At 40.9% G+C, this 72,089-nt stretch overlaps 3 protein-coding genes across 10 annotated transcripts in view; 2 read left to right on the forward strand and 1 right to left on the reverse strand.

Annotated features, from left to right (window-relative positions):
* Positions 1-8,096: 8,096 nt before the first annotated feature.
* On the reverse strand, positions 8,097-25,729 carry tmem176 (transmembrane protein 176). 7 transcript variants are annotated; one of them, XM_029459177.1, is made up of 7 exons: positions 25,530-25,717; positions 23,077-23,205; positions 20,238-20,348; positions 19,958-20,014; positions 17,212-17,358; positions 15,111-15,227; positions 8,097-9,334 (listed from the first exon to the last, which is right to left on the reverse strand). In XM_029459177.1, exons 2-7 carry the CDS (start codon positions 23,200-23,202, stop codon positions 9,275-9,277), a joined length of 618 nt encoding a protein of 205 aa, XP_029315037.1. In that variant the 5' UTR covers positions 23,203-23,205; positions 25,530-25,717; the 3' UTR covers positions 8,097-9,274. The 7 variants fall into 7 exon arrangements, with proteins under 7 accessions (XP_029315037.1, XP_029316600.1, XP_029317337.1 ...); XM_029460740.1 differs by having other exon boundaries at positions 25,563-25,711; XM_029461477.1 differs by lacking the exon at positions 25,530-25,717 and adding an exon at positions 25,317-25,388.
* Positions 25,730-33,151: 7,422 nt separating this feature from the next.
* On the forward strand, positions 33,152-42,478 carry vps37c (VPS37C subunit of ESCRT-I). The gene is made up of 5 exons (XM_029458011.1): positions 33,152-33,288; positions 33,723-33,832; positions 37,910-38,081; positions 38,991-39,073; positions 39,725-42,478. Exons 2-5 carry the CDS (start codon positions 33,740-33,742, stop codon positions 40,448-40,450), a joined length of 1,074 nt encoding a protein of 357 aa, XP_029313871.1. The 5' UTR covers positions 33,152-33,288; positions 33,723-33,739; the 3' UTR covers positions 40,451-42,478.
* Positions 42,479-61,448: 18,970 nt separating this feature from the next.
* Positions 61,449-72,089, forward strand: part of cd5 (CD5 molecule) — a 13,051-nt gene continuing 2,410 nt past the window's right edge. The window contains exons 1-3 of one of the 2 annotated variants that reach the window (XM_029436029.1): positions 61,449-61,638; positions 69,861-70,268; positions 72,031-72,089. The exon at positions 72,031-72,089 is cut by the window's right edge and continues 67 nt beyond it. In XM_029436029.1, coding sequence (XP_029291889.1) covers positions 61,587-61,638; positions 69,861-70,268; positions 72,031-72,089 — 519 coding nt within the window. In that variant the 5' untranslated portion in view covers positions 61,449-61,586. The remainder of the gene's footprint in view (positions 61,639-69,860; positions 70,269-72,030) is intronic. The other variant, XM_029436037.1, reaches the window with a different exon arrangement.

A 72,089-nucleotide genomic window follows, 5' to 3' on the forward strand; every position in this document is an offset into this window, starting at 1 on the left:
CCTCTGCAGCAATGCTGGAAGCACTCGCACGTCTATTTTTGGAAACCAACCTCTGGATATGACGCTGAGCACGTGGACTCAACTTCTTTGGTCGACCCTGGCGAGGCCTGTTCCGAGTGGAACCTGTCCTGGAAAACCGCTGTATGATCTTAGCCACTGTGCTGCAACTCATTTTCATGGTGTTGGCAATCTTCTTATAGCCAAGGCCATCTTTGTGAAGCGCAATAATCCTTTTTTTTCAGCCGCTCAGAGAGTTCCTTGCCATGAGGTGCCATGTTGTCCAGCATTCAGAGAGAATTGTGCCCAAAACACCAAATTTAACAGCCCTGCTTATCATTTACACCTGAATCCTTGTAACACTAACGAGTCACATGACACCAGGGCGGGAAAACAACATCATTGGGCACAATTAGGACATGTTCAGTATGGGGTGTACTCACTTTTGTTGCCAGCTGTTTAGACATTAACAGCTGTGTACTGAGTAATTTTCAAAGGACAATAAATCTATACTGTTATTCAAGCAGCACACTGACTACTTTAAGTTATATCAAAGTTTCAGTAGGATAATGTTATCCCCTGAAAGGATATAACAGAATATTTGCAAAAATCTAAAGGGTGTACTCACTTTTGAGATATACTGTATATCCATCGCATTTGACCAAAACCATTCATCCAATCTACTTCAAACTTAGTGGGTGTATTGCTGGGGAACCGAGGACGTGCAGTGTTGAATTTTGTGTAATTTGGACATGCAACACGTTCAATATGAATAAACGTTGGATAAACAAGCAAACAGCGCTCTTTTTAGCAGCAGAGTGTTCCATGTCGTCGGCAGCGGGCAGACCGTTCATTGACTGCAGTTCAGTTTTGTTACTTTACATGAGATATACTAACATTACATCGTGGATACAGGATATATTAATTACATGCATGTTGGATACACTAAAGTTACAAACTCTTCTTCACTTCCCTGGAAGCAGAATCAAACCAGACTGCCTTTTACCGGTGTGAACCTGAGTAAGTGGGCGGTGACAGTCTGTTACCCAGTGAGTAAGACTGTTTACCACGGTGTAGGAATTGGTATAAACTTATTTCACTAATAATGTTACCACCAGCAAAATACCTTCACTAATTAAATCCATGTTCTACTTTATGACCTTCTAATGCCAAAACAAGCGACTGTCCGTCTATCTGTATGCATGTACAGTGTTGTGAAAAAGTATTTGCCCCCTTCCCTATTTCTTCTATTTTTGCTTATTTGTCACGTTTAAATGTTTCAGATGATCCAACTAATTTTAATATAAGACAAAGACAACATGAGTAAACACAGAATGCAGCTTTTAAATCAGGGGTGGGGAGCCTTTGCTATCAAGGGCCATTTTATTATTTCAACATCCTTCGAGGGCCATACTAATTATTGAACTCATAACCTCTTCAAAATTTTTTTAAGACACAGCCCATTCATTTCACCTTTTATGCTGTGCAAAAAAGCAACTTTTTTATCCATGTATCTTTCTGTTTTATCATAAATCCTTTATTAGTCCCACAACGGGGAAATGTATCTCATCACAGCAAAAGAACATATGAAGTAAAATGGCAGTACACAATAATTAAATAAAAAAAAAATAATATCAGTACCAAGTGGTTGATAGAAAATAAAGGCAATATTGCACATGTGCTAATTGCACAGCAGTGGTGGAATAGTCTGTTCTTGGTGTGGTGGTCTACCTATCTATCTTTCCATGCTTGTATGTTACGCTCTGCAGAGAGCTGCTTGTTGGGCCAAACTCCGCCAAAGAGTGTTAACTTTATCCAAACGCACTCGTCCTTTCAGCTCGTGCAGTTTGACATGTTTCGTGCTGTACGCTCGAGATTATTTGTATTCACCGCAAACACGTCCGCACAAACTAGGCACACTGGCCTTTTACTTCCACAAAGAAATAATGGTTCGTCCTTTTCTCCTGGAAAGTGCGACATTCCGCGTCCAGCTTTCTCTGTTTTACACTCGCCACGTTGCGTTCACTGATGTCAATGACAGTCTCGTTTAAAATTGAAGTTTATTGACATGACGTGACCACGTGATGACACGTTCCGCTCGTGTTGTGTTCAAGGACCCTGACCTTGGTCAGGAAAAACAATCAGTTGCCGGTTTTATACTATTGTTGTCTAGATTTTCTTGGGTTTTTTTCTAGTGGATTTTGTTGCGTGTGTTTATGAATTACCTCGAGGGTCGGATCAAATGGTCCTGCGGGCCGTATACGGTCCGGAGGCCGGAGGTTCCCCACCCCTGTTTTAAATGATAATTTCATTTATTCACCCATGTGAAAAAGTAATTGCCCCCCTAAACCTAATAACTGGTTGTGCCACCCTTGGCGTCAACAACTGCAATCAAACATTTGCGATAACTGCCAATGAGTCTTTTACATGCTGTGGAGCATGAACTGCCTGTTTAAGGTCACGCAACAGCATCTCAAATGGATTCAAATCAGGACTTTGACTCGGCCACTCCAAAACCTTGATTTTGTTTCTTTTGAGAGGTGGAATTGCTTGTGTGCTTCAGATCAATGTCCTGCTGCATTACCCAACTGCGCTTGAGCTTTAGGTGACAAAGTGATGGCTGAACATTCACCACTGTTCGAAGAGTTCTTTATTTGTGAATAATGGCTCTCACTGTGGTTCACTGGAGGCCCAGAGCCTTAGAAATGGCTTTGTAACCATTTCCATACTGATAGATGTCAATAACTTTGTTTCTCATCTGTTCTTGAATTTCTTTAGCTCGTGTCATCATGTGCTTCTTTTTGAGACTTCTTAGCCAACTTCACATTGACAGACAGCTTCTATTTAAGTGATGTTTAGATTCAACAGGGCTGGCAGTGATCATGCCTGGTGTGTCTAGTGAAATTGAACCCAATTATCAATTAAATGTGGTCAGTTGGTTGATTTAGTAACTAAATGAGCAAATACTTTTTTACATAGGACCAGGAAGGGTTGGAGTGCTTTGTTCCTTCAATAAATTAAATCATCATTTAAAAACTGCATTTTGTGTTTACTCGGGTTATCTGGGTCTAATATTAAAATAAGTTGGATGATCTGAAACATGTAAGTGTCACACATATGCAAAAATAGAAGAAATCGGGAAGGGGGCAAATACTTTTTCACACCACTGTATATCCTTCGCATATCTTGAGAACCGTTCATCATACTTCAGATTTGGCGGGTAAATTGCTGAGGACACAAGGGAGTGCAGTCATATTTCAGGCTTAATAGGGAACCATTTGATCTGCCATCGACCGGCCATCTCCAATTTGCAGCCTTAAAACGATATCTCCTGCTGCACAGCTGTGCATGAGTCTCTGGGCAGACCTGGTAGACCCAAACGGGTAGTGCGGGTGAACTGGGAACGTCTGGAGGAAGCCCCTGTCCTGGGGATCTTCAACTCACACCTCCTGGCGGAGCTTTTCAAACATCCCTGTGGAGGTTGGGGGCATTGAACCTGAGTGGGCGATGTTCAAAACCTCTATTGCTGAAGCTGCGGTGATGAGCTGTGGTATCAAGGTCTTAGGAGCCTCAAGGGGTGGTAATCCTCGAGCACCATGGTGGACCCTGGTGGTCAGGGAAGCTGTCCGACTGAAGAAGGAGTCCTTCCGGGTTATGTTATCCGGGAGGACTCAGGAAACAGTTGCAGGGTACCGAAGGACTAGAAGGGCGGCAGCCCCTGCCGTGTCAGAGGCAAAGCAGCTGGTGTGGGAGAAGTTCGGAGAAGCTATGGAGAAGGACTTTCGGTCGGCACCAAGGTGCTTCTGGAAAACCATCCGGCACTTTAGGAGGGGGAAGCGAGGAACCATCCAAGCTGTGTACAGCAAGGGTGGGACCCTGCTTACTTTGACTGAGAAGGTTATTGGCCGGTGGAAGGAGCACTTTGAGGAACTCCTGAATCCGACTAACACGCCCTCTATGGTAGAGGCAGAGCTGGAAGCTGATGGGGGATCATCGTCAATTTCCCTGATGGAAGTCACTGAGGTAGTCAAACAACTCCACAGTGGCAAAGCCGCAGGGGTTCAAGTTCAGTTCAAGTACCTCGGGGTCTTGTTTGCGAGTTAGGGGACGATGGAGCGAGAGATTGGCCGGAGAATCGGAGCAGCGGGGGCGGTACTACAGTCACTTTACCGCACCGTTGTGACGAAAAGAGAACTGAGCCAGAAGGCAAAGCTCTCAATATACCGGTCGATCTTCGTTCCTACCCTCACCTATGGTCATGAAGGCTGGGTCATGACCGAAAGAACGAGATCACGGGTACAAGCGGCCGAAATGGGTTTTCTCAGACGGGTGGCTGGCGTCTCCCTTAGAGATAGGGTGAGAAGCTCAGCCATCCGTGAGAGACTCGGAGTAGAGCCGCTGCTCCTTTACGTTGAAAGGAGCCAGTTGAGGTGGTTCGGGCATCTAGTAAGGATGCCACCTGGGCGCCTCCCTAGGGAGATGTTCCAGGCACGTCCAGGTGGGAGGAGACCCCAGGGAAGACCCAGGACTCGGTGGAGTGATTATGGAGTGGAGTGATCTCCTCACTGGCCTGGGAACGCCTCAAGATCTCCCAGTTGGAGCTGGAGTATGTGGCCCGGAGAAGGGAAGATTGGGGTTCTTTACTGGAGCTGCTGCCCCCGCGACCTGATCCCGGATAAGCGGTAGACGATGGATGGATAGATGGATGGATAGTAAGTATAATATAATAAATAAAGATATATAACATTTCTAGTAATGTATATAAATAAATCGGTCCAACAGAGTCAATAAAGAGGGAGAGTGGTATTGGGAATTGGTATGAGCAAGTCTGATTATTAACAAATATTAATGACAATTAATATCAATAAAACTATGAATAAAATCACAACTAGGGGTTAATAATAATGTAAATGATGTATGTGCAGTACCTCAAAATTAATTATTAAAATATATTACTAATTATAATAATGTTGTTTGTAAGTGTAGAAGTGTAATGGAACATTTCATATGTCCATGTTAAATTCTTATTGTTTAATACTTGGTTCAATTAACTTTTGTCTTGCCCAGCATATCTCTGTAACTTTATTTCTTCCCACCATATTCTTCTTGTGCTTATCCCAAATAGGTGAATCTTTCTCCTCTCCCCTCTCTACTCACTGTTTTATTTTATCTAACACCTGCAACTCTGGGAACTGGGAACCACTGGGAACCACCCCCCTCTACTCCCCGTCTTATCTCAATCTAATATTGAGATGAATGCATTATTAAGGCTGTCACTATCAACATCCACATGAATATTAAAGTCACCTACAATAATTACTTTATCTGTTTTAAGGACTAAACTTGATAAAAATTCTGAGAATTCAGATAGAAATTCAGAATACGGACCAGGAGGGCGGTACACAGTAACAAATAAAACTGGCTTTATTGTTTTCCATGTTGGGTTTGAGAGCGTAAGAACAAGGCTTTCAAAAGAGTTATAGTTTAGTTCAGGCCTAGGATTGATCAAGAGGTTTGAGTCAAATATGGCCGCAACGCCACCTCCTCGGCCAGTACCTCAAGGAATGTGAGTATTAATATGACCAGGTGGAGTGGATTCATTCAGACTGTCATATTCTTCATGTCTCAGCCAGGTTTCAGTGAGACAAAATAAATCAATCTTATTATCTGATATTAAATCATTTACCAATCCAGCTTTCGTTGATAAAGATCTGATGTTTAAGAGCCCACATTTAATTTTTCGATTTAGTTGCACTTTTGCAGCGGTGGTGTTTATTTTAATTAGGTTTTCATGTATAACTCCTCTTCTGTTAACCATAGATTTGATTAATTTCAGTGGTCGTGGGGCAGACACAGTCACTATGAGGATTTGAGTGGGCAACTGCCCGGAAAGAAGCACAGAGAAGTGTGTAAGACTGCAACTCTTTCTCCTGGTCTCAGCTCTGGGTTGTCATGGATTAGGTCCACTAATAAACTTTGTAATATTATTGGATATGAGATCTGCTCCAGCCAAAGTAGGATGGATGCCTTCACTCCTAATCAGACCAGGTCTTCCCCAGAAAGTCTGCCAATTGTCTATGAAGCCCACATCATTATCTGGACACCACCATGAGAGCCAGCAACGGAATGATGACATGCGGCTAAACATGTCATCATTCAAAAGATTTGGCAGAGGACCAGAGAAAACTACGGAGTCTGACAGTGTTTTGGCAAATGTACACACCGACTCCACATTAACTTTAGTACACTCCGATTGACGCAATCGCGTGTCATTACCACCGACGTGAATAACAATCTTACTGTATTTACGTTTAACCTTAGACAGCAGTTTCAAATGTGCTTCTATGTCGCCCGCTCTGGCCCCAGGAATGCATGTGACTGTCGTCGCTGGTGTCTCAAAATGAACGTATCTCAAAATTGAGCTACCGCTAACCAGAGTTGGCTTCTCAGCTGGTGTGTCACTGAGTGGGGAGAACCTGTTAGAAACAGCAAGCGGTTGGTGGTGAACCGTGGGTTTCTGATAACACTTAATAATAGAAGTGTGTGGTCTTGGTAAGGGGAGGGGGCACAACTCTCAACACTAATATGAAAAATATGTCTGCCTCTTCTTCTGCATGACCCTTTAAAATAAGTTTAAACAATGATTTATTAACTGATCGAGACACTAAAGTAAATTTCATGACATCCAAACGTCATGTTCAAAATGCAAACTGGTGACATGTCTGGTGTAAGTGTGTTCACTGTCATGTGTGTTAAACAAATGCATTATTCTCTGGAACTTCGGGCTATGTGTTTTCATTAATGATTTATTTAGCTAGTACTGTGGCCTATTACAGGAATTTAATCCAAAAATTGCTAATTTACTCCTAGACCTTAACTAACCTCCATCACACTGTTGGCTCCAAAATCACTTGTTCTTTGTTGCTGCTTCCCTGTGGCAGAGCTGCCAACTTTCCTTAGGACTCTTCTTATATCCATCTGATCAATGAACATTGGCAGATTATGATAGCCCACCTAAAATAGGCCTAGCTACGCCACTGGGCCTGGATGACGATTTGTTTGGGGCACGTTTGAGGTTCTTGGTCTCTATTTCACAAAACGGTCCAAAACACTAAGAGCAAGCCTGAAGCATCACTTCCTCTCAGTGCCTCACTCTGAACCACTTCCCTATATCAATTCTCCTTTCCTTAAGGTACTTGTCCCACAATTACTTTGACTTCTTTCTGAAGTCCTGCAGGGCGCAAAGAACGCGGCATGCTAGACAAATAAATAACAAATGCTTCAAAGAAAGTGGTGATAATTATTGTAATGCTACTTATGTTTTTGATGTTGTTGTGTAACGAGTGACAAAGTGTTATTGTTGTGAGACAAATATTAAATACATAATAATAATTGATCCGGAAATGAGTATGAAGTGTTTTTGAATGTGAGATGAACTGTTGTGCTGACTGCATGATAAAGAGAAAAGAGAAATGTATGAATAGTTTTGAAAAAGTGAACATAAAGAACATAAAGAGTTCATGTGTTTAGGTGATGTCTATCTGCCATTATATATCTGTCGGTATGTAAGGGGAAAATTACAAAAGAAACACACATAACCCTTTGTAAACTTGCTTACTTATTACTTATTATTTGAGAATGACTACTTAAAACATACACTAGTCGTAGATGTCCTTTAAGAACTGTAAATAATAATAATAAATCAATGATGCACAGCTGACATGGTTTGGCCTAAAATAAGTACGATTGTTGCGTCATTTAAGTTACGGACATAAATCTAAAAAAGTCAACAATGACATTTGATTTTACTTAGTACATGAATGTGATACGTCAAAATAAATGTAATCTGAGACAAAATCTGACTATAGAATATATTATGGGATCTCGGAATCGAGCGTAATTTTTAGGAGACCAGCTTTGATTAGTAAAACAAAGCTGTGTGTGAATCCCAGCAGCAGGTTGGTTCTGTAGTTCTCCTGCTCACATGTGCACTTTGCATTTAAAAGGTCTGTTTTATCCCACAGCCCACTTCAGCTTCAGTTTCTTTCTATCACTCACGCACAATGTGTTTCACAAAATGTATCTTACTGGGCCACAACTGTAATTCATACGCACATAAGATTGTATTTAGTATAAAATATACAAAACTATATCAAAGATCAAGGAGCATATCTTTTGTAAAGTCTAGAAAAACAAAAACAGTACAAGTCATAATGCACACCATCTGTTCCAGAAGACTGCAACAACACCATGAAAACATATTCAAAGTAAGAAACAGAATGGAAATCAGAAGGCTTTGTGTCTGTGTGGACACATGGAGCAAAGTGCAGCATGAAGTGAGAAGTGAGGTTTCCTCTTCCTCACCTGCAGTGAGTGTTTCTCTTTCTCATGAGGAGTGGGAGATTCTGGACATAATGGAGGCCTGGGTTCTAAATTGGTTATTCAGGACATTAAAGTAAAATCTTTAGGTAGAAAAATGAATTCTTGACGTTTGGAAAAATTCCAACTTGTATCATAAAGTCCTCATCAGTAGATGGAGCTGATACAGCTAAACTACTAAAATTGATTGTTCACAGATCCTGAGCATACTCCATCCACTGATGATAAACATGTGATACAAAGCACTGGAAAAGTTAGTAAGTGAACCTTGAGTTGTGATTGTTTGCTTTTTTTCAAATGAATGGTGCTGTTTTAAATGCACTTTGGCTATATTGAGCTCACTGTCTTGATGGCCTTGATTACACACACGTGATCTTGATCCAGCTTTTAATGTACATGCTATGTGGTGACAGTATAGGTGCACTGTGAGCATACATGCCCACAACTTCCTGCACACTTTGCATCATGTACCACCCAGAAAGTTTGCTACCACTATCAGGATACAATTTCACATTTCATGGACACTAAAGTGTCTTGTGATTTTATCACATTTTACACATTGTTCCATCTTTCCTCTCTCTCCTTTAATGCATTTGTCAAAGTTCTTCCATTACATATTTTTTTACTACATTTGTTCATTGAAGTTTTGACTAATTTGGCTGAACCAATACCAACAATAATGTAATGTACCAAAAATCGAATATTCAGCTCTTGGCAGCCATTCATAATAACACTTAAAATGCAAATTCTCCTGGTGACATGTCAGGAAGCACTGTGGATATATCATACATGCAAGCAGATAGACAAAGTCATTACATACAACAGGGGATCATTTCTGTGAAAGAGGTCATGATGAGAAGGGATCCATCACCTCAAAGACTACTGGATCATTGAATGATCAGTTCAGGTCGGGAGGTATGAGTGCTGTGGGGGTTGATGAAGCAGCTTCAGTGAGAGACTGTTAAAGACAGAAAGAGAGAGTCAGCATTCATGTCAGCACTTTGGACATCTCTCTTCTTCTTTTATAACCATGGGACTTTGGATGAGGTCTCTGAAATGGGACACATCTCTAATGACTGTCTGATTTGTATTATTACTAATATTCAACACTGATTTTGGTAAACTGTATTCATTTTTAATGGATGGTGCAAACTGGTGGTTTGGAAAGAAGTGAGGTCTGTAATTGAATTTTATGAAACTATCTGTGTAATTTGTATTACATTTCTCTTACCTCAGTGTCCTCTTAAAATTATTTTAAAAACACATTTTTATAAAATGGCTTTCAATCAGAGTTTTTGTATTCATTAGTTTATTCTTAAGATTGTTATACATTGTTTTATCTATGTTTCTTGGCTGCATTGCACTTTCTAATTTGTTATTGTTTTGTGTATTTTCTGGTCTGTGAAGCACTTTGTATACTTGTTTGAAAAGTGATAAATAAATAAACTTTATTATTATTAATATTATTATTAATAATAATATTAATATTTATTATTAAGATTAGGCCTATCAATTTCTATCAGGCCTATATATTGTCTATTCTATAAGAGTTCTATAACTAGATAAATAGAGTGCATTTTTCTTTTTTTTGATTACCTTTTTAAAAGAATGTGTCCCTGTCCTGCTTCACAGACAGGCTCAAGAACTCTTTTGTCCACCTGGCCATAAGACTGTACGACTCCTCTTGGTGATGGCCGGGGATTCAGATTCAGATTCAATTAAATTCAAACCATAATAGCCTGTACTTTCACTTTGTATTTATAACAGTTTTATTGTATTTATAACAGTCTTATCACTTAATGTTATTTTTATTCTTATTTGTACTTTACATTTGTAATGGCCGGAGGGGGGGGGGGGGCAGTTGGGTAATGTTGTATGTCATGTCTTTTAAGCTGCCTAAATTTCCCTTGGGATTAATAAATTATCTATCTATCTATCATACATACATACCTAGCAACGGGGTCTGATAAGTTTCCTACTAAGCTAGGACTCCTTGCTAAAACCTTTTAGGATAAGTTGTGTTTGAGTGTTTGTGAATACGGACCCCGATGTTCCAACTACTAAACTTTCAAAGATAAAAATGGATTATAAGTAAACACTTAAGTAATATTATTACCCCTCTTGCTGCTGGCTCTAGGCATTGATACGGTTTTGCTCCATGTTTCAAATGACCTCCACTTAGCAGCCTGCTCCTTCCTGCCTTCAATACGGTTTACCGTAGCATTTTACTCAACTTCATTTCTTGTGGTGTACTTCAAGGGTTGATTCTGGGTCCTATTCTCTTCTCACTTTGTATGCTTCCCCTTGGTCACATAATTAGTAGAAACAACATATTGTTTAATGTTTACACATACGATAAACAATTATATCTTTCTGTCAACCCTGCTGATTGAAGCGTATCCGTAAAGAAGCACTAAATCCATCCATCCATCCATCGTCTACCGCTTATCCAGGATCGGGTCGTGGGGGCAGCAGCTCCAGCAAGGAACCCCAATCTTCCCTTCTCCGGGCCACATCCTCCAGCTCCGACTGGGAGATCCTGAGGCGTTCCCAGGCCAGTGAGGAGATATAATCTCTCCACCGAGTCCTGGGTCTTCCCCAGGATCTCCTCCCAGCTGGACGTGCCTGGAACACCTCCCTAGGGAGGCGCCCAGGTGGCATCCTTACTAGATGCCCGAACCACCTCAACTGGCTCCTTTCAACGTAAAGGAGCAGCGGCTCTACTCCGAGTCTCTCACGGATGGCTGAGCTTCTCACCCTATCTCTAAGGGAGACGCCAGCCACCCGTCTGAGAAAACCCATTTCGGCCGCTTGTACCCGTGATCTCGTTCTTTCGGTCATGACCCAGCCTTCATGACCATAGGTGAGGGTAGGAACGAAGATCGACCGGTATATTGAGAGCTTTGCCTTCTGGCTCAGCTCTCTTTTCGTCACAACGGTGCGGTAAAGTCACCGTAGTACCGCCCCCGCTGCTCCGATTCTCCGGCCAATCTCTCGCTCCATTGTCCCCTCACTCGCGAACAAGACCCCGAGGTACTTGAACTCCTTCACTTGGGGTAATGGCTCATTCCCTACCCGGAGTAGGCAATCCACCGGTTTCCTGCTGAGAGCCATGGCCTCAGATTTGGAGGTGCTGATCCTCATCCCAACCGCTTCACACTCGGCTGCGAACCGATCCAGTGACTGTTGAAGGTCAAAGACCGATAATGCCATAAGGACCACATCATCTGCAAAGAGCAGCGATGAGATCCTCAGGTCACCAAACTGCAACCCCTCTCCTCCACGACTACGCCTCGATATCCTATCCATGAAAATCACGAACAGAATTGGTGATAAAGCGCAGCCCTGGCGGAGGCCAACATTCACGGGAAACGAGTCCGACTTACTGCCGAGTATCCGGACACAACTCTCACTTTGGGCGTACAGGGATTGGATGGCCCTCAAAAGTGACCCCCTCACCCCATACTCCCGCAGCACCTCCCACAGTATCACCCGGGAGACCCGGTCATACGCCTTTTCCAGATCCACAAAACACATGTAGACCGGATGGGCGTACTCCCAGGCCCCCTCCAGGATCCTTGCAAGAGTAAAAAGTTGGTCTGTTGTTCCACGACCAGGACGGAATCCGCATTGTTCCTCTTCAATCAGAGGTTCGACTACCGGCCGAACCCTCCTTTCCAGTACCTTGGAGTAGACTTTACCAGGGAGGCTGAGAAGTGTGATACCCCTGTAGTTGGCACACACTCTCTGGTCCCCCTTTTTAAATAGGGGAACCACCACCCCGGTCTGCCAACCCCTAGGCACTGTCCCAGACTTCCACGCAATGTTGACGAGGCGTGTCAACCAAGACAGCCCCTCAACACCCAAAGCCTTCAGCATTTCTGGACGGATCTCATCAACCCCTGCGGCTTTGCCACTGTGGAGTTGTTTGACTACCTCAGTGACTTCCATCAGGGAAATTGACGATGATCCCCCATCAGCTTCCAGCTCTGCCTCAACCATAGAGGGCGTGTTAGTCGGATTCAGGAGTTCCTCAAAGTGCTCCTTCCAGCGGCCGATAACCTTCTCAGTTGAAGTCAGCAGGGTCCCACCCTTGCTGTACACAGCTTGGATGGTTCCTCGCTTCCCTCTCCTGAGGTGCCGGATGGTTTTCCAGAAGCACCTTGGTGCCGACCGAAAGTCCTTCTCCATAGCTTCTCCGAACTTCTCCCACACCCGCTGCTTTGCCTCTGACACGGCAGAAGCTGCCGCCCTTCTAGTCCTTCGATACCCTGCAACTGTTTCCGGAGTCCTCCCTGTGAGTTAAAGATCCCCAGGGCAGGGGCTTCCTCCAGACGTTCCCAGTTCACCCGCACTACCCGTTTGGGTTTACCAGGTCTGTCCAGAGTCTTCCCCCACCCCTTGATCCAACTCACCACCAGATGGTGATCAGTCAACAGCTCCGCCCCTCTCTTCACCCGAGTGTCCAAAACATGCGGCCTCAGATCAGATGATACGATTATGAAATCGATCATTGACCTTTGGCCTAGGGTGCTCTGGTACCACGTGCACTTATGAGCATCCTTATGTTCGAACATGGTGTTTGTTATGGCCATTCCATGACTAGCACAGAAGTCCAACAACAAACGACCGTTCGGGTTTAGATCAGGGAGGCCCTTCCTCCCAATCACGCCTCTCCAGGTGTCTCCATCATTTCCCACGTGTGCGTTGAAGTCTCCCAGCAAGACTACGGAGTCCCCTACTGGAGCCCCCTGCAGGGCTCCATTCAGGGTCTCCAAGAAGGCCGAATACTCAGAACTGCGGTTTGGGGCATAGGCACAAACAACAGTCAGAGTTTTCCCCCCCATAACCTGAAGGCGTAGGGAGGCCACCCTCTTGTCCACCGGGATAAACTCCAACGTAGCGGTGCTCAGCCGGGGGCTAGTGAGTATCCCCACCCCGGCCCGACGCCTCACACCGTGGGCAACTCCGGAGAAGAATAGAGTCCAACCCCTATCCAGGAGTACGGTTCATTAGCTAAATCATTAGTCCAAAATGCATCTGCTCTGCTTTAAACTGGAACCATGACAAGAGAACACACTAGCCCAATTTTAGCATATTTTCATTGGCTTCCAGAATACAATAAGCTATTTCTGTGACCTGATAGGCGTACGTATATGGGCGCCACACAAGGGCGCAGAAAAATGCCTCAGATATCACTTATCTATCCATCCCTCCATCCATCGTCTACCGCTTATCCGGGGTCGGGTCGCGGGGATAGCAGCTCCAGTAGGGAACTCCAAACTTCCCTTTTCTGGGCCACATCCGCCAGCTCTGACTGGGGGATCCCGAGGTGTTCCCAGGCCAGTGAGGAGATATTACCTCTCCACCGAGTCCCAGCTGGACGTGCCTGGAACACCTCCCTAGGGAGGCGCCCATATGGCATCCTTACTAGATGCCCGAACCCCCTTAACTGTCTCTTTTCAACGCAAAGGAGCAGCGGCTCTACTCCTGAGTCTCTCACGGGTGGCTGAGCTTCTCACCCTATCTCTAAGGGAGACGCCAGCCACCCGTCTGAGAAAACCCATTTCGGCCGCTTGTACCCGTGATCTCGTTCTTTCGGTCATGACCCAGCCTTCATGACCATAGGTGAGGGTAGGAATGAAGATTGACCGGTAGATTTAGAGCTTTGCCTTCTGGCTCAGCTCTCTTTTCGTCACAACGGTACGGTAAAGCGAATGCAATACCACCCCCGCTGCTCCAATTCTTGGACCAATCTCTCGCTCCATCGTCCCCTCACTCGCGAACAAGACCCCAAGGTACTTGAACGCCTTCACTTGGGGTAAGGACTCATTCCATACCCAGTGTAGACAATCCACCGGTTTCCTGCAGAGACCCATGGCCTCAGATTTGGAGGTGCTGATCCTCATCCTAACCGCTTCTCACTCCGCTCTGAACCGATCCAGTGACTGCTGAAGGTCACAGAACAATGATGCCATCAGGACCACATCATCTGCAAAGAGCAGCAATGAGATCCTCAGGCCACTGAACTGCAACCCCTCTCCTCCACGTCCACGTCTTGATATCCTGTCCATGAATATCACAAACAGGATTGGTGATAAAGTGCAGCCCTGGCGGAGGCAAACATCCACTGGGAACGAGTCCGACTTACTGCCAAGTATCTGGACACAACTCTCACTTTGAACGTACAGGGATGGGATGGATTGTTGTATATCTCCTGGCCAATATTATATAATTTTATTTGTGTTTTGATGTAATTTATCGTATTTTACTTTTTACTGTAATTTTAGCATTAACTCATGTCCGCAATTTTGTAACTGCGATAAGGAAAGTGCAATACAAAGAAGAGTTTTTATTATTTAGCTAATGCGCAGTACAGATTCAAAGAAGATGTTACCTTGTTGAATAACATGACTTTTTAATTGGATTTGAAGACCTGTCTCCTTGTCTGTCAAATCGTAATTTTGGAGTGAAAATTTCTGTGACAGTGTTAACACCATCTTTTTAGACACTACATTTCAAATTCCCTGAAAAAGTAAAGTGAAAAAATGTGGTCCTTTGAATTTTTTATGTTACCTTGTTATACTTTTTTAATTCATTTTGTATTACATGTACCCTCCTTTAGTGTTCTCTCTCTCTCAAACCTGAGCATTGAAACTGTTGATGTGATTTTGATGGTCTTTGAGTAGATTAATCAAGTCTTTGCTAATTAAGAGAAAGTGTTGGAGTCTTACAGCGTACTGTCCAAAGCCGTGTCTCTGCCTGAAGAGAAGGAAGCAGAGAATGGCAGAGATGGCTGTCTGGGCCAGGGTGAAGATGAGGAGGGACGACTTCACTCCTCTGCTCAGCCTCTGTTGTAAAGGACACAGCACTTTATTTATATGTACATGTCTGTCACGGTAAGGTACATTTTATTGAATTTATAGATTAAGCTCTCCCGGCATTAACCTTGCATTGTTGCATTGACCTACACCAAACCAGTTTTTATTACTTCAAGTGATTCAAGGGAAGATTGGGGTTCCTTACTGGATCTGCTGCCCCCGCAACCCGATCCCGGATAAGCGGTGGACGATGGATGGAAGTTTATTTTCTACTTCTACTTCACAATCATTTTGCTACTTAAACACAAGTTATTCCAAGCAAACCATTTTTACCATGATTATCCTAAAAATGTTTTCCATATGTGCCCTGGTTAAAACTGTTCAAGTTAGTGATGTAGCACTATAATTAGACAGATCAAATATCTCTTCCAGTAGGCTATTATTAATATAGCCTTCCTTCTGGGCCTTAAACATAAAATACTTCTACTACAGTTTGAAATAAAGGAGATCGGACTAAAATTGAATTTGTGCGTACACAAATCACTGTGGTAATTAACTTCAAAAGGAGAAATACTGTGTCCTATTTAAATGAAAAACAATGGCTTGTATCTTACTTACGACTTACCCTCCTTATTCAGTCCGAACAAACTAAGAACAAAATGAAGCAAGCACCAAACCTAATGAAACTGCAGAGCGTTCCATCAATAACACCAAAAAAGATCCATAGGCTTGTCACGTTACATTTATTCTAGATGCGAGTTCAAGTTCAACTCTCAGTGATTGTTCATTCAAAATTGGAAAGTTTCACTAGATGATCCAAATATGTAAACTCGTCTTGTCTAGCCATCTTTGGTGTCTTTTCTATTCTGTAGAAAAGTAAGCAAGTAAGTAATTCTATTTCACTGAGCTCGGAGATTGTTGCTTCACTGTTCCATACTTTATCCACGGCTTCATCACTTTTCTTTTGGCTCGTGCAGTCCTCATCACCCGTACTTTATCCCTGAAGTTTAAAAACTTTAAGCTGAGAGGCCTGGGAACAAGAGGAGAGCTGTGCTTTAGTCTGCCACTCGGGATTCGATGAGCTTGCTTGATTATCACCAGTGTCGGGAAGTTTTTGGGACCCAGCACCTCTGGTATCCATTTCTCCAAAAAAGATTCCAAGTCTCTGCCTTTAGCGTTTTCTGGAAAAACGACAACACGTAGATTCTCCTATGGCGATTACCAAGATCGTCTATTTTCTCTGAGTGCTATACTTCACTTTGAAGCACCACCACATTGTCTTCTGTCTCACCATACGATCCTCGGCCTGTGTCTTCCCGAGTAGGAGCAGAGATTAGTTTTTATTTCAGAGTTGGCAGCCAGAAGCTCCTCCTTTTGGGTGGTAACGTCTGGTTTCAAAGAGTTTATTGCTGCTAATATTTTTGCTGTTTGATTTATCTTGGTCTGAACTAGCTAGGTGTCCTGTGCCAGCTCCGCCCGCAGGACTTAGCGTGTCCTGTTTCTGGTGGACTGGTTTGGTCAGGCTTCAATATCAGTTTTTATATTGACATTTCTGATTGCGATTGTTTTATGTCAAAAAATGCAGTTTTTACTGATTCCCTAACGGATCAGTATGGGTAAAAGAATAGATTTGGTCGGAGAGTCTGGGATCGCCACCATTTAGCCGAGGATGAAACAAAAACACAAGTTGTTCCCTCGTCTCCGCCGCCCGGACCCAAGCAACATAAAAACTATCAACACATAACGTTACATGGAGCGTACAGCCCCCAGTGCCCAATATAAAGAATACATTAGAATACTATACAAATATGACAAACTACTACAACTAAATAATAAACAGGTTAACACACTATAGTTGTTTATTTTAATAACTGATGGTTTTGATGACCCAGTAGTAGAGGTGAAATACTGCCCCCTGTTACTTTGGAGCAGATGGCTCAGAACTACACATTGAAGCCTTGAGGTATGTTGTTTACATTACAGCATAGTGACATGAAATTAAGCTGATACCAACCGTGACAGAGTGTTTGTCAGTACAGTTGCGATCCAGAAACTTGACGCAGGGCACCTCAGGATTCTTTCCCATGTCCACAGAGTAGATGATTAAAGCCACCACTGACAACACAGTGGACACTGCGGTCGCCATCAAACACACCCGCAGCTAAAAACAAACAAAACAGCTGCAGTAGTACAATGAGTGTAGCAGTGACATAGATGGACTTTATCCCGAAATGTTTTTTGGCTGGGCAATATTTGCAGGGAAGAGGCCACATGGCTGTGAGAGCAGGACTCACATGTATCTGATCAGTAACAAGATTGGACACATGGTCTTTTAAAGTTCAAGCCTGATGTAATTACATTTATGGAAATTATTACACAACATAAAAATGTATTTAGTGGCACAACTAAAATGCACCAGCGATCACCAAATTGCCTTATTTACGGAAAAATATTTGACTTCTTTCCCCAACAGCCCCTAAGCTCATTGTCATCATGAGGCTACTGCCCTGGTACTCCAATATCATCAATAAAAACCCTGGAAACTCCAAGCAGTTGTTCTCCACCATAAGTTATCTCCTCGGGCCACAAACTCTTTCACACACCGACACCACAGAAGAGCAGTGCAATAGCTTTATTACTTTCTTCACGACTAAAGTCAACACCATCCGCTCTTTTCTCTCCAGCTCCTCTGCTCAATCTGTCCGTGCTGTCAACCCACAGCCTGGGATTTTCTCGCCTCTTCGTGTTCTTGGAGATCTCTCAGCAAGAGGTTGAGGACGTCATTCGCAGGATGAAACCTTCCACCTGGACCATTTTCCCACAGCCCTGGTAAAATCCAACATTTGTGCTCTAAGCCCCCTGATCACCAAAGTCATTAACCTCTCGCTTCAGACTGGTCATGTCCCATCTTCTCTAAAAACTGCCGTCATCAGACCTCTTCTCAAAAAACCCACCTTAGACCCGGATGTCCTCACCAACTACAGGCCCATCTCCAACCTGCCATTTTTATCAAAGGTATTGGAAAAAGTAGTTGCAGCCCAGCTTCAGGACCATCTCAAAGCCAACTGCCTCTTTGAGAAATTCCAGTCCGGTTTCCGTTTCACCCACAGCACCGAAACAGCTCTGGTCAGGGTCACAAACGACTTGCTGATGGCGGCTGACGCTGGCCCCCCATCTCTCCTCATCCTCCTGGATCTGACTGCAGCGTTCGACACGGTCGACCATCAGATCCTCCTTCAGCGCCTCCGCTACACCATCGGACTCTCTGACTCCGCCCTGAGTTGGTTCCAGTCCTACCTCTCTGGAAGAACAGAATATGTATCCTTGGGAGGTGCAAGTTCGCAGATACACCCAGTAACCTGTGGTGTCCCTCAAGGGTCGGTTCTTGGCCCCACTCTGTTCACCCTCTACACTCTGCCCCTTGGCTGTGTCATCAGCCAGCATGGAATACCATTCCATTGCTACGCTGATGACACACAGCTATATATAAAAACCGACCCGATGCCACATGCAGCCCCACTGTCGACATCTTCATCATCATCATCATCATCATTGAACACCTGCCTTGAGGAGATAAAGGCTTGGATGATAGGACAATTTCCTTCAATTAAAAACAGAGGCTATTTTAGTTGGCACACCACACCAGGTCCAGTCTTCCCCCATAACCCACATCACCTTTTCTGGTCAAAAAATACCCCTATCACCATCAGTCACCAACCTAGGTGTAAGATTTGACCCTCATCTGACCTTTGACACCCACATCAAACATCTGTGCAAGACCTCCTTCTACCACCTCAGGAACATTGCAAAACTCCGCCCCACACTCTCCCTGTCAGATGCTGAACAACTCGTCCATGCCTTTGTCTCCTCAAGGTTGGACTACTGCAACGCTCTCCTCATCGGGATTCCAAGCGGGAGCCTTCAAAAGCTCCAATATATCCAGAACAGCGCCGCTAGGATCCTGATGAGGGTGCGAAAATATAACCACATCACATCCATTCTCCACTCCCTCCACTGGCTTCCTGTCGCATTCAGGATCTAATACAAAATCTCCCTACTCACCCATCAGTGCATACATGGAAATGCTCCTCCGTACCTCAAGGAACTCCTCCCCCAACAAACCTCCACACGCAACCTCCGCTCCTCTAAAAAACTTTGCTCCACCCCCCCAGGACCAAGCTCCGCACCATGGGCGATCGGGCCTTCTGCTCAGCCGCTCACCTGTGGAATTCCCTCCCAGAACACCTGAGGGCTCCACAGGCCACCGACTCCTTCAAGAAGAGCCTAAAAACCTTTCTTTTCACAAAAGCCTTTCCGTAAAATCTTATGTCTGTTATTGTTGTTGTTGTTTTTGTCCTGCATTTTAGCACCATGAGAATGCTTTTAGCTTTGAAAGGCGCTTTATAAATACAATTTATTATTATTATTATTATTACATGGCCAGGGACAGGAGTGGTTGTGCTTCTGTCGAGGATCAGCATTATCATAGAGGAGGGGGGAGAGAGGAATGTAACCAATAAATGGAGTTTGTGATTCAGTAAAAGAGTGTATTTCAATACAACCATTCGATACACATACTGTCTAACTGCATGGAGTAGCTTGAAGCCTTTTTATTTCAGCAACTTATTTTAATAGTGTATTTCGTCTGTTGTATGTTGTGGGGAATGACATTTTGCTTCCATATATGCTGAGTATGTATTATGGTAGTGACAATAAAGAATCTTGAATCTTGAATGTGTATGTGTTGCCTAAAAACTCACAATCTTTATGGTGCAGTGTTTGTCCAAGATGATAGCGACCACTCCTGCTGTGATGAACTGAGAGCACACACACCAGGAAACAGGAAGACAGTCAGCAGAGAGGAACATAACATTGCATCACAATATCAAAATCCCTGTGCTCATATGACCAAAGCCTTTGAGAGGTTGTTTTAGGAGTTGTTGTTTTTTTAAAAATGCATGATATCAGTTGAAATCTAAATGAAAACAGATGAAAAAGCAAATAAGGCTCTTACTGACTCACAGAAACACACAGACTTACCGTCAGGCCGCTCCACCAAGGCACTCCCAGGCGGACCACCTCAGTGACCTCAGTGAAGTGCAGAGGAATGGAGTAAGACATGACCATGAGCCCCAGCATCACCTGACTCACCTAACACACACACACACACACACACACACACACTTTGAGACAACAGTGATCCAGGATTCAGCAGGCTAACTAGTTAGCACAACTGTTTTAAAGGATGAGCCTTGGCTTGCCGAAACACCAAGAGTGCTCTTCAGCAAAACATAGCAGCTGCAGTGGTCCCAGTGGACAGTTCCCAGTGTGAAGGTGTACCTGTGTGGCTCCTAATGTGGAGGAATGTCTTCTTCAATGCTTAATGAAGGAAAATCTATCATCTCGGTACATGTACTGCTGTTTGAGCAGTGCTGCTCTTTTGACTCTGAGAACTGAAGCTAAATTTGTCATAACCACCTCCAGACAAGGACACATGCCTGTAAGATGATCAACAACAAATAATATCCCATTTTTCTGTTTGTTGGTTGGCAGGATTTTTTCAATTTTAGTCAAATTTGATAGACACTTTAGCCACAGGCCAACAAGCACCAGATGACTTTTTGGTGTCGACCCAGATCCAGTTTATGAATGTTGGCCCAAAACACCTGAACCTTCAGACAGATAAGGTAAATAATTGTTCTTCTTGAAAAAGAAACAAATACACCCACTACTGATTTCTGAGGCTTTCAACCACTTGCTTGTCAAACAGTTTAAACCTTTTTTTAAATAAATTTAGAAGGAGCAAAACCATCCAATTATCACCAGATTTAGCACATGAAGTATTGTGATGAACATTATAAAGTTATACATTTGTTTTGTTGTCCGTAATGTTATAATTAGTTGGTAAAGTGTAGTGGACATGATCATACTGATGAATACTGCAAAACCTGATTGAATTGTTCCTGTAGGTCAGTGTTACTCATTGCGAGCCAATTGGTGGCTCGCATGGCAGTGGGCTAAATAAAGGGGTGATAGATATGATTATGGAGTCAATACAGATATTTCATAAAAACAAGCAGGGCTATTACATATAACCCATTAAAACACTGAAAGTGTCTGCTCTAATAGCCTACAAATAATTGATAATAATAATTGATATTAACAAGATATTTAAACTTGCTCGGCCGGAACACTGACTCACTGCGGAGTTGCCCGTTTTGGCGGTCTATCCAGCACTACAATGACGAATGTGCTCATGGACAGGTAGCTACATGGTGGGCTAGTATATAAATAAATAAACGTAAGCTCATTCAAAATATGTTAACTTAAGCATTCTTATGAATATGGACATTTGCTAAAAAATAATTTATATCGCTAAATTTGAACATTTAAATTGGAGGATACTACAACCAACCTGGCACTTCATACTCGCGTTAGCTTGGCTCCGGTCGACTCGTTTCACCATTTCATGCTAGTTGTTTCTACAGACGTAAAATTGATCGATTTCTTATTAAAAAATAGTTACACACCAGTTAGACAGAAACAAAGCGTGACAAACAAGGAAAATTAAGCATCCAGCATCCAACTACAGCGGAATCAAGAGGAAGATGCTGGAGATGTGGTTTGTGGACAGACAACAGCTGCTCCCGTTAAAAAAAGAATGGTACGAGCCATACAAGACGAGTAAAGGAAATTTCAAGACAAGTGGACAGAGGAATTTGTATTTAGTCATTATAGTCATTTGGAGCGGCATTTCCAAACGACGCATCCAAAAATCCAAAATTCAACGAAACTTACGCACCTGGAAGAGAAATTAGTAAAAAATAAAAATAGAGCAGCTTTCTTCTCTTTCTGGACAACAAAGGCTCATACACAGGACAACTAATACAGCTGAACGATTAACTGAGGCATCTTTTGAGAACGCATGGATTTTGGCTCGGGCAAAAAAACTTCTCAGACTCAAAAATTGTGAAAGACGGATTTTTGGCTTCAGCACAAATATTGTTTGCAGAGTTTGACAACATCATCCCAGTATTAAGATAATCCTGCTTTTATTGAATGTATTGGTTGGCTGCATTGCATATTGTATGTTCTGGGTGGGATGACAGATTAATAAACAGACGTGCTTTCATACTTTGCGGTAAAAGTGGTTCTCCTATTGATTTTGTCCTATCAATGTGGCTCTCACGTAAAAAATAGTGAAGACCACTGCTGTAGGTGGTGGACCAGCAGCATGACACATTTAACTACCATTTGAAGGTTCCCTGTGGAGTTTTTTTTTTACCTCTAGTGGTGCAGAACACACACTTGTACATCAACTTTCAAATCAAATCAAAATTATTTATATAGCCAAATATCACAAATTACACATTTGTCTCAGTGGGCTTTACAGACTGTACAGGATACGACACCCTCTGTCCTTAGACCCTCGCACTACAGAAGGAAAAACTTCCTAAAAGAAACCCCACACAATTCCACTTAGGTGGCAACAAAACACCAAGATATGCTACAATGCTCCAACACAGACAGGAAAAATGAAGACTGCTAGCCAGTAAACATGGATGTAAACAAGGCAGGATTGAAAATACTTTAAAAATGGGCTTAGAAAATGCTAGAGCTCAAGGACCCACACACATGTTTTGGTAAGTAACACAGAAGAACAAAAACACTGTACAGGTGTACTGTTAGACATTTGAAGGAGCTAATAGATGTTTCTACCTTCTTCCAGTCTTTGTGTTAAACTAGATTTAACATATTCTGGTTTCTGTAACTACACTTACAGAGAGAGAGAGAGAGAGAGAGAGAGAGAGAGAGAGAGAGAGAGAGAGAGAGAGAGAGAGAGAGAGAGAGAGAGAGAGAGAGAGATATCTGCACTCACCCCCAGACATTTGGGCTCTCCTCTCTGGACAGCAGCACGCAGAGCCTGCTGTCTGTCAGTGAGCTTGACAGTGTTCACATCCTCCAGCACCTGCACCGTCAGATCCCTGGAGACTGACACCGCCATCACCTGCAGAGGATAGCAGAGGAGATCACACAAAACCAACCAGTTGTCTGTTTTGTGCGAAATAGAATACACATTGTTATATGTATTTCACACACATATTTTTAAAGGACAGTTATTTAGCTTATCATCGCTGACTGCTGATGGGATTGTAACTATAAAGTAGTAGTAACAAGGTTTTGGTGCAAAATGCAAGTCATATAATCTCTTAAATGAATAAGTAATTCAGTGTGGCCCTGCTAGTGGAAACAGATGTGTGTTGTGTTTGTTTTGTGACCATTTAATGATAAAAGTATCTGCTTTTCTGTTCTGCTGGCAAAGTGTTGTTTCTCTAGCTGCGAAGTTCCCCAAACTACGCATTCCTGCTCCTTGGCTTCCATAGAGTCAGAGCGTTACGCAGTATTACTGCTACGATCATCATGCAGGGTCGGTGCTAGGACCTTCACGTTTATGCGCACAGTACGCACACATTGATGAGGGCGTATTGCGTTAACTTGTCGCTCCTTTGACTCGGTAGCAGATGGTGTTCAACAGACAACAGACTGTTAACAGACTTCATGCACTGTCGAAACACCAAGGCCCTCTCACTCTCACTCTGACGAGAACAAGATACATTTAGGCTGTTGTCTGCTTATTAGAATGCACAAAATGTCTCATTCCTACCTTTTTCAACTTTTCAGATCAATTCAATCTGTCGTCCTTTCGTCTTTCGACCACTCCCTGACTTTTTTTGCTGGCGATTGCGTGCGGGATGTGTTTATTAAAGAGAGACACAGAGAGAGGGAGGGAGAGAGACAGACAGACAGACAGACAGAGAGAGAGAGAGAGAGAGAGAGAGAGAGAGAGAGAGAGAGAGAAAGAAAGACAGACAGAGAGAGAGAGAGAGAGAGAGAGAGAGAGAGAAAGAGAGAGAGAGAGAGAGAGAGACTTTGTTCGCCACTCCTTCGCTAGTTTCGTGAATTCCAGAAAACATTTAGACGTAGCTACGAACCCTGTTGGAATCCACTTGTAAACATTTAGGCGAGGTAAGTAACCCACTGCTTTATATGGCACTATTTTATCATATAAATGTTAGCGGTAAAGAGAAAAGCGGTCTTGTATCACCTGTAGGACAATGATACTTTGTCATTTGTTTTGGCCAGAGTCGGCAAAGGATAATAAATGGAAAGGTGATGTCTATCATAATGATTTTCCTCCAAGTCTGTTTCCATTGCACTGAAGGTGCATTTCCATCCACCTGTTTTGATGTGCATTTTCAGTTTGGACATAATAAAGTGTGAAAATAGAGTGTAAAAGCCAATGATTTGAAAAAATCTTGAAATATCATAAACTATATAGGTATATGTCTGTTTTAAATACTGCCACAACTTTAGATACAAAAATTAGTTGGACTAAAAAACTAAAAGCGCCCCAAAATCTAAATGATGTGTAGATGTAAAATAATGAATTATGTTACAATTTTAACTCATTGTACCCTGAAATAACTTTGGTACTAACTGTATACTACTTAGCCTACTTACTGTGTACTTCTACTTAAGAGGAACACATTGTACTACTACATTTAATCTGACTGGTTACGTTGCAGACAAAGATTGTATTTAAGAAATATAACAATTACAATATAATGCATTAGCTGCATATTCATTAAACAATCTATCATTATATTAGAATTGAAAGCTCCACCTTGGACAGACGTTAAATAAATGTAAGTACATTGTGCTTATAATGCCTCTCTTTCGCTCTTCACTTGAAGTAAACATTTGAATGCAGGACTTTTACTGTGCTGTAAATAGTTAATCGTTTTACTTCAGAAACACTGCCAAAACCAACATTCACAGTTAGAGAAAGGGTGAAAAGTAAATCTTAAAGCCCCCAAATCACTAAATCCAAGCCCTGAAAACATACCCAGGTTGCAGCTGCTCGCGTTCAGAAACACCGATGAAACAGACTTAGCGGAGGTCTTTTCCTAAAAGGCGCATTAGTCGCTTGCTTTGACATATAATAACCACTTAAACTGGTTTAAAGTAAAGCATGGATTACATTAGCAGAGGTATTTTGTTAGTGGTAAAGTTATAAGAGTTTTAAACTAGCATCGAGTCATACCCAGTCTTACTCACCGGGAATAACGCACCAGAGTCGTGGCTACTCACAGTCAGAAACAAACACACTTAGGGGAGGGATTCATTTCTTATTAGGCGTATATTAGTCGCTTGTTTTGACATGACACTGCGGTTATAAAGTAGAGCATGGATTTCAATAGGGGAGGTATTTTGCTGGCGGTAACGTAATTAGTGAAGTCCACCCAACGAATACAGTGTAATGCTACTCACCGGGGAAAAACACCCAAGTTGCAGCTAACTTACTCTCGGTCACACCGGTGGAGTCCACTCTGTGTCGATTCTGCTTCTAGTTGTCTACCTGCTCGTGAGTGCTGAACAAAACTAGGAAGACCGGCGTATCACCAACATGATAATAGCTGGTCCACCGAATGTGGTGTGAGGAGGTTGTGGTCATTTCCCGTATTTCTGTGGAATGAGGTTGGGCTGAAGTTATGCTAACGTGGGGCTAATCCTCTTCACTTCAATCAGTAGGTGGCACGCAAGACACACTTCACTTTAAAAACATCTTTAACATGAAATGAAAATAAATTCCCCGATGCTTTGGCTTGCAATACACTGGCGTAGACTCTGCTGTATGAGTATGCTTGTATGTAGGCAACCCTGTGTGCAAATGTATGTCACCTGCCTTCTGTCTTTACCTGTATACACATGTGTACCTCTACACATATTCCTCCTTGTCTGTATCTGTCTGTTTTCCCCTGCATATACCCTTGTCTGCACCTATATTACTCTGTCTATATCTATATGCCCCGTGTCTATACTGTATCTCCTCTTTCTGTACCCACATGCACCCCTTCTGTACCTGTATGTCTTCTGTCTGTACCCACATGCACCCCGTCTGTACCTGTATGTCTTCTGTCTGTACCCACATGCACCTGTCTGTACCTGTATACACAGACACAGAACAATTCTAATTGCATTTCACACTTATTCTGCTGCTTCAATGAGACAAAAAGGTTTGCCTTGGGTACCTTCTCTCGTCTTGTATGTATACTCTCACTTAAGAGGATAAACATGGTGTTAGTTATGATGGTTAAGAGCATGATGATACACTTGTAAAATCCCAAGTTAATCCTCAAACCCCATTACCAAAACAACCACATTGATTACCTTGTGGTTTAGAGAAAATACATCAAATGAACTGAGAAAACTAGAATGCATATTTTAGACTAATTTACAAAATGATCCCCTCACTTCTGTGAGGCCTTGTCAATTAATTTAATTATCAACCTCCCAATCCCCTTCCCCCTCCCTCAGAGCCCATTCTTTGTTTACTCTCCCTTCCTTCCTCCTCCTCCTTCTCTCCTCTTCCTCCCACTACATCTGCTTCTCATCCTACAGCATTCCTGTCTTTCCTAAAAGGATTGTGACATAGGGTTTTGATGAACTAACACACTCACACGCTCTCTCTGTTCCTCCCCCCCCTTTCACTACCTCATTTTGTTCTCTATTTCTCAATTCCTTCCTCCCTGTCCAAACAGATGCACACACAGCAGAAACACACATGGATACACAAATACAAGGCACATGCTACTTAGTTGTATTGCCTTCCCACTGTTCTTTCCACTCTCTAGTGGTGTGTCTCATGATCATGTGGTCTGTCTTTGTTTTTTGGGTATTTCATGTATTTTCTTTTTTTGTACAGTCTGCTACTCTTCCTCTCTGATTATGGTTCGCAGTTGTAAAACATTATTCTCTAATGACAAAAACCTTTCTTTGGAAAAGATGTTCTTCCTGCAGTCCAACTAATTTGAATAAACCATTTCCTTGTATCTATCCTATCCTATTGTAATGTGGGGAAAATCAGAGGCGACATACATTATTGAACTGTTTAATACAAGGCTTTAGGTTAACATTTAACACAAGTTCTGAGCCTGGTTGCATCTACTGTAGAGTAATACTGTGTTTACGTCTCATAGTGATATTGGCAGAGAGCCACAACACAAGAAGTTCCACTATGAAATCCATAGCACCATGTCTAACTGCTATGCAGTTCACATCTATGTCTTTACATTATTTCACCATACTCTGTGTTGCGGGAGCTTGGGAAGATAACAATGACATCTTCAGCCAGCCACTTTGACGTCATGTCAATGAACTCAATTGATATGTGATTGTTGAATGGTAACAAAATAACAACTCAGGAACATTTGGGAAGCATGAAGTGAAGCCTGCAAACCACTTCAAGCAGCCAAACTTGGATGCCAAAGAAAAACGTATAGCGTTTATGACCTGTCGTATCATTAATAATAATAATAATAGTAATACATTAGATTTGTATAGCGCTTTTCTAGAAACTCAAAAACGTTTACATCATAAACATCGACAATGAAGGGGCAGAATACATATTCTTACAGAAACACACTATATTTAAAATACTAGTGTAAAGACCACAGTGGCAAACTAAATTCAATTAAATTAATTAAAATTACATGTAAATGTTACTTGGGTAACTGGATTCCATCAGAGTCACTTGGCTGGTGAGCTTTGACATTTTACATGCATTGAATAATTGTTTATGTGTTATTAACTGTAATATAGGGTGGTATGTGCTTGGTTTGATTATAACCAAAGTGGATTTTTGGAAATACCCTCTTCACCTCAGATCAGTTCTATTGTTGTATCAGACTTGAGTTTTCTGTTTTACAGTACCATGTCCTCTGAGGGTGCTGTGCCAGCAGCTGAACCCAGGTTACATCGTCTCTCCGGCTGGTTTGACCCTGAAAGTGCTGCGGTGAGATACGGACACAGGATGGGTAGAGTCGACAGTATTTGAATTTCAAGTCTTAACTTTCCATAAATTATTATTCAGTCGAGTGTAATTCCAAAACTCTGTGTTTGTGTAGGTGTTGACCATCCTGCTGGGGCTGTTCCAGGTGCTGTTGTCTGTTCCACTCGCTTACGCTGACCAAACTCTGCCAACTCTCTTCATAATGCCACTTGTAATAGGAATTCTAGTATGTACCTCGTGATTCTTGTTCTATTTCTCAGTCTGACTTTTGGTCAGAGGGTCAAATATACCAAAAGCTCTTGCAGATTGTCTGCACACAATTTTACAACATTCCAGTCATAAAACCACCATTAGGCAAGAACAAGAAAAACAAAGACATCAAAATATATCTAAAATATGGGTAACATATAATACCCCATAGGGTGACAGGTTCCTTAGTCTCGATCGAGCTGCTCTTCATCACTCGATCCTCAAACTGAACTGAGTGTACTGAATCCTCAGTGTCAGTGAACAGCTCCTCTCACTGGTGACTGACATCAACAACATTCAACGGCCAGCTCCTCCCCTTGAAGACACAACATCACCTCCTTGTTACAAGCTTATTGAAATATCTGAAAGATATGCATAATAGTTCCACTACTGTAATGAAAAAAGCAATTGTCTAACTGCTTATAGACCGTTTGGGTTGCTAGGCAACAGCTTGGGTCCAAGACTACTTCCTGTCAGCTGATTGTCATTCACATACACTGCAGCAGGAAATAATCTGGGACACATAGAATGTTTATGTTTACAACGGCGGAAGGGTCTATATCAGTGATTTTCAACCACTGTGCCGTGAGAGATTGTCAGGTGTGCCGTGGGAAATTATCCAACTTTTTTTATTTTTGTTATCAATTTTCTCCGACAGCACTCGTACCAGTGTGCCTTGGCCACAGAAAGGTTGAAAACCACTGGTCTATATGATGAAGACTACCCACAATCCTACTCACACAACAGAGTTATTTTGATTAGCCAGAGGACATGTTTAAAAGTAGATTGCTAAAGTAAAAAAGGAGGCTATGCTATGAATATAGATTCCATTTAACTGGAAAATGGAACTAAAAAAAGCACAGAACAATAACTGGTGAAGTACCTAAACTGTGCGATCCTCATGTAAGGTAATGCATATTTACACGTCCAAAATCCTCCTGTAGGACGTGAAGCTTTACCTCATTGTATGTTGTTGCAGATACATTTTTGCTGAGTTATTTAGCTGTTGCTGTGTTTGTTACTGAATGAGCTTCAGACTGACCTTACTTTGAGATGTACTGCAGAGACTGAACAGTTAGCCTTGGACAATTTAAGGCTAGGTTATTTTTTTAGTTGCCTAAACCTAACCAAACCTTAGCCATAGTGGAGGCAGATCAGCAAACAGTATAATGAATCATGTTGTAACAGTCACATGCTGTGTTTGAACAGTGGTAGTTTTTAATATCAACCCTAGACACACACATGTTGGCACATGCAAGTATACTAAAACACTTTGGAAGATACAAACTGAATTTGACTAAATCTGTTTGCTGAAACCTCATGATAGCTTCAACTGAAGTTTTAAAGTCCTTTTTTACACAGAACAAGGATTTTGTCTTATTCCTCTTGTTTGTATGAACTGGAGGAATGATTACAAACACCAATAATCCTTTACATACGTATGGACATATGACAGTTTCCGCAAGGTTGACTTGCAAAAATGTGAACCTATCCTTTCAATAGACAAATAAATGTAGTCAGTTACTGATTATTAATAATATTAATATTAATTATTTGACTGCAAAGTGATTCATACTTTCCACCTCTACCTTAAAGCACGGAATCAGTCCATGCATAGAAAGGACAATATAGTTTAGTGTCAAAATGGATTAAATAATATAGAATAAAAAACGTATGAAAGCAGCTTTAGTCTCCAGATTAAAAATCAAATACTGTGTGTGTGTGTTGCAGATTGTGGCAGGAGGATCATTCACCATTGCCAATGAAAGGAACTCCAGCAGATTACTGGTACGTTCAAATAACAAGCTAATCTTGATTTTGATCCAACCAACATCTGAAACATAATGTTTTCCACGCTCTGTATTAACATTCGGTGTTACATTGTAGAATCTACGAATACAAACTCATAATATCGCATTGATATTGTTAATTTTCAGTAATATGAAATTTACAACAATATTTTGTATAGGTGTTTCAAAGTGCACAGTGATATCGCTGTCCCACTCCACAGCTCCGAGGTTGTGCATGCAGTAATGTGATTGGCCTGGTGGGGGCGCTGCTTGCCTTCTGTCTCTACGGCTACTGCCTCAGCATTGCAGACAGAGACCTGTGTGATCCCACTGCTCCTGACCATGAATACAGATATACATATTATGGGTGTCCCGGTGAAATACTGATGGTCAGTGTTGCTTTTATCAAACTTTTCTTTTTCTGTTCTTTTTTAAAGTGAAGACAAAGAGAAGGAAAACAAAAAACTGATATTAGACAGATGAGCTGAATGCGGGAGGTTAAGGAAGATTGATAGATGGGCGAGATGGAAGAATGGTAATGATGATGAGGATGTATAAATGTACGATGTGATTCTTGTCTCCTGCAGGCGTATTGCTGGAGTGTGATACTGCTGCTGCTGCTCTATGACACTGGAGCCGTGGTGCTGCACAGCCTGCTGTCTGTCTCTGCCATCAAAGCACTCAAAAGAGACTGATACATACACACCCACACACACACAGCTAACACACTTGCTATACATGTGGTATAGCAAGTGTATTTGCTTGCTCCATATTAGCAGTAGAATTGAAAACTTTGAAAACTTAATTCCCCTAACAAATCTTTTGACATTGCCAAAGTGTCGATGTCTGTTTTTGTGGATTTGGTGACACCAGGGGTTTTACAATACCGATCATATATTTCTATTCAAACCAAAATCTGTCCTGACTTCAGTGATTGTAACAACAAATAGAAATAAAGTTATTCAGTCAGATAGCATATACATAATATATAGATTTGACAATATTATATTAATTAAACTGTCAATAACTAAGTGATGAAATATTTTAATAGGAAATAATAAGAAAATAAATGGAAAAGACTAAAACTCTTTCTGATTGGCTGGCAGGTGTCAAATAAATCATAAAACAGTGCACCTCAAACAAAGGTCTGATCATTGTTAGAGCAATTTATCATTTTAGACCAAGGCTGATTTTTTTGCGCACATGTTGTTCGGACTACTTTCATATGTGGTTCTATATCAGACAAAGATCATATTTTTTGCAATGCGACTCCAGTCTGAACAGTGATATTGGATCTCATGCGACTTTAGCGTCACTGCAGATGGACATTCTTCACAATTCTGCAATGCTAAACAGTTTAGACAACATGAGGTAACTGTTGCAAGCCAATACAACCCAATTCCTAAATGGGTCCCTTGAACTGAGTGTCTTGCAACAAGTCTTATGGAGAGGTGCAGGTAGATGCAGTTAATCGTAGCCCTTGTAATCTGTTTCAGTGAAGCCATTCATTTTGAGTGTTGATGGATGGAGTTTTCTGTGAAGCACATATCGGGGCTTCAGATAGTGGTTCAGATCGGTTAGACCACTGCCACTTTCCAGTTTTAGAACACTAATGTTAACCCTGCTGCCATTTATAATATGATAATAATGGCAATATCATTATATTTTGATACAATTATTGGATACATTACTCATAAGACAATTACCGTTCCAATACATACTTATGTTATACAATCCTAGTACATTTATTAGAAAACAGATACTATAAATGGATTACATGGAAATTGATTTTTTTTTTCTTGTTTGCAGTTATCCCCAATAATTTACTTCCACGAAATACAGTATATCAAAGATCACATGGTTGAGAGATGATATCTGCATGACTCTTACACCAACAGCTGGTTTTGCTGGGGAAATGATACTATGGTGGGCTGCCATCGTCCACATAACTAATGGCAAACTCTAAGCAAAGAGTTGATCAAGGAATGAAATGGAGGTGCTAGGTGTTGTATGTCCAAATGAGAGAACAGTTTTGAGAATAGTATGTAAACTTGCAAAATGGAGTTTAAAGACAGTTTTGGTGGTGGTTGAGTTTGAGTGAGATAACAGTTCATGAATTTTGAAACGTGTGTTAAGTGAATGCATTTTGTGTCAAAGCAATGAAAAGTGAATTCAGTATTGAGTAATGCACATCCTTGATGGTAAAAATGATCCTTCTTGCCAAAATGCTAAATGTCTTATTTGAATAAATTCAGTTTCCCATAGGCAAACAGCGGTAATGGATAAAGCTGTCTCCAATGTTTTTTTTATATCGAGGCCCACTCTCTGTCTGTACAGAAAATCATTTTATCTCTTTGTTTGACTCAGCGGTCGTCGTGTCGAAAGAAAGCAGTGGCATGCAGCTCTTCCAGCAGAGCATGGTGAAATATATGAAACAATTGACAGCAGTAGATGGGACATTACCGTCACATAGGGGTTTCCCTTATATCAGTTGAACACAGGACCCCACCATTATCCTGCGACATAGGGGACACCAGAGGGATAACGGTCTAAGTTAAAAAATAATTACATTAAAATATGTTAACAAAACAGTTAGTATTTAAAACGTGTATAAGTACAAATCAGTATAAGTTACAGTCCAATGGTGCTGTTTAAGAATATTTTAATTTTGTCTGAACACCCTCCCGCAATCCATGGAACGTGGATGGTTCCTAAAATGGCGGCGGTTTATTCCAGTGTGAAGTGAAACTTTCCTATTTTACGCGACATTTTTCTCGTTTTCTAACATATTTTGTCGACTTAAGTCGTCTGTTTATCAAAGTAAGCATTACCGGAATATAGAGACGTTTGACAGTGATCGTCAGGACCGAGCGGCGTCATTCTGGACTCCGTTTTTGTTCGCCAAATCGCTGGTCTTCTCTCGAAGTTGACGGTGGCTAAGTGCCTGACATTGCCATCATACCGACTGTTGTTGTCATCAAATTGCTCAACGCTGAGATCAGCTGAGAGAGGCAAGTAATAACTTAGCTAGCCAGTCAAAGTCGAAAAACAACTCGACAGCTTTTCGTTCAGCTTGATTCCGTCAGGGCTGGTCAGAGATCCTGAGGACGTGTCACGTCACCTGTCATTTGAAATAAATAGGTGGAGTTGGATGTCACCACCAGTCAGTGACAGGCTGAATTTGGTTTGCTAGAGTTGTGTAAGTACCCGTTTATTTTCACCTTTATTCTTGCTTCACTGTCACCAGTGTTTGTCTGAACAGCTTGTTCTGTTTTGTGGCCTGCAGTCACTTGTCTCGATGGTATGACTGTCTGGTTTTAAAATGCTAGCCATAACATAAGCCAACTGTGTACGCAATATTGCATTCCAAATCACCAACGTTACTATTGACAAAACATGGCCACCTTTGTCTAAATGTTTTCTCATCGGTTGCTATTTTTTTAAGGGAGTGGCTGTAGATGATATGGTTTGTTTTGTCTTGATTTGTTAACAATGGCCTGATAAGTAAATGGCCAATAATCATCTACTCTAGGTTATTAGCATTAAAATACAGCGTTAGGCCTCTGACTGTCCACTTTCTGTTTCCAAACATTGTTTTTGACTCTTATTTCCGGGTTCCTTTACTACGGACAGCCATCCTGGCAAATCAAATGGAGAAGCTCCAGGACCTGAGCCAATCAGAGCTGCAGGAGCTCCTGGACAACCCCGAGAGGGTGGAGTCTATGGCTTTGGAGTCTGACGAGGTAAAAATGATGCTTCACTTTCCATTTAACTTACATTTTTGAAAGATAGCATGTTCTAGCTTTCAAAGAGGCTGCACTCTAAAATGAAAGGGTTTTGTGTTGTAGGTTGGTTGACCCTCTCAGTGAGGGTAAAATCTAATGACACAAACCATCTAAACTGTCATGCTTCTTCTTATATTCCTTCCCACCACTCTTTACTCCAAATCACGTTTCAGATATAGTGGTGTTTGACAGTTTTCTAATTGCAATATGACGCTTGAGTAATGACACTATTAGACTCTATTACATTATAACAAGCGCCGGTGTCCAGTCGTATAACTACACTGTTGACACAGACTGTACCGTTGAACGTAGGCTATAACTGTGTGTCATCGCCTCAGATTTAGGTGGTTACGTATTTTGCTGCTTAAACAAGAGGTTAATTTTACTTTAATTTGATTTGCATCAAAGCATGTAATTGAAAAAAAGGTTCTGCCATCAGCAGACAAATTGGCATGCAGTAAGCGACTGAACAAAAGCACCAGCTGTAATCTAAATGCAAACTTGTAAAGTTACTGATCTCTCAAAGGTGAGCAATTGATGTAATTGCCACAATTTAATGTTCATAATGAAGAGTTACTTGTACTTATACATGATAAATGATACAACAAAATAAATGTCCGTACACTAAAATAGAACCAGTTAGTTAACCATTAAGTTCCAGGAATTGAGCAAACGGCATCAAAAACTTAACTCAAAGATTTGTAAATTCTGGATCTTAAATGATCAACCGTGTTGGAGAATCTCACTATGTCCATTTGTTTTGGAGAGAAGAAGACCAGAACGCCTGGATCTTAAGTTATGTGAGAAACAAGCTGAGCAAACATCAGGGACATCTCTGCTCGCGGCCCCTCCTGTTGTCAATGGAGCAGCGTCGGAGAAACACTGATTTGGTTTAGTGCTTCTACCGGTTTTCATAACAGGGTGCGATTGTTGGAGATGCCTCATCGCCATAACTGATGTTCTGGCCGGGGTTTTTTTTTTATTGGCAAAACATTTGTAACAATAAACGATGAAAATATGATGTGCAGGCATACCAAAAACTAATTATATTTACAATTATATAGTCTTGTAGAATTGACGAAATTACAGAAATAAAGTGCCAAACAAGTCTTAAAGACCATTATATCTAGAGATGAAACGATTACAAGGTCCTTGGACAATTCCGATTTCTTTTCTTTTTCTAAGAACTGTAATTGACAGCATGCGCATACATTTGGGTAACTTTTCTTTAAAGGTTCAATGTGTAAGATCTTCCAGAATTTAAACTTAAAACAATTAACTAACATTATCAACAGAGTGTGAAGAGGTAACAGTGTTGACGTTATGTCAAAGACGTCTCTGTGTTGTGTTGCAGCGATATCTACTGAAGTTAGCATGCTAACAGCTAGCTGCGCTCCGTCCAGTCTTGTAATACCACTTGTTCCTCTAGAGGTGATAGTGAGTCACTGTAGCTGCAGTCTGTCTCAGTACAAAGAGAAGTACAGCTGCGGACTCTCTTGTAAATATTACAGACTTGTTCCTGTTTTATAGTTTATTTACTGGATTACATTCAAAGTGGCAGAAAGGAGAACCCCCTGCACACCTCTTTGTCCTCACAGCTGCCAGGAGGCTGTTTCTCTGAGTGTATATCTGTCTGCAGCCCCGGGAAACAGCGTAGCTTCAGTTAGCAGTTAGTTGGAGTTCAGCCACAGCACCGGGGAACTAAAGACTCCCTTTTAGTGATGGCAGTGCGATACTGAAGCTTCAATACGTGCTTCAAACCCTGAACTACAATTCCATAGAACCACTGCTTCAAAGCTTGCTTCAAATCACGTGACATATGACGTCCGACATATTGTCTGAATGAATCACCGGACTGGTTCGCAGTCTAATCAGGTGATTCACTGGCACTGCCTCGTCTCGATTCTGACAAGTGACAGGTGACAGGTTGAGACAGTTTTGAATTTGAGCGCCTCAACACTTTATAACTGCTCTAAACAATGAACAATTTGTAGGTTGTTGTCGTTGTTGCTGTTGCTGTTGAGTTGTTGGTATTGCGTTTGTATTGGTTCATTATGGTGCCGGCCAACTAGCGAAACAATTTGTATGCACTCCAGCATCATCTGTTCCTTGTGAGCGAGTAAAGAAACCAAATTATCTATTAAACTACATTAACGGCATCTGTTGAAAGAATAATTTACATCAATAAAAATACCACATCATCTCACCCTGCGGTGCTCCAGTAGCTGTTAGAGCGAGCAACCCACATACAAAGTCTGAGTCCTTACTGCAGCGGCTCGGGGTTCGAATCTGACCTGAGGTCATTTACTGCACGTCATCCTCCTTCTCTATCTCTTTCTATTCTTTAACTGTACTATCATTAAAGCCATAAAAAGCCCAAATAATAATCGCCCCCCTGCTATATTTTCCCAACACTCTCTTCTCAATACACACATTCATCAATCTTTATTTTTAAATAGGACATAATATTCAGTTTGTGTGTTCATCAAAGAATTTTCAAGGCAAAGATACTTTAAATCCACTGCAGCCTTGCACTTCGCCAGTAGAGGTCACTGTACCTGACGCTTCAAGTAATGAACCCATTTTCTAAACAATTGGCTGAAGTGGTGCAGTGCTTCACAAAAGCTTAATTTGCCCATCACTACTCCCTGTTGCTGCCGTTACACTGGTTCTGGCTGAGTTCAAGTCTCTTCGGCCTCCGTCTGACGGTAGCTGCAGAGTTCCGGCTCTGCCGACCTCTCTCCACCCCGGTGGGCTGCTCTCCTTGCAGCAGCGCCACCGGGAAGACGAGACGAATATGCGGTCGTTTTCTAGTTTCTGCCACTTTGGATTTAGTCCAATAAACAAAGTAACGTAACGTCACACTGACTACAGCCCCGGTTTACATCAGTGCTCCACTAAACACAGATGATCAGCTCCACGTGAAGATTATCAGATATCAGTGTTTTCTGACCGGAGATCAGAGTTTCAGCAGTTTGGTTAAATTTAGGTATTATTGCCCTGCTGACTGACTGACGGCATTACACAGGAGTAAATGCTATAAATAATATAAAGAACACATTAGAATACAATAAATATACCAAACTAAAATATAAACATTAGAGATTGTATGGAGCCAGTTTAGAGGTGCGCCATATTTATTTGGAGCAGGTGGCTCAAAATTACACATTGAACCTTGAAAGGAAAATGCAATTCTATGTTCATACATATCAGAAAATACGATTGTGATGAGAACTGACACTTAACCGAACATACTCGTTTTTCTACAGTACCGCTTTTTTCGTTAGTACTGCTCGAGACTAACGGCGTCCCACAGACAAGCTGAAATTGTTTTTACGTATTATCGAATCAGTATCAAGAATCATTCACTGTTATTGGTATCGACTACTCAATTTCTGGTATTGTGACATCCCTATTGTGTATGTATTATAGAGTCAACTCTTTACTATTTATCTAACGCTGTGTATTTCTGTTTCTATTTTTTTCCAAAACTAATTATGAATCAGTATCTATTTACACAAATTTAGAAGTGTATGTATTATATTATATTAACTCCCAGCGTCCTCCTGCCTGCCCCACACCTACAGACCGAGGAGAGGACCTCCCTCTGTTGACATAGGAGCCGGTCACTGTGATTACTCTGAGCACCATGCATGGAAATGAATTACAATAAGTGTCTGATTAAGTTAGTTGTTCCTTAACCGTTTATTTTGGACGTGCTGGTTTTACAATTTGCGAGCTTTGTGTCTTGTTCATTTCCACACCGACGACATATAAACCCAAGATACCCCCAAACATGGGCAGAGGCATTTTTCTTTTTAAATAAATAAAATCTGTACAGCATAATACACCCTCTGTTGTAACCATCAGTGGATAAGAAAACACATCCCACAAAAATAGATACTGACCGAGCCCCACAGACTAACATTTGTACAGCAACAAATCAAATAATAATCCCTCTGAATTAAGTGGTATCCACAAAGTGCCTAAAATGTAAAGCTGCCATAGTCTGATGCCTGTCTTTCTCCCCTTCAGATCCAGAATATCCAGCTGGAGAGAGAGATGGCATTGGCATCAAATCGCAGCCTGGCTGAGCAAAACCTGGACATTAAGCCTCGTATGCAGTCAGAGAAGGATGTGCTGGTGGAGAGATATTCTCAGCTAGAGGCCATCAGAGAAACCTACAGACAACACTGCTCCCTGAGAGGTAGGAGGGAGGGAGGGTTCCCCACAATGTAGGACAATAAAGTGAATTTTGATCTTGAGTCAGGGAGGAACAAATGGTGTGTGAATAAATGGAGTGATGGATGGAGAGTTCTGAGACTATCAAACTGTGACTGTGTTTGACTGTCGAGCTGTTTGGAGAACACCTTGGAAATGTCACAACAAATACAATGTTTACAAGTTTTTCCTGCAATCCACCAGAAAGAAAGACTGGAAAGTCTTATTTATACTCACTGATCAGTGTTAGGACATGTGATATTATTACTTTGGGAAATACATAAAAACCACTTTGACTGGAGGGAAAGTGTGTCCAAACCAATGGACTGACAAATGAGCTGACACTTGACTGTCATGCTGTGATTACAGTCTGAACTAACAACGTTTTAAAACGGTACTGTTTTCATCCAAGGCTGTGTCATTTATGTTATTACAAATGTCAGTGGAAGTTTTCATACTTAAACAGAATCACTTTCACTTTGGCGCTCTTAGCCATCCATAGTAGATTTTGGAATGGACAAAGAGTACATTGCCCTCTGGACACCAAACCCTGACATATACTCGTGCTGTCCAGATGGAGGAGATTGCAGCAATAAAAACGGTTCTAACCCAATTCACATTTGAGATGGTTTTGGTCCCAACATAAGAATAATCTTCTGCATCATTGTGCACTTGACACTGAAACAGGAAGCTGTTCTTATTTAAATCTGCACACATTTTAATGCTAAGCTTCCAACTTATTTTACTGATTGTGAATTCTTCAATTCTTGTACTGGTTAACTGGTAGTGTTAATTTTGTGAATGAAAATTCTAAATACATTGTCAACAACCTTTCTCTCTCGCTCACTCTGTTCTCTATGTCTCTTTCCCCCCCTTGTACTCTCCTCATCCTTAGATGGGATGGTGGGTCAGGTGTCTCCAGAGGCTTTGTTCTCCAGACTACAGACAGAGGGCAGCAAAACTGAGGCAGAGTCAGAGGTACACACACACACACTCACACACTCACTCACTCACTCACTCACAAACACACAATGTGGAATGTTTGCTTATGCATAGATATGTAGGTGTTTGTATTTGGCTTAAAGGTGCTTTAAAAGCTTTGTAGTAGTCGACAGTGTATAAATAAAAGCAGGCCCAAAGATATTATGGAGGCAATTATTTTGTCTTTCGTCACGATGATCAGTAAACGGTGGGATACAGCATTCACTTTACAAAGTTGAGCCTGGTTCAACATTTTTGCCAGATGACCGGAGCTCCTGTGTTGACACTCACTGTGTTGATGGACTTCATTCAAATGAATTTGGGTGCTGCGTTTTTCTTCACACAGGGGTAAAGCCAGTCCTGTACTGTACTGTTGGTACTGTATTCACACATACAGACGAGTAGGCGAGCTCTGTGGTATGTTGCAATGAGCACATCATTTACATACGTTGCTCCAGCTGGTTTGAGAACAATGAGAAGACTTCTCAGTGGCAGCCTCCTCCTGTGTCAACAGCCCCTTAGACAGAGAAGTTTCTGGTTGGAGGGAGTTATTTTGAGTAGCTAGTCTAGAGGGAGTTTAGTACTTAGTACAAGTATTATCTGCTTAGGAGGAAGCATCACTGTCACCGGTTGTGTGTCTCTCTGCAGGCTCTAGCTGATGAATTTCTGGAGGGCTCTCTGCCTTTGGACTCTTTCCTTGATCACTTCCTCTCCCTTCGCTCCCTCGCTCACAAAAGAAGGGTGCGGATAGAAAAACTCCAGGAGATCCTACGAAAAAGGAGCGAGAGGACTCACAACGCCATGACAGCATCAGCAGGCATCAGCCAAGACCCCTCTGCCACACCTTCACCATGGAATCAACAGACAACGACAGCAACAACGACAAATCAGCAGCAGCAAAACTCCAAACCTCAGTCATCCAGCTACCAAAACGCCTCTCCGGCCTCCTCGTCTGCAGGGGGCTCCTCTGGCCTCCCCTATAGCCCATACCCTGTTTCCCCACCCAATGCTCCACCAGCAGTGGCAACAGGCTCCGGACCAGCCAACCCGCTGTCACAGTTCCCTCCGTACCCAGGTTCCGGCTCATCTTTCACCCCAGCAGGGAGCTACTCCGGCCCCAGGCCCGCTTTTGGTCCTCTGGCTTCAGCTGCCTGCCCTTACCCAACCCAGTCCTCCTTCCCTGCCCCACACCCTGGATCAGCATTTGGCCAGTACACCCCGAGCAACCCTCAGAGCGGCCCTACGCCCTACCCAGCCTCCTACAGCTATGGCGGCTACAGCTACCCAGCCGGGCCCACGTATTCCAATTCTCAGTCACCTACAGGGAGACCCATCTACAGACCAGGATATGGAGTTCCACAGCCGTTCTCATGAAAGCACTGCTGCTCTTCTGTCTTGATTCTTCCTCTCAATTCTTCCCTCCTTTGCTATCTCACCCCTTTCTCCTCCTTCTCACCCTTAATTCCAGTCTCCTCCACCCTAAGTCCGTCTTCTCCTCTTGTCTTTGACCTTTTCTACCCTCCCGCTTCCTTTCTCCCATGCTGAGAGAGGTCTCTGGCTTTACTTATCCTTGTTGCACTATTTCTCTCTTTCTCTAAATATCAGTCTGTTGATAAGTCTTTCTCTCTTCATCCTACGACCTACCAACTTCCCCACACTAGTCTCAGGTTGCTGCGTTGTGTTTAAGTGTTTAAACACTTGTATCTGACCCGTCATACACTCACTATCCTCCCTCTTGCCGTGTGTGTGTGTGTGTGTGTGTGTGTGTGTGTGTGTGTGTGTGTGTGTGTGTGTGTGTGTGTGTGTGTGTGTGTGTGTGTGTGTGTGTGTGTGTGTGTGTGTGTGTGTGTGTGTGTGTGTGTGTGTGTGTGTGTGTGTGTGTGTGTGTGTGTGTGTGTGTGGCTATTTGGCAATCAGAAAGTCCTTATTAACACACCAGTGCACTCCCTTTTTGTAACACCCCATTAGTGTCCAGTAGCTGTCTGCTTCACATTATTTTTCATGAGCACAGTCTGCATTGAGAAAACGACTCGTAATGAAAGATTTAAGTCCATGGCTAGTTTTATGACCCTTGGGCTAATAAAATGCATAATAAATTGGCAGAGGGATGGCTGTCACAAAAATATGGCTCTTATATTAAGTTATTTTAAAATGAACCTTAGCTGCTTGCTGTATCAGCTATGTCATACACTTTCCTATTATAAACATCAATGTGGCAGGTGAAGGTCTTCATGCTTAATTCCCTGTGGACAGTAGGCAGAGGAACCACCAGTAACTTCAGTCTCCACTTATTTTCTTCAACCAAAGAACCTTTTGATGATGACAGTGCTTTGTTTTTTTCTCTTTTTAATTTAACATTAATGTTGAAAAAGCAAGTTAGATGCAGCAGTTTGTCAGCCGCTGTGCTTCCCTGTCCATCACTGTGAGGATCCTGTCACAGCAAGAAGCGGCACAGCAAAGAGTGTTCAAGCTTGCTGACGTAGTGACTCCCAGGGCTTGTAGGTAAACTACTGCAGCTGTATAGCTAACTACTAACACGCTAGCCAAGTGGGAAGAAAAGTATTTTATGTTTTTTCTGTACTGTTTTACTCCCCCTGGTATTTGTTATCAGAATATATTCAGTTCAAGAGTTACTGAAGAGGAGAACAAGCTCTCCAGGCTATCTGAGCCCTTCAGTTACTTTCTGAAGTCAATTTTTTGTGCAGGGGAAGGAACAAATGTTAGCAGGTACTGTACATGTCTCTCAGTAAGCCACATATCAGCCTGGTACCAGGGCTACAAAAAAAGATGTAAGATACCAAGCAGCCCCTGCAAAACCTTTGGAAATGACCCAAAGTTTATTTGTAACCAGACTTTGTTTCCCACAAGTCACATAATAAGCCACTGTTCTCCTAAAAAGTAAATGGAAGTAAAGGTTGTTTTTTCTTTCTTTGGCCACTTGGAAACAATGGAAAGCTTGTTCCGCTTTAACATCCTTGATATATTATCACCATCATTTCTAGCGACATATTTCACAGTGCACATAGTCATCTGATCCAATGTTCTACAAATAGATGGGTCTTCAACAAATCTTTCCTGTGTATAGTGAATCTATATTGTAATGCTTTCCCCAGGCGCATTGCGCATGTAGGCAGCTGTCATTTTCAGTTGTTAGCAGTCCTTTTTAGGATATCTTACATTTGTAGTTCCATGTATGTAGTTTATTCCCAAATCACAAATAACTAGCAAGACAAGGCAAAAATGGAGTTCTACCAGATGTTTGACAATTGTTCCAGAACATGCTGCACTGGAAGGCAGATATTTGCTACAACATACATTAGCTAGCTAGCTAGCTTAAGGCTAATGTTAGAGACAGATTGGCCACCTGTCCAACAAGTATAAATAAATACCAATTCCTCCTCAGAATGTTTTCTCTAAGTTCTTTTCACCTTTCAAATGCTTCTGTTGCCAACTTGTTTAAGGGGCCTGGGATAATTGGACCATTCCCAGCTAATAAATAGAGCACATGGAAATCTCCACTGATAGGGTGTGGTGCTTTTGTGCTAAGAGCAAGTAACATGTGTAAGCAATTAAATATACATTGTTTGACAGATATTTAGGGGGAGGTAGGAGTGCTGTAGTCCTGTAGTTACACCCTCACTTAGTCAACAAAATTTGCTGGAGTTCACCGACCAGTTTGAATCAAACATAGTTTCACTTTTTTGTTACCACTTTGTCAGTATCAACCAGCACCTCTCTGACTTCCCCCGAGCCTCAACCCCTCTTCCTCTGTCCTGACCTCCTCTCCATCGCTCTTCTCTCCACCTCTGCTTGTTGAATATGAACTGTTGCTTGACAATGATTACCACAAGAATATCGTTTTACTTCTATAAATCAACACTATCTGTGAGAATGTCTAGTAAAAAATATAAAGGTAGGCTATCGGGTCTGTGTCAATTGAATCAATTGAAATACTATAATTGAAGTTGCAATGTAGGTAATTGATAAAAGATCATTCATTGGTCTTTTACAAGTACATACCACCTATAAAACGTGTGTTACACTTTCAAATGACCACCAAACAAAAAAATAGAAATCAAAACATGAAATTCTTACCTAATGCCATCAAACTAATCATATTTAATCTTAATCTTAAAAGTAGCCATTCACAACATGCATAGATACAATTCTCTTTCTGATATTGTTGTTGCCCTCGTGTCCTTATATTTCCACCCAGCTCATAACATAATCAATGAAGTAGGAAGATTGGAGGGAATTCAAAGGTTTCTGCCACAATGTCAGGAACTGTGTCTTTAAACTAACATGCTAATATTGTCACATATATATGTTGCAAATTCAACCGAGCTGTATCCTGAAGTAATTGAATTTAATTTAAATGCAAAGCAAGGGAATCATTGAAGGCAGCTCAACTTGATTACTGAGTTGCAATATAATTTAATTGGTCATTAAATGACAGGTAGATGTGCTTTTAGTGTAGTTGTGTGATTATAGGTAGTGCACCCTGTACACAACTGCAGAGCAGCATCAAACAGCTTTTATCAGCAGCTCATTTTTAATTCATCACACTGCATGTCAGAAATAGTTTCCCAGATAATCCAGAAGATAATAATTTGTTTATTTTTTGTGTCAGAAGAGACTTTACCTGTTTACATTATTTAATAGAGCAGTAATTGGTGCCCGAGCCTCAGTGTAAACCTTTCACTGCCCTGTCGCGAGAGTTCCATCAGGTGTCGTGCAGCAGCGTGCCGCTGCAGGATGGACGAGCAGCCAATCAGTGATCTCATTGTTCTGTTAATGTCCTCCACAGGCCAACTGCACATCCAGACCGCTTCAACAGTTAGAAGACAACTGTAGTTGTCATTTGCAAAGAAACATTTTGTTGTTGTGTTTTTATATTATTTATAACTTGGTTTTGACTTTCCTGGGTTCAGCTGTTCATTATCACCCAACATCCATGTAAAGCATTCCTGTCAGTTATCATATCTGATAGAAATGATATGCAACATGATGAAAACAGGTGGTTTTAAAAAATTGTAAATCATTTGTGTCTTCGCAGTGGGAACATTGCTGGTACCAAGTTCTCGTAGATATTCAATTCAAAATGTTGGCCCCACTTTCTGTTATCAATGTTTTCCTCATATTCAGAGCTAAACGTGTCCAAGTATGTGCTGTATAATATAGAATTATAAAAAAAATGTTCTAGCATTTCACAACCACAGCTCCATGATGTATTGACAATATGCATACAGTGTTTCCCCTACGTTTACTGCTTTGGGGGGGTGCTGCCTGGGCTGGATGAGGTCCGTGCGGGGTTCTCTCCTCTCCTTTCCTCTGACTGTAGGTGTGTGCGCGTGTGTGTGTGTGTCGGGAATGGAGCCCCGCCCTTCGTGAAACAGAGCAGAGGGGAGCATGTGAATACGCAAAGCAACGCAGCAGACACTGAAACGTGCACATAATTAGATAAATAACAAATGTTTAGTTTATTTAATAAAAGAGCACATTTTCAATGTGAAAAGTGAGTTGTGAATATTAAATAAATATATATATATATTGAATTTTAGGGAGGGTAGGGGGCGTGGGGTTCCCTTGGTAGGGGAAACACTAGCATATGTCAAAAGACTCATGGGAACTGTAGTTGAGTTTGTAGAAGGCAGTAGGCTTCCTGCCACTGCACTTCCCAAAGATCAAATGCCATTTAAAAGAGTCTCGGTGGTACTGTAACAACGTTTGTTGGACAAATCTCATCCAACCATGTGACTAACAAGGTTACCTGAATAATGTGTGTCACAGTTAACTTTCTAAACGTTGCATGACTGATGTTATTGGTCTACTCAGAAATGTCAGGAGAAACACTGGCCATCGTTTCAGAGCCTCAGAATATGTACAATGACAATGATTCCCTTGTGTCACATGGTTTGATGAGGATGGTCTGTGTAGTTGCTCCTACCAGAACCACTAATACACATTTGAAAAGCATAATTTCTTTGGTGACAGATCATTTTCTCTGGGAAAGACATTATACCACCAGACATTATATGATTGGAACTGCAAATGTACTATTATTTTTGAATAATGTGTTAGGTCAGTTTCAGAATAGACATTTATTTAGCAGAAAGTGTCATGGAGTGCTCATATACTGGTTGCAATGAGAGGAACGTTCCATCCCAGGCCTGGACTGGTTTAACACAAAGTGTTGTAGCCTAAACGCTGTGATATAGGCTGAAGTGTTGCTCCTGCTAATCGAGGAAAAATACATCAAATCAACAAAGTGTTAAAACATAAGAATTGTTGCCTGACAATGATGGTAGTTTGCTTGTGTATAGTGCTAGCTACAAACCACTAGCATTACAGCAGTTATAGTCAAAGGTACCATCCTTTATAAAGCATTATAAGCTGTAACTATAGGCTTTAATAATGGTTAATAAATAATGTACTAATGCCTCATTGATTATTTCATCTTTAAAGCATGAGGGGAAGTCATAACTAACTGGATTGCAGCAGCTCTTTATAAATCCATCTCTAAGTTTGTGTGTGAAGTCTTTTCTAGGTTATTAGTAACTTGCTAGCTACTTTCAAACTAATGATTGACTGAATCAAGATGCACAGTTTAAACTTAAGACATGTCTTAACTAGTAAACACCTTAGTAATATGTAAATTGTTGTTAGGAAACCTCTGTTGCACCGTCCAATCAAGAGCTATCCATAATGTATACAAAGAGTCACTGGCATCACAAACTCTATCCTAACTTCCAGCACCCAAACAATATGTTAAACATCACTGCCAATCCTTTGTCAATGTAGTTTGGACTTTGTAAATACATTAGAATGTGTGTGCTTCAGAAGTATTCATGCACAATGGGTAGGAAATATCTGATCATTCTAACCTAGCTAATGTCATTACACCATTTAGTATAATGCATAACATTTTGTAAATTACATAAAACTTGTGAAATGTAATTAAAAATCTGTCCAATCGTTATTAAACTGCATCAGGTGTCAGGTCAGATGTGTCGTCGATATCCCGCTAACTCTTTACTCTTTCATTTAAACAGCTCGTATATTAGCAAACTACAAAGGTATTTATGGTTGGATTACCCTATAGAAAAACCCAACTTGCAAACCCAAAACATTAGTAAATGATTAGTTAACCATTAATTAGTTAAGCCATTAGTTACAATGTATAAACCCTTTATGAAAGTGGCCTTACTTGAACTTCGTGATACGTATCAGCAGGTCAAAAGGATAATCCGCCTGTGAGACAGTATCATGCATGTGATGATGCATGCTCCTGGCACACACTGAAGGACTCACAGTCTGGCTTTGACACATGTCAGTTATGTTGTATATTTGTATGAGAAGCTGTGTGTCATGTTGACCTCACAGTGAGGATCAGGCAGGTGTGGATCTGTTAACAGTTCATGATGTGCATGAAGAGTAAATGGCCGAGGGAAGAAGGCCTGTTGATGTCCTGTACTGACAGTACTTACAGTATGGTACTGACATCATTCTCTGCGTCTATATCATATGTTTTAGTTCAGTCAATACCTTTTACTCTCGGACACAGACCTGTATTTGGTTGGCTTTCAATCAACGCAACAAGGCGACTCCACTTCAGATTAAGATACTGAAATAGTCTTGAGCATGACAAGCTTTTCATAGCCAATTTTAAGACATTAATGAGTATTGTGAGGAGAAAGAATGGCAGTGTTTTAGAAGAAGCACAAAGGAGATGTTCTAATATAGTCTAGCATTATTATTCAGAGGGAAATAACAGAAATATCAGTTCTTCTGATGGTGATGAATTATATGATGTTAATGATGACTGCAGATTGAGCCGTTTTTTGTTTTCTCTCTCTTTTTTTGGGTTGTGACTAATTAAACTAAATCTAAAGCAAAACAGTCGGAGTCTTCATTTCTAATTATTGGAGTGCTTTTCATTTGGCATGGAGAACCAAATGTACATTCAGGAAATGTTGCATTTAGTTTAATATTAGAGTATGTTGCACACTGGCCATACAGATTTAGTTTATTCAAATATGTTTTGTTTTGACAACCTCACCAAAACTAGCCTTAACTGCTCGTTGGTCTGAACTTTCACGAATGAATAAATAACTGCAGAAAAAACTGACATGAGGTTATTAAGATAACTACGGCCTCCGTGTGTTCGCCCTACACCAAATAGCCAATCCTTATAGTATCAGTATGAACAGAGAATCCCTTGAAACATTAATTTTCTATGACTTGACTGTGAGCACCAGTTCTCATACTGCACCAATCACACCCATTGTATACACACCTACACTACACAACTGTTTTCTCTCCTCCTCAACACGTACTGCAGTGAGCCTTACCAACACTTAGCCAGCACAGCGCTTTTGATAAGTGATCAAAGTCTAAAAGCAAAACTGGATTTGATTGTAGTGAGCACTCTCTCATTTTCAGAGCAGTCTAAAGACACGTTAGGACATTTAGGGCTCACACTGCAGAGTAGAATTAACATTCTGATACATAATATGGCAGGTTAGATGTTTGTGAATGTTCTTTTGCTCACAGCAAATAGAAATGTGTGGTACAAATCTGATCTGCATTATCAGATGTACTTACAAGTGAGAATCATTCAGGGCAATAGGGATGGATGATGGATAGATGGATGGATGGATGGATAGATGATGGATGGATGGATGGTGGATGATGGATGGATAAATGGATGAATGATGGATAGATGATGGATGGATGGATTTTTGGATGGGTGGATGCTGTATGATGGATGGATGATGGATGGAGAGATGGATGGATAAATGGATGAATGATGGATAGATGATGGATGGATCGATGGATTTTTGGATGGGTGGATGCTGTATGATGGATGGATGATGGATGATGGATGGAGAGATGGATGGATGATGGGATGGATAGATGATGGGTTGATGATGGATGGATGGATGGATTTTTGGATGATGGATGGATGGATGGATGATGGATGATGGATGATACCCAATTATATCTATCAATTAAACCAGACGAAACCAATCAATTGGCTAAACTTCAAGCATGCCTTAAGGACATAAAAACTTGAATGTCTAGCAACTTTTTGATGTAAAAAAAAAAGACAAAAATGAAGTTATTATACTTGGCCCTAAATGCCTCCGAAACACATTTTCTAATGACATAGAAGCTCTGGGTGGCATTAATTTGGACTCCAGCACCACCGTAAGGAATCTTTGCGTTATCTTTGATCAGGATCTGTCCTTTAACTCCCACATAAAACAAATCTCAAGGACTGCCTTCTTTCATCTACGTAACATTGCAAAAATAAGACACATCCTGTCTCAAAATGATGCAGAAAAACTAGTCCATGCATTTGTTACTTCAAGGCTGGATTACTGCAACTCATTGTTATCAGGTTGTCCCAAAAAGTCACTTAAGACTCTTCAGTTGATCCAAAATGCAGCGGCACGTGTATTGACAAGAACTAGGAAATGGGATCATATTACTCCTGTATTAGCTGTACTGCACTGGTTCCCGATAAAATACAGAATAGAATTCAAAATCCTTCTCCTGATTTAAAAAGAAATTAATGGTCAGGCTCCAGCATTGTGCTCCCAGACTGCAGGGTTACTTGTAGCTCCTAAAATCTCTAAGAGTACAATTGGAGCCAGAGCCTTCAGCTATCAAGCTCCTCTCCAGTGAAACAAGCTTCCAGTTTGTGTTCAGGAGGCAGAGACCCTCTCCACATTTAAGAGCAGGCTAAAGACTTTCCTTTTTGATAAAGTTTATAGTTAGGGCTGGCTCAGGTTTGCCCTGGATCAGCCCCTAGTTATGCTTAGGCTTAGACTGCCGGGGGACACCTTCCTGCTCTCCTCCTTCTCTTCCTCTCTCCTCCCCTCCCTCTCTCTTCTTCTCCCTCTCTATCTGTATGCATTTATGTAAATGTATGTTACTAACTCAGCATCCGGGGTATCATCCACGGAGTCTCTGTGTCTTTCATGTGGCAGGTTGCCACTGATAAAGTTTACGTCAGGGTCAGGAATCATGGCTGCACATGCTGCCCTGGTCCTGCTGGACACCGGAAAGCCTTTTTGACATTTTCCTGGATTTATCCATACTTTCTCTTTTTTCAAAACATAATTTCTGTCAAATGTTGTATGTATACACACAACATCTATTGCACGTCTGTCCGTCCTGTGAGAGGGATCCCTCCTCAGTTGCTCTCCCTGAGGTTTCTTCCATTTTACCCCCTTTAATTGTGGGTTTTCTTTTAGGAAGTTTTTCCTTGTGCGATGCGAGGTTCTGAGGACAGAGGGTGTCGTATGCTGTACAGTATGTAAAGCACACTGAGACAAATGTATAATTGTAATATTGGGCTATATAAATACATTTGATTTGACCTCAACATATAAATAGATATGAACTGTTATTTATAAATAGCAGTTCAGAATCCAACATGAAAAAGTACAGTGTAAATGTAGGTATTCACTTTGAAACAAATGTTAGCTAGGGTTTCAATCTCATCCTTTGAGTGCTTTAGCTTGGGGTCATTGAAAACACAAATACATGGTGATTGAGATAGAGAGCACCAGTGGCGTAGCTAGGCCTATTTTAGGTGAGCTTCGACGTGGAGGTGGTCAGGTCCTACAAATATCTGGGCCTGCAGCTGGACGACAAGCTGGACTGGACGGCAAATATGGACACTCTTCATAGGAAAGGGCAGAGTCGTCTGTACTTCCTGAGAAGGCTGGGGTCCTTCAAAATCTGCAATAAACTACTGTTGATGTTCTACCAGTCTGTGGTGGCCAGCGCTCTCTTCTATGCTGTGGTGTGTTGGGGAGGAAGCAGCAAGAAGAGGGAAGCTGGGCGGCTGGACAGACTGGTGAGGAGGGCTGGCTCTGTAGAGGGCAAAGAGCTGGACTCCGTGGTGACAGTAGCAGAGAGAAGGACCCTTGATAAACTGTCATCAATCCTGGACAACGCCCACCACCCTCTGCACAGCACACTCACACGGCAGACTGCTGTCCCTGTCCTGCTTCACAGACAGGCTCAAGAACTCTTTTGTCCCCCTGGCCATAAGACTGTACAACTCCTCTCAGTGATGGCTGGGGGATTCCAACTTTTGAAATTATTTATAAGTCTGTATTTTTACATTTTTATTTATAATGTACAGCCTTTATCGCTTATTTTAAATTTGATTTGTACTTACTTTTTAATGGAGGGAGGGGGGGTCTATCTATCTATCTATCTATCTATCTATCTATCTATCTATCTATCTATCTATCTATCTATCTATCTATCTATCTATCTATCTATCTATCTATCATATAAATACATTTAAAAAATGTTCTGCAGTGATATTCTCAATACAGACCTGCACATTGTCATGTGACTCTTCAGGTCCCCATATTCTATTTTCAAGAGCAAGTAGGCAATTCAGGATGAATTATAGAGAATGTATGACAAATTTAGTAACGTCTCTGGTTTGAGTCCAACCAAGGACCTTTGTTTCATTTCTCTCTCCCTCATTGTTTGGGAAACGTTGCATGCACTGGTGTGCCGATATTCCTTTCTTCTGCAGCGGTGGACAGTAACTAAGTACATTTACTCAAGCAAGTACTTTGTGATTTACTTGAGTATTTCCATTTTCTGCTAAGACAAGACTTCCCAGCAGTATATAGAGTAAAAAAAAATAAGCTCCTCCTTTACCAGCAGCAACAATAAATTGACATATTAATACATCAATAAGTATAATTCCATAATCTCACTTATATGATTCTGAAATTGATTGTTGTGAAGAATAAATATTTTTACTTTTTGTACTTGAAGTACATAATAATAATAATAATAATAATAATAATAATAATAATAATAATAATAATAATAATAATAATAATAATAATAATAATAATAATAATTAATTGAATTTATATAGCGCTTTTCAAGACCTCAAAGCCATCTTGGTGCTAAAACCTTTTTAGAATTTTGAATGGAGGACTTTTACTTGCAACAGGGTATTGCTACACTGTGTAGTTACTAATTTTACTTAAGTAAAATACCTGAGTACTTAGTCCACCACACTATCCAGGAATTTATTCTTCTTTAGAATTTCTAGTAAAAATCTGTTTTGTTTTATTTATTTTTCTCTTTTGTTTTGTTCGGTCTGACTTCTTGATGACAGTAACGGACTCGTTCCAGAAGGTGGCAGCAATGCAACATAGTGGCTGCCAGCTTCTGTAAAAACACGAAGAAAAAGAAGATGCTTGATATGCAAACAAGATTTTCTGAATAAAGCTAATGTTGCAGGTAGAAAAAGGAAAAGTTGGGAATACTTTGACTACAACCCTCTAGTAGACAAACATAAATATGTCATGCATCATAACCATTGATTACTCCCACATTAAACACAAAAGGCCTTTCACTTTAAGGACTGGAATTTCCTTAAAGTTATAAATCACTCTGTAAAAAATGACATCAGGAAAGCCAAATTCAGATATAAGGGCACACTTGAACAAGAATGCAGTAATATAAACACAAAATAAACTTTTCATAGGAGGCGGACACTCATGCTTTGACACCTACAATTTATATACAAATAAAGCTTATTATTATTATCAGTACCTCTCCTCTAGAAAACATTCACCACAATAGCAGTCCCGTAGAAACCCTGCCCGTCTGAACCAGCACACTACTGACTGGTAGTCAGGACTCACCTCCATAGTAATGAAATGCTTTACAAAAAGTGGTGTTCAATTCCACCCTCTGTGTTTTCAGCCCACAACTAGACCGCCACCAGTTTGCATATAAAGCCAAAACAAGATGAAGGATGCTGTGGTATGTATCCTCCATACGCTCCTTCAGCACTAGAATTCCCTTGGCCGCTATGTCAGGGTTCTCTTCATTGACTTTAGCTCTGCTTGGCCTTTCAAACTCCCCATATTGCCTTTGCAATGGTAATTCACACCTTGTTGCATCTAGTTACCGGTTAATTGCAGGGTGTGCAGGCTGCAATATAAAGCACTGTTATAACCTACCTCATTACATTTAGTTACTGGGTACTACAGGTTATGCATGCTGTACATCATTCTATTGTGAAAACTAAAAAAACACACAAAATAGTTGATTAATAAACAAAAACACATTTGTAAACATATCCTCAAATGTACACAACATTTTAATTTACTATACAAGACATATTAAAAGACTTGTCAAGTAACAAACATGTATGAATTAAGTTGTGCTCAGCTAGCACTACACAACTAAAGATTATGTTGTGGGCTTGTCTGCCTTTAATAATAAAGCTGAAGATCAGGAAAGGAGGAAAGAGATGGGATGACATGCAGCAATGGGCCACAGGTCAGATTTGGATCCCTGGCCGCTGTGGCCAGAACTCAGCCTTTGGGTTGTCCACGCTACCAGTTGAGCTACCTGGGCACCCCCAATCACGGAACAAGATGACAAATCAAATCAAATCAAATGTATTTATAGAGCCCAATATCACAAATTACACATTTGTCTCTGTGGGCTTTACAGACTGAACAGCATACAACACCCTCTGCCCTTAGACCCTCACACCACACAAGGAAAAACTCCCTGAAAGAAACACACACCTCACTCCACTCACCAAGTGAGCAAAACGTTAGACCTGGCTTGTCACAACTAAAAGGTCTTCTTTTGGGTGCTGGCATTTATTTTGCACATCCATGCCACCAAACATGCCGTGAGAACTAAAAAATTAATCTAGTGCAATACAGCATTTTCAGAGATTAACCCTTAAAACAAATATCCTTACAAACAGAAAATATAGTTTACATAATCCATTAACTTTGAATGCTATTAACCGTTACATTTACAGATAATCATCTTGCTTAACATTCACTGAAATGTAATAGGTTATTGCGTTGCTATCATTTAAACACGGCTAGCATATTTGCTGTTAGCTATCTCGTTACCATATCAAATAAGCTCTAAGCATAGTATAATAACTGTAGATAACTTTGCATACCTCATTGGCCGCTTTAACTCGGAACTTCTAGCTTTACAAGTCTTTACTTAATTAAATCTTTGTGAACATTACATACAGCAACAATGTAACTGTGGCAGTGGGGTGTGGTTACTGCGCTGGCTGCTGGGGAGAGATGGGAGGTAGTGAACAGCCTGTTGAGTCTCTGGAATGCTTCTTCTGCCTGAGCATTCCACTCAAACATGACCTGAGACGTGAGAACATGCAATGGTGCTGCAATGGCACTGAAGTTTCTTATGAACCGTCTGTAAAAGTTTGCAAAGCCCAATAACTGCTGCACCTTCCTTTTGTTATTGGGCGTAGGCCAATTGGCCACAGCACTGACCTTTTCTGGATCCATCTGGACCTGATTGGCGGTGATGATGTAACCCAGGAAGGAGACAGTCTTTTCGTGAAACTCACATTTTTCTGCTTTGCAGTAGAAGTGATTCTCCATCAATTTTTGGAGTGTGAGTGTTCTCATCCGGTGAGAAGATTAATATGTCGCCAAGGTACACAAAAACTAATTTGTTAAGAAAGTCCCTCAACACATCATTAACAAAGGTCTGGAAGACTGCTGTAGCATTACATAACCCAAATGGCATGACAAGGTACTCGTAGTGACCACTGTGAGTGTTGAACCCCGTCTTCCAATCATCCCCCTCCCGAATCCTGATGAGATGATAAGCATTTCTCAAATCTAGTTTTGTAAAAATCTTAGCATCCTGCAGAAGTTCAAACGCTGATGACATGAGTGGAAGGGGGTATCTATTCTTAACAATTATTTTGTTAAGCGGGCTGTAGTCTATACAGGGCCGAAGAGAACCATCTTTTTTCCCCACAAAGAAAAACCCTGCGGCCGCAGGTGAGGAGGATGGTCTAATGAGTTCAGACTTTAAGGACGAGTCAATGTAGGTTTTCATGGCCTCCCTTTCTGGTGCAGAAAGGGAGTAGAGCCGACCTTTAGGAATCTGAGCTCCAGGCAAAAGGTCAATGGGGCATAAGTCGGTGAGGTGGTAGGGACATAGCCTTAGTCTTATTAAAGGCCTCTTTCAAGTCCAAATAACTAGAGGGCACTTTGGTCAGGTCAGGAAAGTCTGAATCAGCGCCAATGTGATGAGGGTTATCTCCCTCTTCTTTCCTAGGTTCTTCATTAGTCCTAGGGGAGGTGAAGCAGGTGAGGTGACATTCTGGGCCCCAAACCTTAACCCTCCCTGATTTCCAGTCTATGTGTGGTGTGTGCCTGATAAGCCACGGATAACCCAAAATCACAGAGTGCTGTGCCGAGTCAAATAAATGGAATTTAATTTTCTCAGTCTGAGTGTTATCTATAGTTACCTGAACAGGTTCACTCACATGGGTTACTTTGAATAAAAGTTTGCCATCTAAGGCCCTGGCATTAATAGAAGTAGTCAAAGGGACGGTCCTAAGGTTCAGTTCTTTGGCCAAACCCCAGTCCATCAGACTTTCATCTGCTCCCGAATCTACCAGTGCACCCTGAGTAACAATACGGTCTCGGTTTTGGATCTCTACCGTGGTCAATGAACGTGGAGGGAAGTCATCAGCAAAGAATTGGCTCACCAGCGTCCTCCGCTATGCAGGTGAGCCTCTCCTTTTGACGGGCATGTCAAGGTTACATGGCCATGTTATCCACAGTAGAAACAACATCTCTCCAGGTAACGGCGCCGTCTCTCTTCTGGTGAGATCTTGGCTCTGCCCAGTTGCATGGGTTCACCTGGTGCGGCAGAGGGAGCTGGTTACTCGGGTGCCGCTGAGAATGGAGGCCTGGGTCTTGAAATAGTAGGCAAGCGCTCCATGGGATTTGAGGGACTTGCCCTGGTCTCAAATCACTCTTTGCTTCTTTCATGAAGTCTATCAGTTATCAATTTGAACAGACATTGCAATGATGGAGTCCAGATCTTGGGGTAACTCATGGGGAGCTAATTGGTCTTTAATGGAGTCTTTTAGACCATTCATAAAAGCGTCTATCAAAGCTGCGGTCTTCCAACCGCTGTCTGCTGCCAATGTGCGAAACTCTATTGCATAGTCTGTGACTCTTTGGTGTCCCTGTTTGATCTGCATGAACACTCGTGAGGCTTCTCTGGCAGGTGACGAGTACCAGAAAGGGTCGACAGTCTCCGGAATTCCCGGAAAACCTTTCTGGAGGTGCCAAACAAAGCGTGGTTCCTGGGAGGGTGACTTGATCACTCGCAGGGACAGCAGGTGACGTATTTGGCTTGGCCGCAGTGGTTGCAGAAGAACCAGCTTCCAGGTGTGAGGTGGGAGCTACGCTTTAAATAATGCCTGTTGGCATCACTGTATTTAAAAGAGAGGAGGGGAAAAAAGAGATGCAAAAATAATTGAAATGCCTTTATTATTATTATTATTATTATTATTATGATTACTCTTGTTATTGGTTACTTTTATTATAAGTGTTGAACTTGAAATTTTGCTGCATCTGGACTGCCAGGAGATTCACTTGAGTGGTGACAGCTGACCGGAATTCTCCCTGGCGGTCGGCGAGGTTGGTCATCCCTTGGTTGATGGCGGACAGCTGTTCGGCATGGTGTGCTAGCCTGGCTTTCTGTGCTAACACATCGGCCTTGAGTTTACTTGAGTCGGCTGAGTCCATTTTCTGAGTCCAGCTCGTTCTGTTATGAACGTGACACAATAGGTGGGACTCAAAAGCAACAACTCAAGACAAGGTTTCAAAAGTAAAAAGGTCTTTACTCAAAATCGTTTTAAAGTACAACAAAAAATCACTCATATGAGGAAAAAACGTAGAACAAAGCTAATGCAAAAAACATGAACTAAACTAAACTAAACTTGACTAAAGGCAAAATTCTATGACGGCTACTTGGTACAAAATACTAGCTCTCTTGGTGGCAAAAACACAAGACAAACTGGCAAAGGACAAAGGGAGACAAGGACTATATATACCCACACACACACACATGAGATAATGGGAAACAATCAAACAGGCGGGAAACCTTACAGACAGGAAGTGCTCTGAAACGAGAGGGAAAAGTAATTACAAAATAAAACAGGAAGTGCAATGACAGACAGTGCAATGACAGACAGTGCATGACGAGACGAGACATGAGTGACTGTAACTTAACAAGTGAACAATGAGACAAGACTAAACATAGACTCTAAACTAAACATGAAACATAACATAAATACATTAACACACATGACGGGATGTTACAAAAGAATATTGGTTCCGCTGTGTAAATACTAGACAGGGCCTGTTAGAGTTGTATTATTGCATGTGTCTTTAATTATATTTATGTTATTAAACAAAAAATATTATTCTATTAAAATGTGAATTATTATTATATTTAACTCATTAAATGAACCCAAACTGAATAACTGGATGGTGCAAGATGGTGTGAGGGTGATGTGGAAAGGTCCAAGTCATGGCAGAAACAGGGGGTTTTATACACTAATTTCCTGTTATCTATCCATTATCATAATATGTAATGAAGGCATGCAAATTACCTCCAAATCCTAAATAAATGGATCCAAATAATTTCAATGCATCGGCAATAGATTCTCATTCCGACCTGCAGCACTATGAATTATGCATCATTTGCACCCGCGATCTCATGATTCTGGCTTTATTGTCATATGCACAAAAGCTACAGCATAGTTGTTGTGCATATGACAAAGTTTAGTCCCATGGTCCTCTATTCATTTAGGGGTGTCAAACATGCGGCCCAGGGGCCAAAACCGGCCCGCCAGAGGGTCCAATTCAGCCCGCAGGATGACTTTGCAAAGTGTAAAGATTATTTGTTTTGATCATAAATTAAAATACTGTTCCAGATACCTGTGACACAATATTTTGTGCCTTTGTAGATACACTGTGATCTGTAAGTTGTAATGCACATGTGTAAATGATAAACTGAGGCATAATATTGTTGAAATTACAACTTTTTTTCTTAAGAAATTGCACCCCTGCTCTAATAATTTCACTGTAACTGCATGTGAATTTGATTGTTTTTGCAAAGAGGCTCATGAATTGAAAAGGTCCAAAAGGGAACTACAGTTAGGTCCATAAATATTTGGACATTGACACAATTTTCATCATTTTGGCTCTGTACACGACCACACTGGACTTGATATTAAACAATCAATATGTGCTTTAAGTGCAGACTTTCAGCTTTAATATGAGGGTATTTACATCCAAATCAGATGAATGGTGGAGGAATTACAACACATTTATACGTGGTAACCCCTTTTTAAGGGACCATGTTTGATGTACCTTGTTGACGATTCACCTCACCCAAATTATAAAAGTCCCTCCAGCTACGCAGATACGCAGGTCTATTTGCCAAGGTTTTAAGATGTATAAACATTTTTCAGTGGGAAACTGTGAAGAGATGTTGTTGTTGACCATGACCAATGAAATGCCATTCACCTCCAGGCATTTATTATTTATATTACATATTGATTATATTAATTTTGTATTTAAATTCTTATATTTTTCTTATTATTAGGCTGCTATATTATGTTATTATAAAAACTCAAATTCATTGAGATTGAAGTTACATAATAACATTTCTAAATGTTTTCTTTTTTTGTTATTGTTGTTTACCTTCAATTGCCCTAATACGCCATGTACCCAAGGAGCAAACAAAGACATGTAAATAGAAAGTTTATTCAGGAGTATTAAACAAATGCAACAGTAAGAAGTTTGAGATTCAAACTTTAATCAGTGTCATAGACTGCAGCCAATCAGAAACGGGTCAGACATTCAAACTGTAATTGGTGTTAAACACAGCAGCCTCAGAAATGTGAAACAAACGGAAAACAAGCAGCCATTAAAGGAACAAGTCTGAGAATCTGCCCCCCCCAACGAAACCCTATTCATTTTTTTTTAATATATAGTGCCAAATCACATGTCACTTTTCACATTGAACAGGCGCTCTGTTATTAAGTAAACTAAACGCTTATGTTATTTATCTAATTTATGTGCACGTGTCTACTGCGTTGCTTTGTGCATTCACATTCTTTCCTCTGCATTGTTTCGCAAAGGGCGGGGCTCCGCTCCCGACACTCACACACACACACACACACACACTCACACACACACACACACACACACACACACACACACACACACACACACACACACACACACACACACACACACACACACACACACATGTGCCTCCAGTCAAAGAAAGAGCGGAGGAAAGGAGAGGAGAGAAGTACAAAGTGCAAAATAGTCAAAAATCCAACACATTAATTATAAATGTTTGGAAACTCAGGGAAAAATATCCATATTTTTTAAAGACACACAGCCTGAATCAGCAGCAGTGATGCTGATGTTAGCTCTGCTACTACGAGCAGTCAGAGTACAACTCATATGCTGCTGGTCCATGTCCCGACCAGAGCGGTAGTTTTTTAAGATTAATTCTGATTAGTTTGAAAAAAAAAAAAAAAAATCAAATTCTTGTTATAAAATAAAATATGTGAACACTTATAAATATGACTCTTAACTGTTGGTTCAGGTCCAAATGCTCTGTGAAAGGGTCCCGCAGGGAGTGCCACGCCAAGCCCTCTTGGGGCAGGGCGTTCATGGTGTATCCTTGGAAAAACATTCATGCTTTCGAGCAGTGGTGGCTGAGGGGGGCAGCGCTGTTTTTTTTCAAGCAGCACTTTTTTGTGTGTGTGCACATTTCCCTCTTAACATGCATCTTCACTGATGTTCTACATTGTACTACTGTGACTTACCGTCAGTGGTCCCGCCTTCTCACCGCTCACACCGTCCTCTCTATTCTACTCCTCTGCTCAGCAGTTTCTGATAACAAACTGTGCCACGTCTCGTCACCCACAGCCAACCGTCGGCCTTTTTCTATTGTTGTTATCCCTTTCAAGTTCAATCAGCAGGATGTGGTTTTGTCAGAGCAAACAAGTTCAACACAGTTTCAATAACTTAAATCAGGGACCAGTAGTAATTAACTTGTTATGTACAGAAATATTACTTTTATATCTTTGTCGACCTGTAAATATCTTCTCATTACATTTTTTATCATTATTTTGTTTGAACAAAATGTGTTTGTTTGGATTCTCTCCTTTAGTTTGCAGTAAAGTTGCAGCAATAACCTGATGCTCCCTGTAGTTTTGAAAGATCACATACATAGATTTCCTTTAATAAATCTTTTATACTATACATGTATTATATGGGCGTGGTGATGGCCTAGTGGCTTTCAAATACAACACAAGATGGGTGTGAGTTCAATACCAGGGCTGCCACCATTGTACCCCTGAGCAAGGTACTTAACCCTGAGCTGCTCCAGGGAGACTTTCACTGTAAGTCGCTCTGGATAAGAGCGTCTGCTAAATGACCTGTAATGTATTCCTCTCCAAACTTAATCATAGGAGTCATATCACCTCTCAAACATTCACAGTTTATAATATAAATATTTTAGCACCACAAATAATGCATTAGCACTGCAACTAACGCAACTAATGCATTATCAATTCATCTGCCAAATATTTTATTTATTTATTTGATTAATCATTTGGTTCATAACATAGTCACAGAGACTAGAAAGTGGTACAGACCACAGTGTGAGATACAGACCCCTGTCTGAGGTACAGACCCCTGTCTGAGGTACAGACCCCTGTCTGAGGTACAGACCCCTGTCTGAGGTACAGACCCCTGTCTGAGGTACAGACCCCTGTCTGAGATCCCGCCTCAAAACCCACCTGTTTAAACTGGCCTACTCACTCTAAAACACAACCAACTTGTTATCACAGATCCTTCTTTCACTCCGTCACTCCACACTCTGTCTTGCCTGTTTTATCTATGTCGGTTTGACTAATTTGTTTTCCGTCTTTGTTTTAATTGTTTTAACTTTTAAATGCACTGTAAGGCGACCTTGGGTGTCCTGAAAGGCGCCTATAAATAAAATGTATTATTATTATTATATACAGACCCCTGTCTGAGGTACAGACCACAATCTGAAGTGCAGACCCCAGTCTGAAGTACAAATCCCAGTCTGAGGTACAGACCACAGTCTACAGACCCCAGTGTGAGGTATAGACCCCTGTCTGAAGTACAGATCCCTGTCTGAGGTACAGACCAGAGTCTTTAGACCCCAGTGTGAGATATAGACTCCTTTCTCAGGGTTATTACCTGGGTTATATGTGGCGGCTTTGAACACCCTCCTCCTCATGAGAAGGCTGTGCAGAACAGAGAGGAGGAGGTAAAAGCCTGCGGGACTTTTGTCGTCTCTATGACTCCGTAAACCAGAGGTTGAGTGAAATCGAGAGTGACGTAGGTAATGGAATCGAGCGCTGATGAGTGAGGAGAAGATATTTCACTTGTAACAGAAACAGGAGATGATGTGTTTCAAACTCAGAACAGAAATGACTGCCTCATTCATACATTCCCTTTTCCAACATTGACTAGGTTCTACACACTGAGAAAGTAATTTTGGAAACTAGCCAACTTACAGGTGTGAATCATTGCAACATGGTACTTAGATGACATGCTTTGAAATATATACTACAATAGAATTTTTTATTCTATTTGAGTGCACTTAAATAAAATGGCTGAAATGAATATAGTGCAGTGACAAGAACTCACACACATGGGCAGCCATGTTGCTGGTATAAACAGATGCAGGTGTTTCTGAATGTTATCAGTATTTGACATGATTCAACTTGTTGCTCCATGTGTGACATTTATGGAAGGTGGACTTTAGATGAAACATCTGTTGTGGGAGCAGAAACAGTGTGTACCAGCAACAGAAAGTTTGCTAACTGCTAAACACAATATAAAACCTTTTCCTCTTCCTCCCTTCGTATCATCACTTCTTATTTTCCACACACCTCTCTACCTCTCTTCTGCAAGCTCCCTTTGAAGAGAGGAAATCTGCACTTTTGCACAAGCAGCAACAGAAGCATAGCAGAGAGAGAGAGAGAGAGACAGAGAGAGAGATTTATTTTTATTTTTCAAAAAATACTTTATTTACATATTTTTCATTTGTACAATTACTTTAAAATAAAGTTCTAAAATCAAAGAATAAAAATATATACATGTAACCTTTCATCACAATTCAAAAATCATAAACAATATTTTTTGTATCACTACCCTTCTAAGGCACAAAATGGATAAAAAAATGACCCGCATTGACCCACAAAGCTTCCCCGTGTGAGTCCCTCCCCGCCACACCCCCGGAAATCAACTTATTCCAAGAATATCTTGGTAATTTTGAGCTCCACATCCCGGTTATTAAGTATCATATATAACTGTCTACAGAGAGAGAGAGAGAGAGAGAGAGAGAGAGAGAGAGAGAGAGAGAGAGAGAGAGAGAGAGAGAGAGAGAGAGAGAGACAGACAGACAGACAGACAGAGAGAGACAGAGAGAGACAGAGACTGCACTGTTTCCTTTCTCTTCTGTTTTCCTGTTGTTGGCATCTTGATCTGATGTCGTCTCTCCACCTGCCTGTCAGTCTGTATGTCTGTATTTCTTCTTCCTTTACTTGCTGTTCATTGTGACTGTGATGGATTTCAGGACTGTTGTGACCATCTTAACTCTTTTACTCATGACTGCTGGTAAGTACACTCCATTTTTGAGACATAGAGAATATAGAAAAATAGAAAAAACGTCCAAATAAAGTATTTAGGAATGATGTTAGCCTTAACCCTTTGAGATACTTTGACACTCCCAGATCTGAACTGAACTGAAGAGGCATACATTATCAAAGTGTAAAACTAGCAGCATTAGGCTACCTCTAAAACAAAAATTAATGCACACAAAGAGAATACAGAGAATATTCTGATACATCCACTACACAACAAATTAGATAAATATGAGGAAACACAATGTAGCATGTGCAAAATGTGTGACCTCTTTCACATAAAGAACTTTTCATTTTGGCCCTTATTGTCTCCCTGATCGCCAAAACGTCTCAACAGCAGCTTTAATATGTGTCATCTGATTGCCAGCTTATGCAAAATTCCTGCTAAATGGTTAGTTGTGGGTGACGACACGAGCCTAACACCGGCCTGAGGGCTGCAAGCTACAGCTGAATTTCCTGTTGATGTAGTAAAATGTTTTCTCATCCCCGGACCAACGTCCTATTTGGTTGTGAAATCAACTGAAGAGTATAATATAAGTTTTATTCACATACTGTAGTACTCAGTTCCACAGATACAGTAGATTTAGCAACCATTCACTGTTCACTATATAAACTATTCTTTTGTAAAAGAGATCTTTGATCTCAACGGGACAAACTTGGTTAAATAAAGGCTGTTTCTGCATTTTACTTTAAATGTTAACGTACACTGGTATATGCTCGTATATGGTGTATAAACGTCATATTTCTAAAGGATTTCAGACTACGAATTGAGCATGTGATTATTGAACAGACGCGTTAAGTGTTTTCATGCTGTCATGACTTTCTGTCTCTTTGGTGTTGCATTAAGAGGCCTCTCAGCCTTGTTCAACAGAGAAACTGTTCAATTTGCAGCTTCCAGCATAAACTTTTATATTCTACCAAAGTAAGTAGACATTTGGACCTGTCAATCAACAGGTGGGACTGATGACATGGCTGCATTTTATTTAGGTGTTCTTGTACCAGTGTTCTGGTATTGTAAATGGTGGCTCACTGACCAAGCTCACCAACATGGAACAGAGTGAGCCATGACGTTAACACCTGTGATTTGCCTGCTAGGACAATTCTAATTGTCTGCTGTGAAAGATGTCAACCAACACACTAAAACGTAAACAATACTGAGAGCATGAAGTACTCATTTCTGTGCATTTACTAATACACTGCATCAATGTGTGCAAGCGCAACTTTCAGCTAATGACACAAACGCTGTAACCCTACTGTCTACCACACAATGTAGACAAATTGTCACCATGATAACTTTCCACTTTAAACTCTCGGATCTGTTATGATACTCAAACGGGCTATCCTGGATCGTATGTCATCATCTCACAGTTATCTAAAGCCACATGTTTTTTTTAATGCTGTGCTCCTCCTGTGTGTCTGTCTGCACACTCGTTCAGGGCCTTTGGTAGTGGTGGAACCATAACAGCTGTGTGGAGCACTGCTGGCATTATTGACTCACTATGACAGTATTATGATAGTTCTAACAAACAAAAGTTTTTTAATCTGCTTATAATGCATTAAAATTTGTTAATTAAAAAGTTTTGAGCCTAGATTTTTTACCGTAAATTGAAACCCAAACACAGGCTCGCGAGACAGTAAGAGATATCCCGATTACTATGTGACAAATACAGGCCAGAAAGTTTAGATTCAACATCAAAGATTCAGATTTTACACATGGTTTTAAATCTAGTTGAACTTGTTTAAAGTATAAATATAATAATGCTGTCTAAGCTATCTATCTGACTTATTTCAGTTAAATGCACGTGTCTTTTCTTCACAGGCCTTTTTCACTGAAGACATTTTGACAGTAAGAAAAGCCCAGCTTTGAATAATCAATTGAATGATGGCAGAATTCCATTTAGCTGCTTCAGCTTCAGTGTCTTTCGTGTTCCACTTTTTCGTGTTGTTCATGCTGTCACACTTTCAGCTTTATGACTTGAACAGAACAGAGCCATGCAAATTGCAATTTATAATTAGAGACAGGGAATGCGTCTGCATTGAAATCTACCTCTAGGCTGTTGAAATAGATTTTTCACAAATCTCCCACTTTACCCATATCTAGTCCAAAACAGTCCTGGATGGTGGCTCTCTGGCCTCCAGCTCGGCCACGCACCCCAGAAACCAAATCAGTGTTCAGGATGGGAAGCTGCTGAGGATCATGTCATCGTCACTTCACAAAAACTCCTCTTGTTTTTGTTTTAAATTAGCATTTTATTGATTTTCCCTTTTAAAAACAAAAATATTAATATAAAAATATATGATAATAATAATAAATTGTATTTATAAAGCGCCTTTCAAAGCTAAAAGCAATCTCAAGGCGCAAAAACAACAACAAAAACAACAATAACAACAGACAAAAGATTTTAAGGAAAGACTTTTGTGAAAAGAAAGGTTTTTAGGCTCTTCTTGAAAGAGTTGGTGGCCTGATAATGGAAATACATTTTTATTTTAACGCAGAATATAAAATTTAAACTTAACCCTTTGGAGAAAAACAAATAAAAATAAGATACTTAATTATATAAATAAATCGTAAAAAATATCTATTTATATATAAATTATGCTAATAATAATAATAATAATATAATTTAATCTTTTCAAATTAAGATTTGACAGCTGACACATTTTTTTATTGTTTCATAGTTTTATTATTATATTGTGATATTGCCCAACCATCATTACTGTGACCGGGTCGTTCTGCTGCATGATACGACATTTTACTTGTTAAGGTACGTGTACTTTTGTAATTTCAAATGAAAGAAAGTAGCTCAGTACTTCGGCTATCACTGGTTATACATTTAAAGATTTGAAATAGATTTTTTGTATACTTGTGTTGTAAGATATTAACTGCTACACTGAACTTTATTCAAAAAATAAATATTTAGGCTAAATGCGTCAAACCAAATGAAGTGAGCTTGTGGAATTTTTGTTGAAATGAAGTGCAGCCTCACCTGCTGAGCACACTTTTTGATTATTTATTTAGCAGGGCCAATGCACAATGCATATCTTGTACCAGATATAGCTGAAAGACCAGAGGCACTGTTGATGTGCAGGTACAGAGTTGTAGTAAATCAGAACCATACAATTTAAAGACAAACAGACACAATAAATAATACCCTACAAAAACTAAATCAAATCAAATTTATTTATATAACCCAATATTACAAATCACACATTTGTTAGAAACCTAGAGAGACTGAGGAGGGATCCCTCTCCCAGGACGGACAGACGTGCAATAGATATCGTGTGTAGAGGATAAACAACATAGTACAAATACAACATCAATGTGACAGAAATTATGGTGTGATCGGATATGATAATGATGGATCCTGGAGGATGTCAAAAAGCTTCCAGTTGCTAAAAATAACAAACATCACAAAACTAACAAAATAATAACAATACTCAATTTCCACTAGGGAGCACATCATCAGCAATCCCAGCACCATTAAAAACATACAGTTCATCATTCAGAAATGACAAGACATTTCTAACCAGACACTGTATTTGACAAAGTCAGTGTCTCTTAGCTAAATGACTGTGGACCTTTTTGCCCTTCGCACCTTTGGTTTCCCCAAATTGAAACAAACACATTTTCACGTATACGCGTAGTGGTATCGAGGCATGCAGAAAGTTTCGGTTATGTCTGCAGAAGCTTTGAAATCAATGCCGCTAAAACTTGTGCCACCACCCCAACACAGCGGAGCTGAATAGAAAAAGGTTTGTGGTTTTCAGAATTTCAAAAGTGACATTTGAAAAACAGACTTTTCTGAGTTAAGAAATAGTTCCCATTGAAAACTAAGTTTCTACATACAGTAGCTACATACCATGATGGGCACTTGATAAAATATGTAAACTGGCTTTTAGTAAATGTTATATATATTTATATATATATTTGTACTATATATTTTAAATACTATTTAGTTGTGAAAATTAAAATATTAAAACATTTTCAGCATGGCAGCTGAATTCAAATTAAATGACGGGATCAGCATACAATCAGATCCTGATCTATTGTAATGTGACATCATAATTTCATTTAATACAAGTTTGCTGAATGTGTTCTTCTTTTGTTGTTCATTTTCTTTTTATCCTAATTGTTATTTAATTAAGTTAGCATTTCTTTCCTATTGATCATGATATTGATAGGACAGATTTGACTGGTTCAGTGTTCAGTGTGTTCTTTTCAGTTCTCTTTGCATGCCACCATCAGGACATATTTGTCAGTCTAACATGTCCCTTCACTGTAGCTGACAGTCAGTTCTATGTTTCCCTCTGAAGCTAGCCACACTTCGGAGCTACTCAGCGCTGTAAAAGACTGGATGTCAGTCTGAGCACCGGGACTATTGTATCATCTGGTTATTCAGCTTTCACATGTGAGCTGCAGCTCGGCTTCAAATATTACATTACATTACAGTTCATTTAGCTGATGCCTTTGTCCAAAGCGACTTACAAAAAGTGCAAACAATCATGACCGCTCCGGACAGCAAGAATCTTGCAAGTACATTATCTTCAAATAGGTACAATCCTTTAATTAAGAGCAGAACAATAGCTTAAAATAAGCCAAACAAAAGTGCAACATACAGAAACAATATAATATGAATTCAACTATTAGCTATAAATAAGCCAAACCAATGTAAGTGCAACATACAAAGAACAGTTTTTTTTCTCATTCGCCAAGGTGCAGTGGAAACAGATGGGTTTTCAGTCTGTGACGGAAAGTGTGAAGACGTCTGCTGACCTGACATCAATGGGGAATTCCACCATTTTGTAGCCAGGATAGCAAACAGGCGGGTTTTGTTTGAGGGGAATCTGGGTCCCACTCGCAGTGAGGGAGTAGCTAGCTGATTGGCCGATGCAGAGCAACGTGAGCGCGCTGGGGTGTATGGTTTGACCATGGCCTGGATGTAGGAAAGGGCTGATCCATTCACAGCACGGTAGGCCAGCACCAGAGTCTTTAAGCAGATTTGGGCTGCCACTGGTAGCCAGTGAAGGGAGCGGAGAAGCGGTGTAGTGTGGGAGAACTTGGGTAGATTGAAAACCAGTCGAGCAGCTGCATTCTGTATGAGTTGTAGAGGTCGGATAGCACATGTAGGCAGTTCAGCAAGAAGGGAGTTGCAGTAGTCAAGGCGTGAGATGACAAGAGCCTGGACAAGAACCAGCGTCGCCCTCTGAGTCAGTAGGGGACGTATCCTCCAGATGTTGTACAGAGTGTGTCTGCAGGAGCGGCTTGATGCAGTGATGTTGGCACTGAAGGACAGTTTGTCATCCAGTGTCACACCCAGATTCCCTGCAGCCGAGTCGGGGAAACAACAGAGGTGCCGATGTCGATGGTAAGGTCTTGGATGGGAGAGGGGGGTGAAAGAAGTTGGTGTGGGGGGAAGTGATGTGATGGTAAACAGTCAATGTCAGTCGGTAAGTTAAAAAATGAAGAGCGTATGTCATCTCTTTCTTTTACGAAGTTGACAAAGTGGTATGGTAGATGGGAAGAATGTGGTGGGGGACTGGGAGGATCGAGGAGGGTGGAGAAGATAGAGAAGAGTTTTTTGGGGTTGTACAAGGAGGATTACATTTTAGATTGGAAGGAAGCACTTTTTGCTTCAGAAATAGAGGAAGAGAAAGAGGAGGGAGGAGTTTGAAAGGCAAAGAGGTCGTCAGGATGTTTTGATTTCAGCCATGTTCTTTCAGCTCCCTTTAGGATGGTTCTGTCAGCAATATGTACAAAATTCTGCAGGCAGGTTACCAACTAAGACATCATCCAATTTTAGCCTCTTTGCAGTGCTGTCAGTTTCTGTCCATTTTTAAATCTTATTGATTACAAAGTAGACGCACGCACGCACACACACACATACATACATACGTTTGATATATTTTATAGGTCAGGCTTCCACACGGACTGACAGCTTTGTCATGTTCTGTATGTAAGAGAGCAACACACACACACACACACACACACACACACACACACACACACACACACACACACACACACATATAGTTTAACAAAATATTTAGATAAATCTTTTATAGGGTCATTGTTGATGTTATTTTCTAACATCAACAATGACCCTATAAACTGAATAAATGTTTTTGTTTCCATCTTCAGAGCACTGTCCTCTCATTCTAGCATTTATTTTTTTCATTTAGCACACACCCTCCACCAGAAAATTGGTCTAGTTTGTATGTTGCCTGAGAGGAAAAAAGAATGGCTTGTAAACTTTGCTTTTTGTGTTCAACGTAACACTGAAGGCAACTCGACGAGCAAATAACCACGTTTATTAGCTGAGCAGTGAGAGGACACTGTAGAGCAGGGTTTCTCAACGGGGGTGACTGACTGTTTTTCCTGGCCAAGGTCAGGGTCCTTGAACACAACACGAGCGGAACGTGTCATCACGTGGTCACGTCATGTCAAAAAACTTCAATATTAAACTGTCATTGACATCAGTGAACGAAGCATGCGAGTGTAAAAAAGAGAAAGGTGGATTTGGAATGTTCCAGGAGAAATGGACGAATGATTATTTCTTTGTGGAAGTAAAAGGCCAGTGAGCCTAGTTTGTGCAGACGTGCTTGCGGTAATGAAAAAGGCTCTCGAGCTGCATTACAGCACGAAACATTTTAACATTGTGTGTTTTTAGACTTTTATTTTTATTTTGCTGAGCGATAAAGTGCTGCTTGAAAAAAAACAAAACAAGCGACGCCCCCTCAGCCGCCACTGCTTGAAAGCATTAAGGTTATTCCAAGGATACACCATGAATTAAACTAATCTGAATTAATGTTAAAATACTACCGCTCTGGGACTTGGACCAGCAGCAGACGCACTCTGGCTGCTCGTAGTAGCAGAGCTAACATCTGCAACACTGCTGCTGATTCAGGCTGTGTGCCTTTAAAAAACGTGAATATTTTCATCTGAGTTTCTGAACGTTGGAGTCGACTTCGCTCCATTTATAATTAATGTGTTGGATTTGTGACTTTTTTGCACTTCTCTCCTCTCCTTTCCTCCGCTCTGTCTCTGACTGGAGGTGTTCGCGAAATGGAGAGAATGTGAAAACAACGCAGTAAACACGGAAACGTGCACATAAATTAGATAAATAACATAAGCGTTTAGTTTATTTAATAAAAGAACACATGTTCAATGTGAAAAGTGAGTTGGGATTTGGCGCTATGTATTTATATAAAATAAAACATGGATTTCCGTTGGGGGGGGGGGGGGGGGGGGCAGCGCCTCAGACTTGTTCCTTTGTGCTCGTTTATTGTTGGATCACTTAAGAGTGCAAATTGTTTCAGATTTCTGAGGCTGCTGTGTTTAACACCGGTTACACTTTGAATGTCTGACCCATTTCTGATTGGCTGCAGTCTATGACACTGATTAAAGTTTGAATCTCAAACTTCTTACTGTTGCATTTGTTTAACACTCCTGAATAAAATGTCTTTGTTTTCTCCCTGGGTACATGGTGTATTAGGGCACTTGAAGGTAAAAACAACAAAATATTTGTTTAATAATATAATATTTATTATAATTTTTACATTTTATTATGTAACTTCAATCTCAGAGAATTTGAGTTTTTCTAATAACATAATATAGCAGCCTAGTAATAAGAAACATATTATAAGATTGAAGTACTAAATTAATATAATCAATATGTAATATAAATGAGAAATACTAAGAATAATAATTAGAATAATACAAACAGAATAATGATCATCATTAAAATTCAGGGGAGACAAACAGGAAGCCTACATTTGATTTGATGGGGGGGGTAAGGGACCTGGATAATGGATAGGGGGGCGCTGGCCCAAAAAAGGTTGAGAACCACTGCCGTAGAGAGAATCTTTTGTGAATAAATCAAACTTAAACCGTAAAATTCTGACCAGAGGTCAAATGTAAAATTCCTGAAAATCAGCAGCTTCATTACAACTACACTATGATAAACATAATAATGTACACTGTAAAGTATTATGTTTATAATACTGTATTACTACAGTAATACAGTATTATAAACATAATTCTACAGTTGTGATGGTGTCAACAAATGGACCCAGCAGGTTTGAACATCCAGTAGAGTTGTGTAATCAAGAATTTAATTAATATTGGTTTTACATTAATGTAACTTGTCTCAGTGTGTTGTTCTGTGTTCTTCATACTAACAGATCTCTTTCTCCCAGAATCAGAACAAACAACACTTGGGCCAAACATCACAGAGACTACCTTCCCTACACAGACTCACAGCACCGGCAGGGACTGGGTCACCCCCAATACTACTGCCACTGCTGGCATCACCTCCAATCCCAGCAGCTCTGCACCTGCCATGGGCCTCCTCATAATCAGATGGACGAGTGAATGTGAAGGAGACGTTAACCTGATCCTCTATCATCGCCCTGATTCCTCCTCTCCTGTCTGTTATGGCAGTGAAACCAACATCATGATTATTTTAAGAAATGTGTGTGAAAATCATGAAGGTTGTACAGAAACATCGAGCTGGGACAGAGGCAGAGAACAGCTGGATGGCTATGACATCACAGAGAGGGGAGCAAAGGAGAGGAGATGTGAGATACTGAGGGTCCGATGCACAGGTTGGTCTTCTGTCTGTGGATGTGTGTCAGTGAGCTCCAGTCATGTCCTCTTGTGGTTTGACATTTTATACCTTTAAGAGGCGGACATGATGCAGTGCATCACCGCAGGATTATCTACACATGCGCTTCCTGATTTTGCCAATGGTTGATTCACCACTATTGGACAAACTATAACACTTTAGAATTATATGTGTGTATTGTTTGGACGTTTAAGTACACACTTGAGTTCTATACTTCTTTGAATATGTGCAATTAAGGACTATAACGTTTTTCTAAAAAACTATTATTATTTATCATATATAGAAAAACAAAGAAATCTGAAATACATCCATATTTAATATTGTCTGAACACAAACAGCCGAGATAAGAACACAAATAAGAACGGAAAAAGGTATTTTCAAAATTCTGATTTAAATCAGAGATTATCTAATCCAAAAATAACATTACTGTTTTCAATGCTCAACACAATTGTCACTTTTTAGGAACACTGTAATATATGAAATAGTGGAGATGAAACAAGATTGGGCTCTTTACTAAAGCACAGTGCCTACACCAAAGAAAAAAAGGAGACTTTTTACATACTTTGGTTTCAATAGCAACGCAATCCAATCAGCAGCGTTATGACTGATGACTGAGAGTAATGCTGTTCTGTTGTTGTTGTTGTTGTTGTTGTTGTTGTTGTTGTTGTTGTTGTTGTTGTTGTTGTTATGTGTCCCTGAGATCAGGTATCTACAAACATCTACCTCCTGCTTTTCTGATTTCTACATTTTCCATCTTCCATCGGAACTTACTTTCAGTTAAATATATAATATATAACATGTCTGCATTAAATATAATATATAACATTTCTGCATAAATGTCTAAAAACAACTATACCTATGTTATGTTGTTGAGTTGTGTATGCACATCATCTCAAATGTTTCCAACAATTTTAAAACACAGAGAAATCTGTAATTTTATTCAAGGTACCAGTCCGTTTCATCTACTTCCTAACAATGTATTTTAACTGGATGAAGAATTAAAGAAACAAGCTGAGCAAATCGTAGCCCCTCTGTCCTGTTATTTTTAACATGAAATTATTTTTAACATGAAACTTCTTTAGTCAGTGTTTTACTGGATAAATCGACTTCCGGTAAAAATCTCCTGAACAATGAAGGATTTCTAACTAATCTAGCTGACTGCAAATACAAATTCCAATGATTCCACATTACATCATCAAATTCCGCCTTTTAAAAGATTGACAGATCCCTAGGGGCGTAAAATAGCATATAGTACATTTAATCAAGCCATATTGAGGGCCCTGTCCTAGCACCTGTTGAGCGCCAACGTCCCCCATATGGGGTCAAAGTAGAGGGGCCTGTGCGCCAGGAGGAGGCCCAAACCCCTCAGCTTCTCCCTCTCAGCTGTCAATCCTTGCGGTGCTTTCCCACTGCGGGCAACAGGAGATTGCTCCCCCTGCCTGAATAAGCGCTGTGGGCATCAACCATGGCCCTGATATTGTCATCTGGTTCAGATCTGGGAACCACCTGGTGCCACACACACCACTAAGATAGTCACTGCGTAAAGATCCTGTGGAGCAACGGCATCATAGGAAACACAGGAAAAGCGTAAAACAGACTGGGTCGGTGAATGAATCCACCTTCATTCATGGCTCTTCTTCTCTCAGAAGTGCATTAAAACGACTGAATGCAGGCAGTGTGGATAGAGAACAAATCATGCAACACCTATGTGTGTGTGTTTTTGTGTGTCTGTTTGTGTCTAGTTGCGGGAGATGTACAGGGGCAGCTTCATGCCTACAAAGTGGTGACAGCTTTGGTCTGC

The sequence above is a fragment of the Cottoperca gobio genome, chromosome 1, assembly GCF_900634415.1.
Source record: "Cottoperca gobio chromosome 1, fCotGob3.1, whole genome shotgun sequence".
NCBI classification, from domain to species: Eukaryota; Metazoa; Chordata; class Actinopteri; order Perciformes; family Bovichtidae; genus Cottoperca; species Cottoperca gobio.

What these genes read in the sequence shown, in the direction of transcription:
- tmem176 (XM_029459177.1), bottom strand. Translation starts at nt 23,202, where the DNA reads ATGGCGGTGTCAGTCTCCAGGGATCTGACGGTGCAGGTGCTGGAGGAT. An exon ending in CTTGGTGGAGCGGCCTGACG is followed by an intron (nt 20,015 to 20,237) that starts GTAAGTCTGTGT and finishes GTGTGCTCTCAG; the next exon opens with TTCATCACAGCAGGAGTGGT. An exon ending in ACGGCTTTGGACAGTACGCT is followed by an intron (nt 9,335 to 15,110) that starts GTAAGACTCCAA and finishes TGTCTTTAACAG; the next exon opens with TCTCTCACTGAAGCTGCTTC.
- vps37c (XM_029458011.1), top strand. Translation starts at nt 33,740, where the DNA reads ATGGAGAAGCTCCAGGACCTGAGCCAATCAGAGCTGCAGGAGCTCCTG. An exon ending in TGGCTTTGGAGTCTGACGAG is followed by an intron (nt 33,833 to 37,909) that starts GTAAAAATGATG and finishes TCTCCCCTTCAG; the next exon opens with ATCCAGAATATCCAGCTGGA. An exon ending in AAACTGAGGCAGAGTCAGAG is followed by an intron (nt 39,074 to 39,724) that starts GTACACACACAC and finishes GTCTCTCTGCAG; the next exon opens with GCTCTAGCTGATGAATTTCT.